Source organism: Arvicanthis niloticus, chromosome 8 (assembly GCF_011762505.2).
Source record: "Arvicanthis niloticus isolate mArvNil1 chromosome 8, mArvNil1.pat.X, whole genome shotgun sequence".
Taxonomy (NCBI): Eukaryota; Metazoa; Chordata; class Mammalia; order Rodentia; family Muridae; genus Arvicanthis; species Arvicanthis niloticus.
The window spans coordinates 29,226,555-29,294,840 of NC_047665.1; the positions used below are offsets into that span (position 1 = coordinate 29,226,555).

Below are 68,286 nucleotides of genomic sequence, written 5' to 3' on the forward strand. Positions count from 1 at the left end.
CTGGCTCTGGGGGTTGTTCTGGGAAACAGGTGTTATAATTAGAATTTATACTACAGACAGATGATTTTGGAGACCAAAATGTTACCTTGCTGGCCACACTTAGTGGTCATCTGAAAAGAATCTCTTGAAGAGCCATTTGGACTCCATGTATAGGGGATAAATTCTATAAAACATATCCCACATAGAGGCATCAGCTTTTTGGAGAGCCCTAGGTCTAGTTGTTCAGAACCTACATGAAGATCAAGCTGAGTATCTACTACATTTTTGTGGGGAGTCCTGGGTATAGCCTTGCATGTACTTTGCTTGGTGGTTCAGACTCTGAAAGCCTCAAGGGTCCAGGTTACTTGACTCATCAGGTCTTCTTGAGGAGTTCCCATCCCCCTTTGGGGCCTGCAATTCTTCCTCTATTCTTTCATAAGATTCCACAAACTTCTTCCATTGTTTGTCTGTAGATGTCTGTATCTGCATGAGTGAGCTGCTGAGTGAAGCCTCTCAGAGGACATGCTCCTGTCTGGAAGCATAACAAAGTATCATTAATATTGTCAGGGATTGATGTTTGTCCATGGAATGGGTGTCATGTTGGGCAAGTTATTGATTGGCCATTCCTGCAGTCTCTGTTTCATCCCCCATGTTTGCATTTCTTGTAGACAGAATCAATTTTGGGTTGAAAGTTTTGTGTTTAGGTTTGTGTCTCTACTACACTACCAGGGTTCCTGCCTGACTACAGGAGGTGGCCTCTTCAGATACAGAGCTAAATAGAGAATTCTCAACAGAGGAATCTCAAATGGTTAAGAAGTAGTTAGAAATGTTCAAAGTCCTTAGTTATCAGGGAAATGCAAATCAAAACAGCTCTGAAGTTCCATCTTATATCCATCAGAATGGCTCAGATAAAAACTCAAGAGATAGCACATTCGGGTGAGGATGTGCAGCAAGCAGGACATTTATTTATTGCTGATGGGTGTGCAAACTTGTACAATCACTTTGGGAATCAATTTGGCAGTTTCTCAGAAAAACTGGATTAGTTCTACCTCAAGACCCAGCTATGCCACTCCAGGACATATATGCAAAGATGCTCCAACATCTCACAAAGATACTTGCTCAACTATGATCATAGCAGCTATATTTGTAATGGCCACAAACTCAAACAACCTAGATGTCCCTCAACAGAAGAATAAATAAAAAAAGGTGTGGTACATCTACACAATGGAATAATATTCAGCTATTAAAAACAATGACACAATGAATTTTATAGGCAAATGAATAGAACTAGAAAATATCCAAAGTAAGGTAACCCAGTCCCAAAAGAACATGCATGGAATGTCCTAACTCATATGTGGATGTTATCCATAAAAGACAGGTATCATGATACACTCCACAGACCCAAAGAAGCTAGTCAAGTATATATTTTAAGTATATTGTACCTGTTTGGAGGTTTGAATCCTGTATTTTGTGCTAGGCTTAGATGCCATCAGCTCTCCCATGGTAGCCCCATGTTATAAGGAGACTGGCTCCTCATAGCAGTGTGACACACTACTTTATTTTGCTCTCATGAGGTCTTTGTTGCAGGAAGGATGCTGCTTTCATGTTCACTTCTAGTTTTTCATGTGTAGTTCTGCTCCTAGTTAGTGGTAAACCCTCAGCTCTGGTAGGCATGCTGCCTGTTACCTTAGTGGAGACCTCCAAGACCTCAACAGCCCCCACTCATCTTGTATTTTCTTGGATTAGGGGCTGTGTGTTCCAGTTCTGGGAGGAGATGCAGCAAAGCCTGATGTGTGGTCAGTTCGGGAACCACACTTGTACTTTAGGTCATACTCTGACCCTATTAGAACAACATGTGCCAAACATGTGCCTTCGGACTCTGTCTAGAAATGCACATGGCTTGAGGAAAAACATTTGTAAGAACCATCCACTCACCTCTCCTAGCACCATTATAGCGTCTATCTTAAACAGACAGCTTGCCTTTTACCTGGGATATGTGAAATTTCAACTTGGGTGATAAGTATGCTCTTGCCTCACATTGATTTTTCAATTTTTTGTGGTTATTATTATTCCCAGGTTGCTATACTTTTTGTTGCCTTTAAATATCTATTTAGGGTTTTTACCCCATTTCAGACCATATTGTTTTAAAATAAAAGACACAAAACCCTTCAGATTTATAATAAGTGAAAATGTACTAGAGACGAAGAGATATCAGGCTTCTATGCTTTTTTGTCTACTTTTTATTGGATATTTTATTTACATTTCAGATGTGATTCCCTTTCCACATTTACCCCACCAGAACCTCCTATCCCATTCTGTCAGAAGCCAGGACTCTCACCCCTTACCCTCACCCCCTACCTCTCCCCACCTGCACAGTGTCCCCTGTAGCTTCTTCCTGCCTGGCAACCACAAGGTCCTGTTTGGCAGCTGCAGATAGACTGTTCTCAGTCAGTGTACCATGTCTTTTGAGAAAAGCAGGTAGACCATAAAATGTTTCAGGGCACAGGCCAAGAAGATTCTGTACTTTTCCACCACCTGGCCCCTCTTAACCCCTCCCCTTGTAAAATGTATTATAAAAAAGTGCTTTGCGCTCAAATACACGGCTCTTGACAAGCAATTGCTTCCTTGAGTCCTTTCCCTCTCTCGCCCATTCTTTTTCCAGGTTGTGGTCCTCCTCGCCCCCATGAATTACTAGGACCCACGGGTCGGGTCACCATTCCCCCCTTTTCTGCTTCTCTGAGGAGGTGCCCCCACCCACCCACCCACTTCCACCTCCCCACCCAGGAATTCCCCCACACTGGAGCATCCAGCCTTCACTGGACCAAGGATCTCCTCTTCCATCTATGCCTGACAATGCCATCCTCCCCTACATATACAGCTGGAACCATTGGTCCCTCCCTATGTGCTCCTAGGCTGGTGGTTTAGACCCTGGGAGCTCTAGTTGGTTGGTATTGTTGCTTTCTTCATAAGGCCACAAAACCTTTCAGCTCCTTCCGTCTTCTCTCTCACTCCTCCATTGGGAACCCTATAATCAGTTCAATGGTTAGCTGTGAGCATCCTCCTCTGTATATTTCAGGCTCTGCAGACCTCTAAGGAGACAGCTATATCAGGCTCCTGACAGCATGCACTTCCTGACATCCACATTAGCGTCTACTTTTGGTGACTGCACATGGAATGGATACCTAGGTGGAACAGTCTCCAGACAACCCCTCCTTCAGATTCTGTCTCATGCTTTGTCTCCATATTTGCTCAAATATTTGAGTATTTTGTTACTTCTTCTAGGAAGGACCAAAGCACCCACACTTTCATCTTCCTTGTTCATGAGCTTCATGTGGTCTGTGAGGTGTATCTTGGATATTGCGAGCTTTTGGGCTAATATCCAATTTTCAGTGAGTGCATACCATGTGTGTTCCTTTGTGATTGGGTTACCTCACTCAGGATGATATTTTTCAGTTCTATCCATTTGCCTAAGAATTTCATGAACTCATTGTTTTTAATACTTCATTGTGTAAATGTACCATATTTTCTGTATCCATTCCTCTGTTGAAGGACATCTGGGTTCTTTCCAGCTTCTGGTTATTATAAATGAGGCTGCTATGAACACAGTGGAGCTTATGTTCTTGTTATATGTTGGAGCATCTTTTGGGTATATGCCCAGGAGTGGTATAGCTGGGTCCTCAGGTAATGCTATGTCTAATTTTCTGAGGAACCACCAGACTGATTGACAAATGGGACCTCATAAAATTTCAAAGTTTCTGTAAGGCAAAGGACACTGCCAATAGAACAAAACAGCAACCAACAGATTGGGAAAAGATCTTTACAAATTCTACATCTGATAGAGGGCTAATATCCAATATATACAAAGAACTCAAAAAATTAGATTCTCTATTACAAATAATCCTATTACAAATGGGGTACAGAGCTAAACAAAGAATTCACAACTGAGGAAACTTGAATGGCTGAGAAGCACCTACTAAGGATAACTAATCCTTAGTCATCAGAGAAATGCAAATCAAAACAATACTGAGATTGCACCTCACACCAGTCAGAATGGTTAAGATAAAAAACTCAAGTGATAGCAGACACTGTCGAGGATGTGAAGAAAGAGGAACATTCCTCCATTGTTGGTGGGATTTTGTCTACTTTTTTGTGGTGATTCTTGAGATAGTATTTGCCATGTTCTGCCTCTGCCACTCTTACCCCATCAGGCCATTTCTCTTGACTATGCACTCATGATCCATGCTACTCTATGGCAACATCCTTCTTCTTCCTATTCCTCTCTCCTTATGATCCCTGACTTAGACAACAAGCCCAGGAACCTTGGCTTCAGGCCCCTTTCTTTCTCCCAATACAGGCTGTAGGCATTTTTATTAACCATTTATGGATAACTTGGGGAACAAGATTTATATAGATAGCATCATTCAATGCACATGAGGATGTCCTCTTTGAGGACAAGATCTTGGAGGCTAGTATGCATTTGAATACATAGTGGCATCAGACCAAACTGCTACAAGTTTGCCTTTGTCAATATGGACCAAAAAGGGCATCTGAATCCTTAACACTAGAACTGAGAACTGAAGACTGAGGAGGGATGAGCTCAGTAAATGGTACACAGGAGAGAATATTCTGGTTGACTGGGAAACAAGAAAGTGTGTATACCCCAGGAAACCTGTAGCTCATTAGTGTATTATTAAATACAAGGAAATTTATCTTAGATACCAAGCTATTATATATTCATGATGTCATGCCAGTCGGTTTACAGACTTCTGAGCATGTAGTAATATCCTCAGATTTAAGATAGCAAAGCTTGCTTCACAGCAGTGTGCAAGAGTGGCAGGAGTGGGAACCAGGCAGGGGAACCAATGCTGCCAAGTTTTCAGATACAAAGCACTAACAGGGACCAGGGAGGCGCTTATAGAAGAGGACAGGCAGTACCAGGTGCACTCCCTTAATCCCAGCACTAGGAAAGAGGCAGGAAGATCTCAGCAAGTTCCAGGCAAAGGTACAGAGTGAGACCCTGTATCTAAGTAAATAAACACAGTGAATAAAAAACCTTGAGGCAATCAGATAAGTTGGGTAAGAAGGGAAGAAGCAGACACTGTGCAGGTGGATGACTGGGCCCAGCAGGCTAGAGGCTGTGACAACAAGCAAAATGGGAAAACAGAAGTCAGAGGAATTTAAGAAAAGCATGATTTGTTCATTTACTTTATTATTATGAGTGTGTGTGTGTGCATGCACATGCAAGTGTTCATGTGCATGTGTGTGATGTGTATATGTGAGTGTGTATGGCAGCCTACAAGTGGAGATACAAAACTAACTTTCTGGAAGTTAATTTAGTTCCACCTTTAAATGGGTTTTAAAGAACAAACATAGATCAGTAGCTTGACTGACAAGCATTTACCCACTTTGCCCTAACACCAGCCCCTATATACTTTTTTCCCTTTGTGGTGCTAGGGATTGAGCCAGGGTCTTCTGAATGCTAGACAAGTATTCTACCACTTAACTACATGCCCAGCCCTCTTTTTACTTTATAATTTGAGACAGTGTCTCAATAAGTACCTGAGTTGGCCTTAAATTCTATTTGTAGCCCAGGATAGACTCCAACTCCTTTAGGGTCCCACATATCTGGGATAATAAGCCTGTGACACTAGGTGCAGAATCAATTTTGATATGGAAAGGTTTTAGTTCCGTGGGAAGTGCAGAAAAGGTTTAGGAACCAAGTGTCAATGTGATGTCAAATATATCTTGAAGACATAAGCCTCGGTGAGGTGATTTTTTTCCCAGGAGGAGAAGAATTTGCAGGAATGCCAGTACACAAAGGTGAATACTGAGAAAAGAGCCAGCAGCTGACTAAGAGAGGACAGAGGGGCCTGAAAAGACTGAGGAATGAGTTCTTAAGGATGAAGAAAAGGGGCTCGTTCTAAGTAAGGACCTGAGTGGTTTGGAGCCATGAAGATTCTCTGTTGAACAAAAGTGGGTGGCCAGAGTTGAGTATAGTGGATTTCAAAAGGACAAGGATTGGGGCAGAGGGCAGAGGGCAGAGGGCAGAGGGCAGAGGGCAGAGGGCAGAGGGCAGAGGGCAGAGGATAGTTTGATTTATTTGGAGGACTGTCAGGAGGCAGAGGTATGAGTGGATTTTACTGGAGTGATGAATGGCAGGGATGTAGTATCAGATGAAGGGTCTCTATGAATAGCCCTGAAGCACTAGAGTTAGGAACAGGGTGAGGCTGGGGTGGTCTTGCTTACAGGTCCATGAGCTGAAGAATTAAGGCTGGGCATTCCCAGGAGGTCCTGGAGGGATCATCAGGGCATTTGAAGATAATTAAGGTGGTGTCAAAAAAGATAGGAACTGTCCCTGACACACCTAGAGGATCACTGGTAAGGACAGAGTGAATTAAGATACCAAGATGACCTCAAGAGTAGACTGGGAAGGGCCAAATCAGATAGATAGCATGGTGGGACCATTGGAGGCAAAGCACACTTGACCATAGTCTACTGCCATGGAAACTTAGTTACCCCTAGCTTCAGTAACATCTGCCCTGAGGTGGAGCACTTTGGGAAGTGTTCAGGCCCTCAGCTACTGCCCACTCCCAGAAAGTCAGTTTCTTGCAAGGAACAAGAACAGAGTCCAGGAGGCAGGGAGAGCCTCAGCTGGATTGGAATTCACAACCTAGGTGTCCTGGTCACCAGACCCCATAACTAAGCCTCAGGCAGAAACTCTCACATACCAGTTGTCTAAGACCAGGAAGCCTGGGACTCAGGATTTCTGGCTCGCCAACATCATTAAGTGTGAAGCAATGTGACTGTGGTTACTCAAGACTGGGCTTAAGCCTGGGGCACTACAGGGCTGGGACCAGCTGATGAGGTTGGAGGTCAGAGGCTCAGGAAAGCTGAGACTAAATAGGACAAACCTATAAAGATGGAGCAGGGACTGGGAAGCAGGCAAAGGGAATCTATCTGTGAGAGAAGAGGATCCTCAGTTAAACTATTCAGCACTGTACAATTTGAGAAGGATGGGTTTTGAAAAAATTCAAGAGACACCTGTTATAAATGGAAGTAGCAAATCTAAGACATCTTATTCCAACAACTTCTTTATTTCTGCCCCATTCCTAGAGGGATGTAGCATTATCCATTGGTTCTGTTTCCATGAGAAAGTAACTAAGAGCACACAAAGCCAAGGCTCCTACCATCAGTCACCCAGCACTAGAGCAGTACCTAATCTGAAGCAGGTGATAGGAAGGTCAGGCCCAAGAGGGTCAAAAACCAAGGAACCACGACGTGTGTTTAGGAAGAAGGGACTTGCTGTCCAAACATCAGAGTATTTGGGTACTGTTATTGACTGAGTCTATGGCCCAGAAGGCTAGGAATCTAATTCTATCACATCTTATCTGCTGGTGTTTCTGATGACACTCAGATCATTTCTCAGAGCCTGTGGGTTTTGCCAAGGAGGGTATCATTAGCAGGCATAAGACATAGTAAATGGGTTTTGTTTATTCTGAACTGGCATAGCCCTGCAGGCTAGTCCTTAGCTGACTCTTCACTAGACCTTAGGACATTTTATAAACGTTTATAAAGAAGACTAGTTGGGGAATGATTCTCAATCAGAAGAGTATATGTTTCCATACAGTAGGCCCCATATTTGATTCCCCAGCCATTTGTAAAACCTGATGGGATTGTTAGTGTTAATTTCTAAGTATATAAAATCAAGAATTAGCTATAGAGACATTCAATGAGAGATTGACTATATTAGGTTGACTTGTGGATATGACCTGTTAGGAGACGTCTTAATTAATGTGGATATACACAGCCCACTGAGAGCAGCACCATTCTCTAGGCAAGGGTTCTTGAACTACGTAGGAATGAAGAAATTGCATGAGAACAAGCAATATGGTGGCACAAGTATAAATAATTTACTAGATTAGAACTGATTAAAGGTTTAATAAAGAATGTGTATTGCAGGAGAAACAGAAACAGAAAATTCTCAGTGAATCTCCAACCTGAAGTGGAAGGGGGATCTTTTTATATCAAAGAAGTTGCCCAGTTTTAGCTCAGAAGACATTTATGTGATGCCAAATCTGCATAGACAGAGAATGCCCATTTCATTATCCTGACAAGTAATACATTTGTAGTGGTCATTATGCCATCCCATAAACCACCATGAATTACAGAGTCAGACTTACTGCAAATGAAGTTCTGCTGTTGAAGGAGGTGGGGGTGGGGCAGGAGGATAGTTTCCTTTTGGGCCTTTTTGTCTTTACAGTTCCCTACACACAGACCAGTAAGGTCAAGTCACTGAAACCAGATCAAGGTCTTCTTTCTACTGAGACTGCTTTAGAGCTGACAATGGATACTGGGGGCCTGACTGGGAATGCTGGTCTGTTATACTGGTTTAGGACCTTAAGGCATGAAAGCTTTGAGTTGCATCTTAGAGCAGAGAAGGGATAGTTATCAGAGACAGCACTGTGGCATGGTGTCAGAGGTGTGAGGCAGGTACTAAAGCTGGTGGTAACAGATGGTAAACCTAACACCATGTCATGTGGAGTTTAATGGCTTGTCATCTAGACGATAGCAACCAAAGTAAAAGATTAAGGAAGCAAAGAAGACTTATGAAATCAAGTAGATCCAGGTTAGACAGTGACTAGGAGAGCCAGCTCCTTGAGCCTTCCCAGGGATGCTAGGTCTGTGTTCTCTCATAGGTATGTGTTTTCTGAGAAATTACATTTGAAGCTTGGCTTTACAAATCAAAGTTTCATCCAACCTGTAACCAGGTGAATAATGAGCTATGCAATCATTAATAACTATGTACTTATTCTGCTTACACACTGCATATTCAACCTATTCAGAATTAATGACCTCTAAGATAAGCTTTGGAATCAATCTTATTATAGTTTGAATTTCCAAAGTAAGTAACTAACTCGTACAATCTCAGATGAAGGCACAGCCTCAATCTCACCATGTTCTTCATGTTTCCTTTGTGATTCTTTTTTTTTCCAACTCAGAACAATGTTTGTGTTGTATGATGTTGTGGCAAGATCTAAGTCATTTACTGCTGGAAGCATCTAGGTATTGAAAACAGCTTCTCCAAAAAATATTCTAACACAACCTATAAGTAGAGACCAATTGATAAGAACAGATTACAGTTTTTTTGTACTTTTCTGAGTCACAGGGCTAAAATAAATCCACTTGTAAGGCTCCTGTGAAAGATCAATTAAGACAAAATTTCCCCAATATTTTTTTGTTCTATATTTGCTGTGTCGTCCATAAATAGAGGATAGCTTTTGTTCTAGATTACTAGATTAGAACAGGGAAGGCCATAATTCTTCTGAGTGAGTCAGGCCTATTTTTTTTTTTTTTTTTGTATCTAGCATCAGTGCATCCTCTTAAGAATGTTAAGGTTTACCTGAATGTTGAACTGTTATTCATTGAGTGACGTGAACAAAGTATGCTACTCCAGGTGCCAGGGTTGCTGTAAGTACATCAAGGGCACTGTAGTTTTGAAGTTCTATGGGACAAAGCAATCAATGTGGTCCTGAAAAGCCTCAAGAAGAACTGAGATGTGGTCTATGAAAGAACCACAATACATAGGAATAAGACCCACAAGCCAGAGTCACAGTCTCTTCTTTTTAAATTTAATTTTATGTGTATGTGTTTGGATGTTTTGCCTGTTTGTCTGCCTTGCAACACATGTATATATTCCTGAGCACCATATGTACGTATTCCTGTGCACTGCATGTACATATGCCTGTGTGCCACATGCTGCCTGATGCCTACAGAGATCAAAGGAGGCATTGGATTCCCTGGGTCTCCAAAAGAGCTACCAACTTAACAACTTAACCTGTCAGCAGACCCAGGCTCTCTTGCAACTGTCTATGAGGAAAGGGATCAGATCAGAGGAAAACAGGAGCCTGAAAAATCTGAAGCTACAGGAAGTGGTTAAGCAAAGAAGATAGAGGGTAAATAGAAGCAATGATGATGGAAGAGGCATCAATAAAGGAAATGCTGATGAGATTTGAAGTTTTGCTTTTAGAGGACATTGTCAGGACAGCAGAACAAAGATGAGATTTCATTGGGTTGCCACAGATTTCATTGAAGATTATCTAATAGTTTCATTTTAGATCACAAGAAAGTTATATACAGAGGAATGTATTAAATAGATGGGCTATTAAAATGGACCAAGACGACAAATATAACTTAGTATTGGACCATCATATTTTGACTCTCCACATGTAGAGAACATCACTGAAGTTCTAACACTGATATAGTTTGATGTGCCATCTTTTCATTTGTAATACTTGTCACTTAATAGAAAGTCATCTGGTGTTTATTCATGCAGCCATGGTCAACTATATTCCAGTGAATGACCTCGTGTTTCCAATCCCTCAGAGAAAGTTGTCAGTGAATATCTAAAGAGGCTTTAGTGTCATACTTATTACAGGGGTAACAGATCAGAGGAAAAGGAGCTTTCCAAACTGGGCTGAGTCCCTGCTCACCTCAGTTGTACAGAGGGTATATGATGCATGTCCCTGGTGCCCATGCCTCAGTGTTTCAACTCCCTGGATGTTTTCATTTAAAGTGAGATGACGTCCAGAAGCTACCATGGAAAGAGACAGAAGCACATATGGTTGCCTGTGTTGCCAGCCACAGGGTCTCATAGCAGGAAAGAACTCTGTACTCAGCAACACCACAAACCTACAAATATGCAAACCCAGATCATACAAAAAGTCTCCCTTGAGACAGGCAAACACTCAGTTCTGTAGGTCAGAGGCTATAAAGCCATTTATTTCATAACTGTCATTACACTTATTGCTAACATCACTTGTGTTACAGGAAAACCATGAAGTATAGGTAAAAGAATGACAGAAATACCCTTTCCACAAGGAGAGAAGAACCTTCCAAGGAACAGAATCCCACTGGTTTTAATATGCTGAATGAAGAAGACGAAGGAAGGGGTGATTGGTACAGAAAACATACTGATCTCATTATGACTTTGTAATGGCAGCTGCAGCCTATGTACCTTCCTCATTGATCTTCAAAAGGAATTACATATGACCTTAGACAGAAATAAGCCTTCCTTGGAAGACTTCCAGAAATACTGCTCTGTCCTCCTCAAAGGCATCAGTCATGTCCAACCTACACAGGACATTGCTCATGTCACAGTCTTCCAGTTTAAAACATGGGAGGAAAACCTCCATCTTTATCCATTTATCTTGTCCATCTTTGCTCATTCTATACATTTCTCCTAAGTTATTTGATTTTCTGCCAAAAAAGAGAGATGAAGACTTCAGGACAGTGCTGTCACATAGGGCTCCTGAGAAAATGGGAGGGCTCTATCATATTATGGTAGCCGAAAGGAGCTAGGGAGAAGCTAAGTGGCCAGTGTTTATCAAGGATGCTCTAAGTCCTCAGTTTCACCCCAACCTCACAAGTGAATAGGAAATAAAAACATGATCAGGGAAGCCTAGGAGAGCTGCACCAACAGGAATCCATATGCTAATCTTCCTCTTGTAGCCCTAGCAAGGACCCTTGCCTTTCTCAGTTCAATGTGTTCATCTGGAAGCATGATGATCAATTCCAGCTCATTGTCAACATAGGGAAGCAACAGAATCTTGGTGGGTATGTCTTCTACATGAGTCATCTTAAAGGCAGACTTCTTTAATATCATTTGTACTGGTTTCTTCAAATTCTTTAAATCATGGATAAATACTAATTTGAATCAAAATATATTAGGCAAATTCAAAAGTACAAGATAGTCACTCTCTCTGGGAGAACTTTTTAGATTAGATATTTAGAAGATTCTATCAGCACTAAAGCTATAAAATAGTTTAGACTTCTCTCTAAACTCTGAAATAATGTATTTTATACTCTATTTGACTGCTGCACTTTGATATTCCTTTGTATAGCTGCTTTACCTACAAGTTTTAACTTCTCCCCATTGACAGGAATATCCTCCTTCCAGTTACCAAAATTCTTTCTTTTTTTAAAAGAGAAGATGTCAGGGGCAGCCCCACTTATACACTGAAGGTCTAAAATCAGTCATAAGCCTAAAATCAGCAATAGGCCTGAGATACCTGCCTGCTAACACAAAGTCTTGGGTCTCTATGAAAAAACACTGAAACAGATGGCTATAAGCTAGTGTAAACAGGCAGCTTTTGTGGAACTCTACCATCCTGAGTAGTCATAGACCTTGTAAATAGGCAGCCTTGGTGGATAGTACTAACTTAGATAAGGACAAGTGAATCACAGGCAGAGTCATAGTGACCTGACCCCTGAACCTTCACCCAGCTGATACCCTGTTCTGAAAGATATCTGTATTCCCCCTGAACACCTGTGTTCCTGTGTTATTCCCTTCCCCACATCCTGCATTTTTGTGTTTATAATCCCTGTGTTAAAAAGTAAAAATTATGACTTGATAATAAAATAAAGATAGAAAAAAAAGAAACTTAAAAAAAAATCTTGCTTTCATTGTCTATGGTGATTGAGAGTTTTAGTGAGTATAGTAGTCTAGGTTGGCACCTGTGGTTTTCCAGAGACCTGACCAGGCCCTTCCAGCTTTTACTTGTAATTCTGATAGTTCTGCCTTTGTGCATTATCTTGCCTTTTCTGCTTGCTACTTTTAATATTTTTCTTTATTCTGTAAATTCTATTTTTGACTATTATGTGACAAGAGGATTTTCTTTTCTTGTCAAGTCTAATTGGTGTCCTATAAGCTTCTTTTATGTTTATATATATGCCTGTCTTTATGTTGGGAAAGTTTTCTTCTGTGGTCTTGTTTAAAATATTTTCTGGGCATTGTAGCTGGGACTTTTCACCTTCTTCTATTCCCATTGTTCAAAATTAGGTGTTTGTATGGTGTCTCAGAAGTTCTTTCAGGTATTTTTTTATCATCAACATTTTCTTTGACAGATTTATCAATTTTTACTATTGGAGATTCTATGCCTGAGATTCTGTCTTCCATCTTTTGTATGATGTTGCTGATGCTTGCATCCGTTGTTCCTGTTTTTGTCTTTAAATTTTCCATCTTCAGGATTTTCTCAGTTTGTGTTTTCTTTATTGATTCCATTTCCAATTTCAAGTCTTGAACATTTTTATTTATTTTCTTCACCTGTTGAATGGTATTACCCTTGTATTTTTAAAGAGATTTAATCATTTCATCTTTAAAGGTCTCTATCATCTTTATAAGATTGTATTTAAGGTAATTTTCTTGTGCTTTGGCTGTATTAGGATATCCAGGGCTTCCTTCAGTTGGATATTTGTGCCCTAAATGTGTCATATTGCTCTGAATTGTGTTGATTATGTACTTTCCAGGGCTAAGGGCCTTTAGCTATCTGGATGGCTTTAGTCCTTGGATGTTTCTGCTGAAGTAGGTTTTAGGAGGGGGCCTAACCTTTTGATGGTTATCCTTGCATTGTATGTTTTGAGATCAATAGGTCTGATGGAGTTGGACTGAGGAGTGGTGAGATAATGGGATCCAGTGTGGACATCAGACTGCTCAGGGCAGCTGTGGGTGTCCTAGAGGACTCAGAAGGCAGGAAAGATGTGTGCTGGAAGGAAGTTTAATCTATATGCTCTTGGATTTACAGCAAAATTCTTTATATTTTCTCTTGCACTATATTTAGAAGTTCCTGACATTGATGCAATTTAATGAACTTTGTATTTGTGTATTTTCTGAGTCCACAAATCCTAAAACTGTTTCCCTTATTTTTTCAGCTCTATTTTATTATTACAGACAGAAAATATCTCTAGTTATAAAACAGAAAATGTATTCCAGAAAGACATATAATGAAAAGAAATGTTTGAGAAATTACAAAATTAGATTTTCATGAAATATCATGATGATAAGCATAACTTGGCATTGATGGAAATTATGCTTCTATGAAGCTTACTCATGGCATTTTTTTATGAAAAAGGATCAATGATGTCTACTTTCTCAAAACAGAGCACACTGTGTCTAACTTAGAGTTTCATAGATAAAAGACTGTTTAGAAAAATATTCACATAAGTTAAGAAGACATGGCTATAGTTACAGTGATGTGAGAAAAGTTTACAAAGTAACACACAATGGGATACATTTAATCCTTTGCAATATTTTTTTGATAAAACGGGATAAATTGGTAGTTGAACAATCTCTAAAGAAAGAAGAGCTATAAATTCAGGAGAATATTCCACAGGCCACAATTGGAGCTTTGATCAAAATTTAGTATACCTTTCTCATCAATTAATCCCACTCTGGGATAGATTCTGCACTTTAGATTAATGTGTGGAATTCATTAATCAAGTGAGGCTTGAAATATATCATGAAGTAAGCAATTATGAAAAGTCTCAAAAATTTAATGACCTTCATATATCATTTTCTATTAATTATGTCCTAAACTCTTATCAAAATTATAAACATGGAGTAAAGTATAGAAGTCAATACTCATGGAATTAATCTAAACATGGTATATTTCTACTAATTCTCAGATAAGTAGCTTCTACCCAGATTACAAAACATATAAATATAAGATAGACTGGCCAATGCTTACACTCTTCTTCATATCCTTTTGACCATAACCAGATTTTTTTTTACATTATTGATTAATATGGTGTATTTGTTCTTTGGATAATTTATGGTTTTTTTCTCATACTTTTCTCCACTTTTCTTCCACCCTTTCAAGCCCCTTACACTACAGAGGAAAGAAATAAAGATAGAAAAGAAAGGGCTTGACATTATCATTCTGGCTAATTCTGGGTGATTCGGGATGTTGAGTTCCATGGGTCAAGTTTTATCTTCACCTCAGGATAATAATAATTTCTTCTTCTTCTTCTTCTTCTTCTTCTTCTTCTTCTTCTTCTTCTTCTTCTTCTTCTTCTTCTTCTTTCTTCTTTCTTCTTTCTTCTTTCTTCTTTCTTCTTTCTTCTTTCTTCTTTCTTCTTTCTTCTTTCTTCTTTCTTCTTTCTTCTTTCTTCTTTCTTCTTTCTTCTTTCTTCCTTCTTCCTTCTTCCTTCTTCCTTCTTCCTTCTTCTTTCTCCTCCTCCTCCTAGTCCTCCTCCTCCTCCTCTTCTTCTTTCTCCTTCTCCTTCCTTCTCCTTCTCCTTCTCCTTCTCCTTCTCCTTCTCCTTCTCCTTCTCCTTCTCCTTCTCCTTCTCCTTCTCCTTCTCCTTCTCCTTCTCCTTCTTCTCCTCCTCCTTCTTCATTTTCTTTGTCTTTATCTTTGTCTTCTTCTCCACTTTTTGTCCATGCATGCCCTTCTCCTCCTTCTCTTCTTTCTTTTTACTTCTACTTTCTTCCAATTCATGTTTTTTAATCAGTTTTATTTATTTATTTATTTATTTATTTATTTTTGAGAAAATATCAACTATATATATTATATGTATTTACACATATATGATTAGGAATTGTGTATTTTCTTTTTTATTAGTAACTTTTCAAAAATGTTAATCAAATACTTTATAAGTTTGGTAATACTCATACATTCAGAAGTGTAACCCAATACCCAACCTCGATATACCAACTATCTTTGACTGGTGGAGTCTCGAACATCCACCTCTATGTTCCCCTCTCCCTCTCTCTCGTCTCCTAGTGGCTGTCTCACCACAACTGGAGTAACTCCAAAAATGCTCAATTTCTTCTTAGAATCCAAGACAGGAAGCTGTCAGGAGCAGACAGGTCTCTAATCAAAATGAACATTAATACAGAAATGTTTGTAATGTCAATTCTGTGGCCTTCTGATGTTTTGAAAACCAAATATCCATGTAAGGCAATCTGGACTGTTGTCTGTTAACTCCTCTTAGCTATTTCTAAATAAAATATAGAAAATACCCTAACAATAAACTCAGAGCCATGAATTTGCTATAGGCCCTTAACTCACAGGCTAACCATCTCAAATCAGTTAGAAAAGTTAAAGAAGGACTGGGTCTAAGCCTTGTATTCCTAAATGTGTTGTATAGGCACAATACGTATGAGAATAACAATATTAATCTCACTTTTATATTAATAAGAAGCTCATACCAATGAAAACCTTAAATTTAAAACCAAAGTAAATTTTGTACCATTTAAGAAATTATAACTTCATCTTAATAACAAATATACTAATTTCTACCAATAGGTTATGGCTATGCAATAAATCCTAGCTAATCCTCCCTGTTCCAGCAAAACCACTACTTTTCCCTAGAAAGACAGCCCAATATTAACCACCTCAGTCCCCAAGCCCAGGGAAGAGGAGGTAACAGACAACAGTCCATATTGCCTTACATGGATATTTGGTTTTCAAAACATCAGAAGTCCACAGAATTGACATTACAAACATTTCTGTATTAATGTTCATTTTGATTAGAGACCTGTCTGATCTTGACACCTTCCTGTCTTGGATTCTAAGAAGAAATTGAGCATCATTGGAGTTACTCCAGTTGTGGTGAGACAGCCACTAGGCAATAATCACCTCTTTTCATCTACAGACAAATCACTGTCCAGAAAGACACACTTGTGGAATAGTCGACTGATGATATCTGCCAAGACAGAGTAATCAGCCCTTAATAATTCTGCATCGCTAGGAGTGTCAGATGATCCTGGGCCAGAAGGCTGAAGATTGGATGCTCCAACATTTTGCAGTATAGAGACTGTCCTGATGTTCAGTGGTCTCTATAAATTGGATAAGTTTTAGAAGCTATGCTTTGTGTTTCCCACAATTTCAGTTAACTTAGACATTCTGGATTTCTGACAGGGTTAAAGACTTATAGTCTCATAGCCAATCCTGGCTATTTACTCTGAGAGAACAGATTTGAGAGTATGGTTTTCAGCTGACATTCATTCTAAAGCTAAGAATAAAAGCCAGGTTCAGAACTAAGTCTTTTAGTTTGGAGGGATGACAGAGGGTCTGTTTAGTCAAAAAAATGATGGATTGGGTATTGGGTCTATCTTGTACCTTACTGACACAAATTGGTATAGTTATGTTCTAATTGTATTTTAAGAGGAAAGTTTTGTTTTAACAGGAAAGGTGATATGTAGGTGGAGCTAAGGTGGGAGGAGTAAGGAGAGGAAGAACGTGAGTAAGGAGAGGAGGAGGAGATGGAGAGGAGGAGCTAGGTGATGAGAGAGAGAGAGAGAGAGAGAGAGAGAGAGAGAGAGAGAGAGAGAGAGAGAGAGAGAAACATGGAGGCAGGTGTTCACATGTCTCTGCCTGTCAAAGATAGTTGATATATCTAGGTTGGGTATTGTGTTACACTTCTGACTGTATGGACACGAAACAACAAAAATGATAGTCTTAGAATATTACTTTGTCTTTTTATAAAACAAATTTCCCACTATATTATGAACATATATATTTGATGACATCTCAATGTGCATCTAGTAAAATGAAAACTAGAATGTGGAGTGGGTGGCTGAAAAAAGAGCAGATGGAGTGTACATCACAGGCTCCTTGAGCCTATTCATAAGGTCGTTTGCAGGAGTTTCATAGAAACCCCAGCTCATTTCTCTTGGAAAGAAAGTTATTACTGATCCGCCCTGTCACAGAGCACCCAGCCAAGTGAATTCCTCAGCCCAGAGGTGTTCCAGCATATCTGGGATTTTCTGGAACAGCTTATATGCTCAGTACAGCCCATCGACTTGAACTTTGTGGATGAACCATCAGAAAATGGTGCAACAAACAAGATCGAGATTAGCATGGACTGTATCCGCATGCAAGACTCAGACCTCAGTGACCCCATGTGGCCACAGTACATGAACCTGGGGCTCCTGAACAGCATGGACCAGCAGATTCAGAATGGCTCCTCATCCACCAGTCCCTACAACACAGACCATGCACAGAACAGCGTGAAGGCGCCCTCGCCCTATGCCCAGCCCAGCTCCACCTTTCATGCCCTCTCTCCATCCCCTGCCATTCCCTCCAACACAGATTACCCAGGCCCACACAGCTTCCAGCAGTCAAGCACCGCCAAGTTGGCCACCTGGACGTATTCCACGGAACTGAAGAAGCTGTACTGTCAGATGGCGAAGACGTGCCCCATCCAGATCAAGGTGATGACCCCACCCCCACAGGGTGCCATTATCCGCGCCATGCCTGTCTACAAGAAAGCCGAGCAAGTCACCGAGGTTGTGAAAAAAGTTTGCTCAATTTAAAGTAGAAATATCTACTTCTATCCCACATCAATGAGACCAGAAGACACATTTTTTCCACATCATTTTTAACCTTTTAAAATATTTTTAGTTATTTAATTTTTTTTACATTTCAAATGTTATTTCCCTTCCCAGTTTCCCCTCTGCAAATATGCTATCCCATCTTTTACAACCCATTCACTCCTGCTTCACCACCCTAGCATTACCTTAGGCTGGGGAATCAAGCCTTCAGAGGACTAAGGATCTCCCCTCCCATTGATGCCAGATGAGATAATCCTCTGCTACATATAAAGCTGGAGCCATGGGTGCCTCCATGTGTACTCTTTGGTTGGTGGTTTAGTCCTTAGGAGCACTAGGGGAAGTTTGGTTGGTTGATACTGTTGTTCTTTTTTGGGGTTGCACACCTCTTCAGTCATTCCCCTAATTCCTCCATTGGGGACTCCATGGTCAGTCCAATGTTTGGCCTCAAGCATCCACATCTGTATTGGTCAGGCTCTGGCAGAGCCTCTCAGGAGACAACTATATCAGGCTCCTGTAAGCAGCAAGAACTTCTTCGCATTCTTAATAGTGTTTGTGTTTGGTGTTTGTATATGGGATGAATCTGCATGTTGGGCAGTCTCTGGATGGCCTTTCTTTCAGTCTCTGCTCCACCCTTTGCCTCTGTGCATTTCCTTTAGACAGGAGTAATTCTGGGTTAATATTTTTGAGATGGGTGGGGGGCCCCTTCCCTCTGCCCTGGGATGTGCTTAACCTCTGGATATGGTCTGTACAGGTTCTCTCTTACCCCTTTTGGATATTTCAGCTAATGTCATTCTCATTGGGTCCTGTGAGCCTCTTGATTTCTTGGCATCTGGGGCTTTCTGGTGGCTACCCTCACTGCTACAAAACACGGTGCAATTTACTGAAACCCTGTATATTTCCTGTTCTAGTCTTCTACCACACCTCATCCTGGCCCTCTTTTCCCATTCTACTCCTCCTATCTCCTTCCCACATCAATCCCTACCTCTACCTCTCATGATTATTTTGTTCCCCCTTCTAAGTAGGACTGAAGCTTCATATAGACTATGAGTTGTATCATGGGTATTTTAAGCTTTTTAGCTAATATCTACTTACCAGTGAATACATATTATATGTGTTCTTCTGTTACTAGGTTAACTCACTCAGGATGATATTTTCTAGTTCCATCCATTTGCCTGCAAATTTCAGGAAGTCATTGTTTTTAAAGCTGAGTAGTACTCCATTGTATAAATGTACCACATTTTCTGTATCCATTTTTCTGCTGAGTGACATCTGGGTTGTTTCTAGCTTCTGACTATTACAATTAAAGCTGCTATAAACATACTGGAACATGTTTCCTTGTTATATGTTGGAGGATCTTTAAGGTATATGCCCAGGAGTAATATAGCTGTGTCCTCAGGTAGTACAATGTCAATTTTCTTAGGAATCTCCAGACTGATTTCCAGAGTGGTTATACCAGCTTGCAATCCAACCAGCAATAGAGAATTGTTCCTCTTTCTCCACATCCTTTCACGTACCTGCTGTCATATGAGTTTTTGAACTTAGCTTTTCTGGCTGGTGTGAGGTGGAATCTCAGTGTCATATTGATTTGCATTTCCCTGATAACTAAGAATGTTGAACATTTCTTTAGAAGCTTTTTGGACATTTGAGATTCTTCAGTTGAAAATCCTTTGTTTTTCTCTGCCCCCAGATCCCAGGGCAGTGAACTAGGTTCCAGGGGACCTGGAAGAGAAAACTGGAGAACAGGGGAATACAAAGGATGATGGCTTGTCGATAGTCTGATCAAACCATAATTTTTATTTTTTCACACACGGGTTATATACACATAAAGGCAGGATGTGGGGAAGGGGATGATGCAGGAGTATAGGTGTTCTCAGGGGGAGTACAGACATCTTCCAGAACAGGGTATCAGCCAGGTTAAGATGCAGGGAACAGGTCACTATGACTCTGTCTATGATTCATTTGTCCTTATCTAAGCTGGTAGTATCCACCAAGGCTACCTATCCACATGGTCTATAACTTATCCAGGCTGTTAAATTTCTACCAAGGCTGCCTGTTTACAAGATCTTATACCTATCTGTTCTAGGGTCAGTTTTTTTTTTCCCACAGAGAGGAAGGCTTTGTGTTAGCAGGCATGTATGTCTGACTCAGGCCTTCAGTGTATAAGCAAGGCTGTGCCTAACAATTCTCTGTACCACAATTTTAATAGGGCTATTTGGTTCTCTAGAGTCTAAATTCTAGAGTTATTTGTGTATATTAGATATTAGCCCTCTATCAGATCAAGGATTGTCAAAGATCTTTTCTCAATCTGTAGGTTGCTGTTTTACACTGATGACACTGTCTTTTGCCTTACAAAAGCTTTTCTATTTTATGAAATACCATTGTCTATAGTTGATTTTAGAGCCTGGGCCATTTGTGTTCATTTGAGGAAACTTTCCCCTGGGCAGATGTTGGTTCTTTACCACTTTCTCTTCTATTGAGTTCAATGTATTTGGTTTTATATGGAGGTTCTTGATCCACTTGGGCTTGGGCTTTGTACAAGGAGATAAGAATGCATCAATTTTCTTTCTTCTACATGCTGACTACCAGTTGAACCAGCACCATTTGTTGACAAATGCTGTCTTTTTCCCACTAGATGGTTTTAGTTTCTTTGTTAAAAATAAATTGACCTTAGGTATATGGGTTTATGTATGAGTCTTCAATTCTTTACATTGATATACCTGACTGTCTCTATAAAAATACCATGTGGTATTTATCATTATTGCTTTGTAGTATAGCTTGAGGTTAGGGATGGTGATTCCCCCAGAAATTCTATATTGTTGAGTATCGTTTTTGCCAGCTTAGGTTTTTTGGTTATTCAAATGAATTTGAGAATTGTGCTTTCTGTCTCTGTGTAGAATTGAGTTGAAAATTTGATAGTGATTGCCATGAACCTGTAGATTGCTTTCAGTAAGATGGTCATTTTTACTATGTTATTCCTGCTGAACCATGATCATGAAAGTTCTTTCTAACTTCAGAGGTCTTCAATTTCTTTCTTCAAAGATTTGAAGTTTTTGTCCTACAGAACTTTCATTTGGTTGGTAAGAGTCACATCAAGGTATTTTATATATTATGTGACTATTGTGACGGTTGTCATTTCCCTCATTTCTTATCAGCCCCTTTATCCTTTATGAGTAGAGAAAGGCTACTGATTTGACTGCATTAATGTTTTTCCAGCTACATGGCTGAAGTTGTTTATTAGCTGTAGGAGTTCTCTGGTGGAATTTTTTGGGTCATTTAAGTATGGTATCATATCATTTGCAAATAGTAATATTTTGACTTCTTTCTTTCCAAATTCTATTCCTTTGATCTCCTTTGTTGTATAATTCCTGTAGCTAGTACTTCATGTACTATATTGAACAGATAGGGAGAGAGTGTACAGCCTTGTTTAGTCCCTGATTTTAGTGGTATTGCTTCATGTTCCTGTTCATTTAGTTTGATGTTGGCTACTGGTTCCTGTATAATGCTTTTATTATGTTTAGGTATGTTAGGGTGTTTTCTATGTTTTATTTAGAAATAGCTGAGTGGAGTTAACAGACAACACTCCAGATTTCCTTACATAAATAGTTTGTTTTCAAAACGTCAGAAGTCCACAGAATTGACGTTACAAACATTTTTGTATTAATGTTCATTTTGATTAGAGAACTGTCTGCTCCTGACAGCTTCCTTTACTGAATTCTAAGAAGAAACTGAGCATCTTTGGAGTTACTCCAGTTGTGGTGAGACAGCCACTAGGCAAGAATTGCCTTTCTATCTACAGACAAATTACTGTCCAGAAAAGGACACACTTGCAGAATAGTCGACTGATTATATCTGCCTAGACAGAGTAATCAGCCCTTAATAATTCTGCAGCACTAAGGTCTGTCAGATGATCCTGGGCCAGAAGGCAGAAGAACAGATGCTCCAACGTTTTGTAGTAGAGGGAGTGTCCAGGTGTTCAGAGGTCTCTATAAATTGGCTAAGTTTTAGAAGCTATGCTTTGTGCTTCCACAATTATAGTTAACCCTGTCATTCTGGATTTCTGACAGGGTTGAAAACTTATAGCCTCATAGCCAATCCTGGCTATTTACCTTGAGAGGAAAGATTTGAGTGGATGGTTTTCAGCTGACATTCATCCTAAAGCCAAGGAAAAAGCAAGGTTCAGAACTAAGTGTTTTAGTTAGGATAGATGACAGAGGTTCTGGTTAGTCAACAAAATGATGGACTGGGTATTAGGACTATCTTGTACCTCACTGGTACAAATTGGCATAATTATGCTCTAATTGTATTTTGAGAGAAAAGTTTTATTTTAACATGAATGGTGATACATAGGAGGAGCTAAGGTGGGAGGAGTACTGAGAGGAAAAGAAGGAGTAAGGAGAGGAGGAGAAGTAGGAGAGGAGAAGCTAGGTGATGAAAGAGAGAAAGAGGGGGGAGACAGGGAGGCAGATGTTCACGTATCTCCACCAGCCAAAGATAGTTGATAATCTAAGTTGGGTAGTGGGTTACATCCCTGATTGAGCATTACCAAACTTATAAAGTCTTTGATTAACATTTAAAAAAATGTATAAGTGCAAAAAGGAAAAGGGAGCATGGGATAGGGGCTTTTTAAGGGGGGGTGGGGAAAGGGAATGGCATCTGAAGTGTAAATAAAATATCCAATAAAAATGAAAAAAAAAAAGAAAATTGAATCCCTGGACTTTCCAAGACTTTTAACATGAAGGTGTGTTTAATTGTGTCCAATTCTTTCTCAGCATCTAATGCGATGATAATGTGGTTTTTTCTTTGAAATTTTTTATATAGTGGATTACGTTGATGGATTTTCATGTTGATCCATCCATGCATCCCAAGGATGAAGCCTACTTGATCATGGTGCATTGTTGTTATGATGTATTCTTGGATTTCATTTGTGAGCAGTTTATTGAGTATTTTTGTAGTAATATTCATAAGGGAAATTGGTCTTACTTTCTATTTTTTTGTTGTGTCTATGTGTGGTTTGGGTATCAGTGGAATTGTGATTTCAGAAAACAAATTAGCTAGTATTCTTTTTGTTTTTATTTTGTTGAATAGATTGAAGATTATTGGTATTAGGTTTTATTTGAAGGCCTGATAGAATTCTGCACCAAAACCTTCTGGTCCTAGGATTAGTTTTGGTTGGGAGACTTATAATGCCTGCTTGTATTTCTTTAGGGGTTAGGGGACTGTTCAGGTGATTTCTGATCCTGATTTAACTTTGTTACATGGCATCTGTCTAGAAAATTATCCGTTTTATCCTGATTTTTCAGTTTTGTTGAGTATAGGCTTTTACAGGAGGATCTGATGATTTTTTGAATTTCTTTTATTTCTCTTGTTATGTCTTTCTTTTCATTTCAGATTTTGTTAATTTGTATTCTGTCTCTGTGCCCATTGGTTAGTTTGGCTAAGGGTTTGTCTATGCTGTTGATTTTCTCAAAGAATCAGTTCCTGGTTTTGTTGATACTTTGTATAGTTCTATTTGTTTCTATTTGGTTGATTTCAGTCCTGAGTTTGACTATTTTTTATCATCCATTCCTCTTGGGTTTATTTGATTCTTTTGTTCTAAAGCTTTCAGATGTTCTGTTAAGCTACTAGTGTATGATTTCTCTAATTTTTTTAATGGAAGGACTCAGAGCTATGAGTTTTCCTCTTTCATTGCTTTCATTGTATCACATAAGTTTGAGGCATATTGTATCTTCATTTTCATTAAATGCTAAAAAGTTTTTATTTCTTTCTTTTTTTCTTCCCTGAACAAATTATCATTGGATGAAAAGTTGTTCCAAGAAAAAGAAAAGAAAAGAAAAGAAAAGAAAAGAAAAGAAAAGAAAAGAAAAGAAAAGAAAAGAAAAGAGAAGAAAAGTTGTTCCCTGTATCTGTGGGCTTTCTTTTGTTTTTGTTTTTATTAAAGACCAATCTTAATCTATGGTGATCTGATAGGTTGCATGGGATTATTTCAATCGTCTTTTGTCAGTAGAGACTTGTTTTTTGACCAATTATATAGCCAGTTTTGGAGACAGTACTAAGAGGTGCTTAGAAGAAGGAATATTCTTTTGTTTTAGTGTGAAGTATTCTATAGATACCTGTTAAATACGTTTGTTTCATAACTTCTTTTAGTTTAACTGTGTCTCTGTTTAGTTTCTGTTTCCATAATCTGTCCAATGGTGAGAGAGGGGTGTTGAAGTCTCCCACTATTATAGTGTGAGGGTCAAAGTGATGTTCAGATTCAAAGATGTTCAGAATTGGAAGCTCATCTTGGTAGAGTTTTTCTTTGATGAGTATGAAATGTCCCTCCTCATCCTTTTTGATAACTTTTAGTTTGAAAGTCTATTTTATTGGATATTAAAAGGCCTATTCCAGCTTATATCTTGGCAACTTTTGATTAGAAAGTTTTCTTTCCAGCCTTTTACTCAGAAGTAGTGTCTGTCTTTGTTACTGAAGTGCATTTCCTCCTGTATGCAGCAAAATGCTGGGTCCTGTTTAGGTATCCATTCTTCTACTCTATGTCATTTTATTGGGGAATTGAGCCTATTGATGTTAAGAGATATTAAGGACCAGTATTTGTTGTTTCCTGTTATTTTTGTTATTAGAGATGGAATTATATTTGTGTGGCTATTTTCTTTTGGGTCTGTTGTAAGATTATTTTCTTGCTTTTTCTAGGTTGTAGTTTCCATCCTTGTGTTGGAGTTTTCCATTTATTATCATTTGCAAGGCTGGATTTGTAAAAAGATATTGTGTAAGTTAGATTTTGTCATGGAATATCTTGGTTTCTCCATCTATGGTAATTAAGGGTTTTGATGGGTATAGTAGTCCAGGCTTGCTTTTGTGTTCTCTTAGGGACTACATGACATCTGCCCAAGATCTTTTGGCTTTTGGAGACTCTGTTGAGAAGTCTGGTGTAATTTTGATGTATCTACCTTCATATGTTACTTGACATTTTTCCCTTACTACTTTTAATATTCTTTGTTTTATGCATTTGATGGTTTGATTATTATGTGATGGAAGGAATTTCTTTTCTTGTCTAATCTATTTGGGGTTCTTTAGATCCTTGTATGTTTATGGGCATCTCTTTCTTTAGGTTAGGGAAGTATTCTTCTATAATTTTGTTGAAAATGTTTACTGATCCTTTGAGTTGGGAAACTTTGCTCTCTTCTATACCTATTATTCTTAGATTTTGGCCTTTTTCATTGTGTCCTGGATTCTTTGGGTTAAGAGTTTTGCATTTTGCATATTCTTCAACTGTTATGTCAATGTCTTTTATTGTATCTTCTACACCTGAGATAATCTCTTCTATCTCTTCTATTCTGTTGGTGAATCTATGATTCATGATCTCTTTCCTAGGTTTACTATCTCTAGTGTTGTCTTTATGATTTCTTTATTGTTTCTCTTTCCAATTTTGGATCCTCGATGGATTTGTCCAATTCCTTTACCTGTTTGATTGTATTTTTCTGTATTTCTTTAAGAGATTTATGTGGTTCCTCTTTAAGAGATTCTACTTGTTTATCTGTGTTCTCCTAAATTTATTTAAGGGAGTTATTTATGTCTTTCTTAAAGTCCTCTATCATCATCATGAGCTGTGATTTTAAATCAGAATCTTGCTTTTTAGGTATTTGTGGTATCTGGGGCTTGCTGTCATGGGAGAACTGGGTTATGATGATGCCATGTAGCTTTGGTTTCTGTTGCTTTTTTAAATGCTTGCCTCTCATCCTCTGTTTCTCTCTGATGTTCGGTGGTCTTGCTGTCTCTGACTGGAGCTTGTCCCTACTGTGAGCCTGTGAGCTTAGTTGCCTCAGCATTCCTGAGGGACAAACTATCTGGGAAGAATTGGGTTGAGGAGAGCTGTGGCACAAGGTCCGTTCAGCTGTGGAGATGGACACTGAAAACTGTATCTTTGAGTTGAGAATTCCCACCTCTAATTAGATACATACCTTCTGTTTGAGGCAAATGGAATAAAGAAGCTTTTTGCCACTTGCTGGCTGTTCTCATTTTGCTATAAAATTAACCCTTTATTAGTCTCATTGAGTATTCTAATATATACTGAAGACCAGCTGAGACATCCAGATTCGTGAACTAAGCAACCAGTGTTTGTTTCAATTGTGTGTTTATAGAAAGTCATATTAGATTAGCTGTTTAACTGCCCACAGGATTTATAAAATCATATCTATGTCTGTCTATGTATATAGGTATGTATGTATGTTTGTATGTATGTATGTATGTGTCTGTCTATGTATCTATTCATCTATGTGTATATATATGTATATGTATATATATACATATATATGTGTGTATATATATGTATATATATGTGTGTATATATATACACACACACATAGATGGATAGATACATACAGATAGACAAAGTTCTGTGGAATATATATATATATATATGTATATATATATATATCTTTATTAAAATCATTTTCCCCAGAAGTCATCTAGAGAATCTCAATATAAGGATGCACTTTTTAATGATCTAAAATAGACTCTCCAATCTTCCAGCTACTATAGTTAATAAAGATGACCCATTTACTAAAGCCTTTCCTGGGGACTCAGAGAGCACTAAAAGCTCATATGTGTAAGGTATTTTACAAACAGAAAGAGAAAAATAATTTTAGAATCCTAATTCATTAATTGTTAAGAACAACATATTTGTTGACTCTGAATATAAAACTTTTGACATTTTGTAGGAAAATTATGCTGGTAGGTTCCTATTTGTCTTACTGGATGAACCAACAAAGCTTAGGAATGACCTCTATGATAAAATAAGACAAATCCTGCTGTGTAAGAATAAGGTATGGGACAAAAATGAACTTAGTGATAAATTTTACTGGCTAGAGATACACATAAACAATATAAAAATTTCTAAGTATGGTCTGAATGATAAACCACTCTTCTACAGCCACTAAGCTCAAGTTAGGGAAATTCAAACTGAAGCCCTCACTATAAGTTTGGCTGAATTACTATAAATATTCAAGACTCAGCAACAAGTAGTGCTGGCATTTAAAGTAAAGGAAGTGATTAGTAAAGAATGGGGTCCTATAACCTGGGAGGTGTTTGTGAGAAATGACCTTATTTAAGCTGAAAACTTTGTATGTCTTATAATCTCATAGGTTTGTTCTCACTTTTGGAAGTAGCTTCTTTACCATCAGCCCCACCTCTTTAAGTGTAACCTTTTCTACCTTTGACTGAGAAAATTAATAATTCACTCTATCCTAAACTGCCAGAACATTGTCTGAAGGAAATGCCAGACAAGATAATACTGATGTCCCCAAGGGACCACCCACAGTTGCCTCTAGTCTATAAATGGACTCATGGCAAATCAGGCTCCTATATGGGAAGTTTAATCCATGACATAATGTATTACACTACTAAAAAGATTAACTTAATGATTTTGCTAATTCTTTTAAACAGAAATCCAAGAAATGGATTTTAACTGCATGTGATAATGGTGGAAGGAACATGACACTGGCTCAGAGTTCATTAATATGGACCTTTTGTGTGGAGTTTTGAGACTTAATGTGGAAGATTGAACAGTTGACAAAAGTGTGTCTATGGCTACCTGTGGTGCAGCATGTTTTCATCAGCCAAAATGTGGTCATATGAAAAATTTTCTTGCTTCAAACTTGTTGAAAAGATCCCAGTCATAAAATTGATCCCTAAGCTCTTGTTGTCTACCGTGTTGCCTGAAACCATGGTGCCTGTGGCTAGAGAAGATACAAAACATATTTTTCAACTTGTTTTTAAGCAGAAGTCAGGGACTCAGGTGTAGCGCCAAAGGGAAGAAAGAATTTCATACTTCTTAATGATGGTACAGAAAGTGTCAGTAAGTACTTGAGGTAAATAGTGTGACAACTGCACTCATTAATAAAGTTAGAACTATACATATTCACAAATATATATCTGATGGACATCATTAGATTTGTATATACCAGTTTTATGACTGGGCAGGTATGTTTGTTAATAGGATATTCTGGATTCTTATCTTTGGGCTACTTTATTTTCCCAATTTTGTGTGTTCCTTTACTGACAATGAATGTTATGTTACAATCATGGAAGACTTTTATCATAAAGGAGATGTGACTATTGGTACATTTTTTCCTCTTCATATTTTCTACACAGGCAAAAATGTTCCTCATACATATGTGCCAAATGCTTTCCAGGACACTCACATACAGTAAGTACAATTATTCATTCTTAACTCAGAATTTTGGGGATTTAAAAGCTGTCTTAACTAAAACTTCCTTTTATTTTCCACAATCCATCTTTTCCTTTCTCAAGTTTCTTCAAGTATATTTTCACGTGTATTTATTTTTTCTTTCAAAGAAAAGGTGATACTTTTGATGTTATTCCTTTGCCTTTCCTCATATGCTACTGAAACATGATCTTCCTCTGTCCTACTTGTCACGGAGGATCATCTGATAATTGTCAATATTGTGATTTCACAGGATAAATAATTTAGTCTAAATATCACCTGATAGTTCTCAGCTTTCTTCAAGGTCAGTGTACTCCTTTGAGAAAAGATGATATCAGTGAATGCAGATTCTCAAATGTCTGGAATGTTTCTAAAGTGGTAAGTTTTGACTATGTTATATGCAGGTGATTTCAGAACAGGACTCTCAGCATTAAATTTTGGGAGCACTTTTCTGCTCTACACTTTGTCTGTCTCATTTTGTATTATGTGCTTTTCAGTGGTTCTTTGCTATTTTATATTCTCAGATACAGATATTAAATGTTTACCTCTTTGACATATATGCTTCCACTGCTTTTCCTCTTTTATATGGGTATGCTCACCAAGATACACTTTTTGTGAAGGTGGCCATTTAAGAGTGCTTTATAGCCTTTTTGAGATATGCAAGATTAAGGAATAGTGCTAGAAAGTCTGATTTCTTTAAAGAAATTAATAATAAATTATTTTGAGGCTTTTGGAGGTCTCCTTTGGTGATTAACAACAATGCCATGGAGATATCTCCATCATTTAATGCTGTTAGCCTGTTTACTAGAGCAATTCCTCACCTAGCCTACCAGACTCAACCTGACTACTCAGCTACTATGTCTCTGTATGACTGCCATCTCTGTTCCTTTCTACCCTGCTTCTGTCTTTCATGTGTTTCCAGAAAGCCAATCCTTCTGCTCCATTGTTCTGCCCTGGACTGCACCATCAACTTTTTATTCTGCCAAAACCCACTCCCTACTCACCCAATCTAAACCAAAACCCACTCCCTACTCACCCAATCTAAACCAATCAGCAACAGGACAATGGCTGGCCCACTCCTCTCTGTTGCCTTTTAGCCTTGAGGGCTATGGGATCTTCCCCATGGCAGCTTGCTTTTAAAAATGATTATCATAATCTGAGAGAATTATGTCTGGTGAAGGTGAGGAATGCCAAGCATTTACTTATACAAAGTAGGTAATGGGTCACAGAAATGAAAAAGCCAAATGTCTTGACAGGACTTACCTCTGATAGCACATAGGTGAACAACTGAAAATAAAGAGGCATGCCCACATAGCCATTTGTTAAAGTACTTGTATTATAGTTCATCTCAACAACATATAGTCAAGTGGCTCTGTTTATAGAGGAAATCAGGTATGTTTATTCCACACAGATACTTCAAATCCTATGGAACAACGTAAAAAGAATCTGAAACAGAGCAATAGCAATTATAAATATATATAAATATAAAATATATTCCTACCAATACAAATTGGTAGGAAGACAGCAGGTAGAGATTTACAGAAGAAAATATGGATATGAATGTGAATTGTGCTCAGAGTGACATTAGTGTGTATTTGTTAAAAACATGGTAGGATGTTAGGTAAAAAATCAAGGAAACAGTGGAGGAGAAAATATCTTGTAAAAATCATGATATTTGGGGGTACCTTGACACATTTAGTTTCAAATTAAAATATCAAAGATGGCCACAGATCCAAACTTTATGTCTCAATGCAATTATTTACATACTGATATAACAAATCAAGGTATATCTAATTTCTTAAGGATTTTATTTTATGTTAGATAAACATCACTAATTTGTCACATGCCTAGCAGACTGTGGATGCTGGGTGGAGCCACTTCTATTTTATCTTAAATAATGGCCCTTGTTACTCTCCTTTTCCTCTTCTCTGTACTTTCAGCAGCTTGAGCACTAATGCACATCTGGATTTGTTTTTCTTTATGGTATTCAACAAGTCTATATATGAAGAGTTATAGGAGCCTTGAGAGTATGGCTTGTCCATGATAAATGAAATGCTGTATTAGTAAAAACAGGAAAACAGTATTTTTACTAAAAAAAAAGATTAACAATTTTGTCTTATACAATGCAGTTTGCAAACACATTTCTGTATACCTTTAAACCATTTGTATGTTTTTTTCCACAATAAAAATAAATAAAATTAAGCAAATTCAAGTTTTCTAGGGCAGTGTTATGGTGTCTAAAAATTATCCTAGATTTCTTTCTTCATTCTTATACATCTGTGCCTTGGCAGTGAAAATGGATGCACCCCTAAATGTATCTTGATCCTGAGCACACTCTTCTACTTTGGCTTGGGGAGTTATTATTGATTTCTCAATTTTCATAAATTGGTCTTTTCTTTGTTCACAATCAGAATGGCCCTTGAGTGTCTCCTAAGTCCTGTTATGTAAGTCAGTTATATATCTGACCCACATTCCTTTACTTGCAGAGTACAAATTTATTGTTTTTTTTTTAATGTATCTATTGATCTTTCTTGGTCTCCAAATATTTCTTTTGTGGCTCTCTGGTTGTGTTTGCTAGCTCCTCTTTTCTCAATATAATTAACAAAGACAATGTAATATATAGAGGTATTTCCAGCACAGCCAGAAAACCAAAAGCCCATCAAGAGTACAGCAACCTCTCTGATGTAAAGAATTTTCTAAGAGTCTGACTGTGGTGAGTGCTGAAGTCAGTCATTGTCAGCTCTGTAGAGATTATTCTACCATTTATTCCAAAGTCCCACTTACAGAAATAGATGGAAATTCAGACCCTTGTAAATTAATTTTCTATTAAATTAATGGATTAAGAGATTATTTTATTGTATAATGTTTAACATTATTAACTTCTCTAATTGAATGAGTAAATAATTTATGAAGTATACTCTGATTTTCAACCTAAATTATCCAATGCAGTAGGCATTTAGAAATAATACAAGAAATTTCTCAGATTTCTGACCTTTCTGACTGGTTGGTCTGAATGTTCTGTTACTATTATTAACCTAATAAAAATATTGTAAATAACAACTTAAGATTATTTTTCAGCATTTAATATCTTATACTTTTCTTTAATTATTATTAATAATTTCTAAATATTTTCTTATCATCTAATATATGTGAAGAGTTTTTGTCTCATATTTCTTTATGTGTTGCCTGTTCATGTTTAATATTGATTTGACACTAGAGTCACCTAAGATGAGGATGACTCAATTCAGTAAATAAGATCAGGCTTAAGGCAAGCCTGTATGATATTTTCTTAGTAGGGTAGAGCCCATCCCATTGTGAGTAGTGTCACCCTTGGCCAAGTGGTACTGATTTCCACAAGAAATCAGGCTGAGCAAGTGGCAGTGAGCAATACAATCAACAGTGTTCCTACATGTTCTCTGGATCACAGATCCATGGCCTCTAGTTCATGCTCTATTTGAGTTCCTGTCCTGACTTTTTCTAATAATGAACAGTGATGAAGAAATGTAAACCAAGTGTGCTGGATAGATTTATATCAACTTGAAATATGTTAAAGTCATCTGAGAGGAGAAAATAGCAGTTGAGAAAATGCCTGCATAATAATGGGCCTGTAGGACATTTTTCAGTTAGTGATTGGTGAATGCTGGCTCATCTTATTGTGGGTCTAGCCATTCATGAACTAGTATTACTGAATTCTGTAAATAAGCAGGGTGAGACAGCTATTATCAGTAAGCAAGTAAATAGAAGCCTTCTGTGTCCTCTGTACTACCTCCTGCCTCCATGTTTGAGTTCTGTTTGAGTTCCTGTTTTAAATTCTTTCAATGATGGTTTACCATGTGAAGCATAAGGCTAATAAAAATGTTTCTTTCTTGCCTTTTGTCATGGTGTTTCATCAAAGCATTAGTAAATTTAATAATGACACCAGATTAAACCCTATCCTCCAGTTTGCTTTTGGTCATTGTGTTTCATCCAACAAATAACAACCCTAATTAAAACACTTTGGTGTTTGTGTGTGTGTGTGTGTGTATGTGTGTGTTTGGCAGGGTTAGAGTGTACATGTGAATTTCACTGTTTTAATTTTTCATTAATTCATATATTTATTCAGTTTACATTCAGATTGCAACCCTCCTCTCCTCCCACACCCCTCTCACACAGACCTAGGTGATCCCACCTCCACTTCTCTGAGAAGGAAGAGGCACCCCCACCCTCAGTATCAACTCACCATAGCATATTAAGTCTCTGCAGGACTAGGCACATCCTTTTTCACTGAGGCCAGACTAGGTATCCTATTTAGAGGAATTATATCCACAGACAGGCAATAGATTTAGGGACAGCCCCTGCTCTAGTTGTTGGGGAACCCATACTTTTTTGAGACAGGTTCTCTCTAGCTGTACATAACCGTGGCAGTCCTGAAATTAACTATGTAGACCAGACTGACCTAGAACTCACAGAGGTCACTATCCTCTGCCTCCTTGAGTGTGGGTATTAAAGTAAAGCACTACCATACCTAGTTAAATGATTTATTGTCTGTATTTGTCTTTTTCTTTCATTCTCTCTTTCTTTGTCTTTCCTTCTTTCTTTCTTTCCTTGATACAGTATCTCCTTCTGTATACAGACTGTCCCCAAATTTTCTATGTTTATCAAGCTGGTTTTGAACACAGCAATCCATCTGCCTTTGTGTACTGATTGATGAGAGTAATGTTTATTGTCCAACTTGGCCTCACTATTTATTTTTAAAATCATGGTTTGTTTGTTTGTTTTCAATTTGCCTGTTTGGTTTTTAAAGAGGGAAAACATGAAGAGGGGAATGAATTTGAATAGACAAGGAGATGGGGAGGGGAAAAAAAAGAAAAAAATTCCACTCATTATAAATAAAAAGAGAAACAATATACATGCTCAAAAACATAGAACTACTTTAAATATAATAATCAAAATGAATGTTTAGCCAATCAATGTGATACAGATTTCAAACCTACTTTATGAAAATAATGAGAAACATTCAAATAAAATTATGTTTAATTTTAAAGAAACTAATTATTATAGATGAATTGTATGTTTATGACATAGTATGTGTTGTCAAAATATGAATCAAAAAGTGATAAAATCTAGGAAATAAAGTTTTCATATCCTTAAAATTGGTTTGTGCTTGGAGGCTTGGAGCCATTATGCTACTTTATCATGAAATATGTAGTAGTGATTAACCTATAAAATGTGTTTGAAGGTCTGTGCTTACATACATAAAATCATCAAAATTATATATATATATATATATATATATATATATATATATATATATATGTCTGATGTCTAGTAGCAAAAGCTGTATTTGTTTTTCTTGTATTTCACAATTTTGACAAATATCATCCATTAGATATAATATTTATTTTTGCATTTAAAAGTATTTATAACTTCTTTAATGATGTCATACAAAATATTTCGATAATATTTACCCACACAACACCGTGCCATATTCACTTTCACCACCCTTACCCCTCTATGCAACTTAGTGTATCTTTACTTTCTGAATCAAATACAGTTTGTGTTATATAAGACTATTGTAAGTGGAGCCTTCTTTTTAGTGTGGATAACCTCCTAGGGGTCCTAACAGTGAAGAAACTGATTCTCCCAGTAACTGTAAAATCTCAGTAATGCCTCAGTTAGGGTTTAGATTTTGTCTGTCTCCTTTCTCATGCTGCTATTTTTGTCTTGTTTGTTCACACATGGTCTTTTACATGCTGTATTAACCATTGTGAGTTCAAACATGCAGCTAGTCTGTTTGTATAGAAAACATTGTTTTATTGAGGTTATTCACATCCACTGCTTCTTAAAATCTTCCTGCTTCTATTTAGTCATGAAGCCTCAATCTTTGGGTAGTGGTGTGATATGTAAGCTTCAGTTATGCCTGAGCACTTCATAATCTATTATTATTTGTATCAGGATCAGTCGATGGTTTCTGTATTATTTGCCACCTACTGCAGAAAGAAGCGTCTCTGATGAGGGCTGATGAATGTACTAATCCACTAATACAGCAATCAGTCATTAGGAGTTGATGTCACACTGTGTCAATTTAGTAGAATAACAGTATAAGTTCTCCAACTGGGTCTATGACCTACATAATCTCATACTGGCTGTTTTAATAGTGCCAAGCACCCATTTTGGGGACCTCATATCAAATCAAACAAAGAGGTGTTTGACAATAACATGCATGTCCATTATTGCACCAGAGGGTATATCATATATGACAGGTCTTTACTGTTTTCCTCATGGTTTGCAGATGAGTGAGAGTGAATATTACTTCATTTTCTGTGGTAGCAGGCAAAGCACCTTCCAGAACTGTAAAATATAGCCATGACAAAAAAGCAACCAGGGGAGGACAAGCTGGATTTCTCCATGTTTCTTAATATAAATATGTAGTGGCCTTAGTAATGGAGTCTTTCCATCAAGTTCTGTAGGATCCAACCTTATAACTTACTGATATATATTTCAGATAATAAATATGGAAGATGTATGATGTTTGACTTTCTGAATGTGACTCAGAATATTTATTCTAATTTTAAAGATGGTCACTGAGATATGATCTGGTTAATTTGGGTATTTAGTGTTTATGATATGAGAGATATTTATAACAGATATTTAATTAAATACTTAAACCATAGGCACTGCATTCCTATATAATTCTGTCACACAGAGTCTACGTTTTGTGGTTTGCATGATTTTAGCCTGGTAAATACACTTATATCCTTACTTACTTGTTTTATATTGTGGTATATACAAAATATTTTATTTTCTTTCATGTTGTGCAACCTTTCTAGACAACTCCATATTCTTTAAAAGAAACACACCTCAAGTTATTAAATCTCAGCAGATTGCCAGATAAGGAATATAAGGAAGGGAATACAAAATACAGTGTTTTTTGACCCATCATGCATGTCAGATATGTGGTAGAACATCATTCACTCTAAAGGAGAAAAGTTTTGGAAAAATAATTCAAAGAACAAAGAGTCAGAGATGCAAACATGTGATGAAGCAAAATGCAAATAAACAAAATATCCCTAAAACAACTTGACTAAAAGACTAGAATTCTGTAGAGAAAACCTGCATATAAAGATGACCTGTTTCTTTGCTTTTCAAGTATAGTTAATGTAAAATAAATATCTTCCCTGATAGATCTCTTGAAAATATAAACAAAATATTGATTTTTTAGGAAACTCTGAAATATATCTTAATATGAAGTATTTTTATATCCGATGAAGAAAAATGTAATAAATATGACCTTAAGGAACTTTTTTTTTTTTTTTTGTGAAACAGACACTAAGACTGGTTTTATGAACAGACACTAAAATGGAATGTTATTTCTTTGTGTGTGTGTGTGTTGGGGAGGGTTGGCATCATTAAGTGTGTTAGATTTTTTTCTTCACTATTGTTGCTTACTAGGGTAAAATTATCTAGATGCAAGTGTGGGGACCTGAGTTCAGGTCTTCCAAACAAAATGAATGAACTCCTGTAATCCACTGATAGTATGAAACAGGAAATAAAGACTCCTTACAAGTTTTCTGTCCCAGTACCAGCTTATGTGCTGAAAATAACTAAGAAGTGGACTCAGTTAGTATGGTGCTTTGTCTTCCTCATAGTATTGGAGAAGGATAAAAAGAAAGAAACTTAGTGATTTCAAGGCCTGGTTGCCTTACAGAATATATTACATTCCAGCCAGGGTTGCATGGTTAGACTCTTTCTCAGTCAATAAAATACGGTAGACAGACAGGCAATAATTACACAAATGATTAAAAGATACTGTGTGAAATAATGTGGAAAGTTTGGATTGACAATGAAACTTCTCATCAGACTTGCATTTATAGTTACTGACTCTCTTGAGCACAGAGACACATATCCACATAAATGAAACACACAGTTCAAAAAACACATGTCAGAAAAATAAATGTGGGTATAGTTTCACATGAATTAATAACAGAAATTGAGAGACAGAGGCAGGAAGATCCTCATGAGTTCAAAGATAGTCTGGTCAACATTGTTTGTAAAAGGCCACCATATTCTTAAAAATCATAGAAACGACAAATGTGGCAGTATATTCTTTGACCTAACTTTGTGCTATTCCTTAAATAATATACTGTCCCGGAAAACTGGGTGGTTTGATCAAGATACACTGACCTTTTAAAGGTATAGAGATTGACAGAAGACCCAAACAGCAAAATTATGATATTTGATATTTGAGTATGGAATTCCATATTCATTGACTTTTAAAATCTTTTCCACATATAAAAAATCAGTAAATCAGTGTAATAATAAATTATAGTCCCCGAGACTAAAATTAATGCATGTTGGTATTGTAGAAACTTACTTAATTTTATCTAAGTAAAATGTCAATTCTAATTTCAGCCATTTATGAAAAGATATTAAAATAAGGATTTATAGAAACATTAGCATTTGAATTATAAAAATTATTGCACTAAATATAAAGGTCATATAGTTTATGCATTCCTCCTTTGTAAATCCCTGCAGGTATAAGTTTAAGAACTATCAGTTTGTTTTGGCTGTGCTATTTGCCATTGAGGAGATCAACAGAAACCCTCATCTTCTACCCAACACAACTCTGGGATTTGATCTCTATAATGTTGCATTTACTGAAAAAAGTATTCTTCTTGGTGTATTGGTTTGGCTAACAAGGATGAAAGTACCCCTACCTAACTATTACTGTGGTCAGAAGAGAAAGTCACCTGCTGCACTTACAGGGACATCATGGGCAACATCTGCTCACATTGCGACCTTGCTACAACTCTACAAAATACCTCAGGTGATGGCTAGGTGTGAGAAGTAGAAGTCTAGTATACCTTGTTGCCATGATAGGTATCTGAAAAAGTAAAACAGAATCATTCAGATTAATCAGCTATCAAAGAATGTATGAAGGTTCTTGATGATAGCTCCACATTACCATTACATGAAATAGAAAGAAAAGAGGGGAGGATGAGACCAACTAGGTTATTTAAAATGAACAACTGCTAGTAATATTTCTGGAAAACTCTATAATGTTTGTCATATGAAATATGAGGAACTCATCTTCATCCTAATTGTTTACATATATTAATTCAGGACTGAGACTGTGTTTAATGCCTGTGTTCTTTCTCTGGTTTCCAATTTTTTTTTTCTACAGCTCACTTTTGGACCTTTTGATTCTACCTTGAATGATCCAGTACAGTATAATTCTCTCTATCAGATGGCCCCCAAGGACACATCTCTCTCATTTGCCATAGTTTCTTTGATGCTTCATTTCAGCTGGTCCTGGGTTGGTCTGATCCTCCCAAATGACCACAGAGGGACTCAGATATTGTCAGAATTCAGAGAAGATATGGAGAGTAATAGCATTTGCATAGCCTTTTTGAAGTTGATCCCTGGAACCATGAATTCATTTTCCAACAAATTATGGCAAAATATGGAGGAGATTTGGGAATCAACAGCAAATGTGATAATTATTTATGGGGATATTGGTTATTTACAGGGTCTAATGCAACACATTGGGCAACAGATAGTGACATGGAAAGTCTGGATCTTGAATTGTCATTGGGATGTTGTCAGCCATGCTGATTATTTCATGGTAGAGTCATTTCATGGGAGTTTCATCTTTTCACACCACCATGAAGAGATGATGGAATTTACAAATTTTATTCAAACAGTCAATCCCTATAAATACCCAGAAGACAATTATCTCCCTAAGTTTTGGTTTTTATTCTTCAAGTGCTCATTTTCTGAGTTTGATTGTCATCTTTTGGAGAATTGCCAAGCCAATGCTTCTTTGGTGTTACTGCCTAGACACATTTTTGACCCATCCATGAGTGAAGAAGGACACAATATATACAATGCTGTGTATGCTGTGGCCTACAGTCTCCATGAGTTATTTCTTGAGCAAATACAGACACAAGTATATGCCAGTGAAAAGGAAGCTGTATTCTTCCCTTGGCAGGTAATACTTTCTTTGGGTTGTAATATCAGCAATATAACATTTTTATTATACTCTAAGGCACTCAATTTGGATTCATAGATTCTAAAACATGTTGTCAATATGCAAGTGAAAGGATCCTTTTTTCCCTCTCCGAAAGTCCATGCAAAATACAGCATAAGTGATTTTTATAAATGCATGTCAGGAACAAGGAAGAAAACATTTAAAGCCAATATTAAATTAATATAACAAGGTACCTTACAGTTTTCTTCATAATCTGTTCACTGTGAAAAGTCGCAATTTCCCATATGTATTCTTCAGAGCAGAGGTAAGCACAGTAGACACTTAAGGGTTAAAATGCATCTGAGCACTACCACATGGTTCAAAGTTCAGGATCACTTTAAAGTGCACTTTAAACTTCGGTGGCCTCACTTTTAAGTATGGAAGCTCTTAAATAAATGCTAAACTTTAATAGGTGTCATGAGCTTTTCAAAGAAATTTGAGCCATCTGAATCCACATAACTTGTTCCCTTAGCTATGTTTAATTTAATGATTTCATTTGACAAAAATGAGATTTTTGAAACTTAATGCATTTCCAATCATGTCTTTCATTTAGTCAGCCTTTGATGTCTCATTTAAAGACTATTTTTTTAAATGATAGGTTAAAAACTTTGAGATCATTTGTATGATTTTTTAAAAAATGTTATAGTATCTGAGATGTATTTCATCATATGTTTCTGCATCTCTTTTAGATCTTCCCTTTTGTATGATTTTTAAACATGTTATAGTATCTGAGATGTATTTCATCATATGTTTCTGCATCTCTTTTAGATCTTCCCTTTCTTAAAGAACACTGTACAGAAAAATCATATGAAAGGCCACACAGTAATGGATAAGGAAAGAAACTTAGATTCAAAGTACGATATTCTCAATTTTTGGAATTTTCCAAAGGGTCTTGGACTAAAGGTGAAAGTAGGAAGCTTTTTTCTGCATGCCTCCCAGGGCCAACAGTTCTCTTTGTCTGAGCAGATGATTCAGTGGCCTCCAAGGTTTACAAAGGTGAGTTGTGACTTAGCTCACTTCTTTGACCTTTCATAAAACAATAGTAATTTTCAGGATGTAGTGAACCTTTGACACTCACTCAGTACTAATCAGTATTCAACTACCACTAAGGAAGGAACCCCACACAAATACAGCCAAAGTAGACTATTTTCTCATTCTGTGACTCTAATCGGTGGAAAAAGTTTATTTTTAAATTCTATTAAAGAACACACATTTACTAGAAATAGAATATCTATTAGGGTTTTTCACTACCTCTAAACACTAACAGAAAGTTTATTTTCTACCTAGCCCAAGAAATTTCAGTGAGAGATAAGGTGGCATTTTTGATTAATCAGCCATTGTGAGGGTAGACAAGCTTGACAGGTGTGTGTGTGTGTGTGTGTGTGTGTGTGTGTGTGTGTGTGTGTGTGTGTTATATTTGCTTTGCTACTTTGAGTAAATAGTTACAAAACACAAGTGAAAAGGGGAAAAGTTTCTTTTGGCTGACACTGTAATTCTGTAGACCCTCATGGTGGGAAAACAATGTTTTAGAATAGAAAGGAGGTGATAACAACACACTTGCAAAACAGAATCAGAGATTAAAGAATGTAGTTACTCACCTTCTATTCATTTTGTCTGTGACAATAGCCAATTTAATATTACCCCCTACCCCCATTTTATAGTGGTTCTTTCAACCTCAGGTAAATGTCTGTATAAAACTTCTCATAGAAATGCACATAGATTTTTTTTTTCCTGCTGTATCCAAGTCTAGGAAGGTTTTCATTCAACATTTACAACCACTTTGGATATAAAAGTTCCCCTGGTAGCCAGTAAGTATTTAAAAACTTTGAATCTGAAGTGATCCATGATTTTTTAGAAAACTATTTTATTGATCTACTTAACAACAGCTTCATCATATTGGACCAAGATTTAATTAAACACATGGTCTGTGTAGCCAAAGAGCAGTGAAAATTAGCAATACTAAAATGCACTATCTTCTATTATATGTGTAAGCATTTGCAAATTAACTGTACAATGATATTCAGAATAACTCAGCATTTCACAAAACTTTGAGCATGTCTTGCTCTTGTTTCTTATTTCTCTCAGATTCCGCAGTCTGTGTGCAGTGAGAGCTGTAGGCCTGGATTCAGGAAAGCTGCCCAGGAAGGCAAGGCTGTTTGCTGCTTTGATTGCACTCCTTGTGCAGACAATGAGATTTCAAATGAGACAGGTAAATAAATACAGGCATACAAAGTACTTTGCTATGTACACCTAAGCATGCACAATCCTAAACAAATAGAAAAGGACTGAAGAAAAGTAAGAGACAAACTTTTGTTCCTTGATTAGAAATGTAAACACTGCAGTCACTTTTATTTTCTTTTGAAATGACACACACTAGACATTGAGATTATCCTTGATTTACAGTGTTGGCCTACTGCAAGCATTGTTCATGGAAGAAACCCATTTTGTCCAAAAAATAAGCAATCTGTTTCATTTCACCATGAACACAGTATTTTGAGCACCATTTCTTTATGTTTTCAAACCCTTCTCAGTCACGTGGAATTCTCCCATCTGCTTTATGATTATTCCTAGTACAAATCTTTTTTCTTTCTTTCTTTCTTTCTTTCTTTCTTTCTTTCTTTCTTTCTTTCTTTCTTTCTTTTTTTTTTTTAACAAAGTAGGCAACTGAATATTTGAGTTTGATTTCCCCAGTGGATTTATTTTAACTTTATCTTAACTAAGTTTCATTTGTTTTTCTGAAAATAGATTATTTCATAAAACATGTCCTTTTAAAATCACTGTCTCCCTTTTATTAAACATAGATTCTTTGTGTATTCAATATAATCTGAATGCAGTTCCCCTTCCTTTGCTTCTCCCAGCTACTCCCTCTGTCATCCAGAACTATTCATTATCTGTCTCTTATTAGAAAAGAATAGGCTTCTATGACATATAGGCAAAACATAACAAAATAAAATATAATAAAATAAAATAAAACCCATTTTATCAAAGTTGGAGAAAATAAGACAACAGAAAAGTAAAATTCCCAAAAACATAAAAGTAAAATTCCCCAAAGATTATGAGAGAATCAGAAACTCACTTGTTTGCAAATTTAGGAATCCCATCAAAGTACTAAACTGAAACCTATAGTATATATGCAGAAGATATAGTGCAGACCTGTTTAAGATAAATCTTGCTTTTGTGTTTGTGTGTTGATATAAGCATTGTTTAATTGTTATAGAAAGCCTTGTTCTTCTGGTATACCTTTCCCCCACTTCTTTCTCTCTGCATAGTGGCTGAATGTGGGTCTCTAAATTTGTTCCCATCTACTGTAGTACGAAATGAGGAATTCCCTGTGATAATGGCTGAATAAGGAATGAATTTATGATCATGGCAGAATATAATTAGGAGTCAGTGTTAATTGTAAATTCCTTGGTCATCATACAAAGACTGGTTCAAAATTACAGATTATAGACCATAAGAAAGTTGACTCATTATAGCAAAATTTCTCTTATGATTGAGTAATTAACAGAATTAGTAACAGTACAAGATGGGCGCTTTATAATGAAAATAGAATTAGGTCTAGAAATGGAGTATTTTTTTTCTTTTCACTCAATATAACAAAAGCAACAGAAACATAAGCTGGTATTTCTTTTATTCCAGAGCCTTTAATCTTAAGTGTTTTTATCTTTACAAAATCTGAAATAGCCAATAAATGAAAAAGTTCTTTCTGTGGTGATGGTTTTTCATTTATATAAGGGCTCAGAAATATGGGTGATGGCCATCCAGAATGCTATCTATCTATCCATCCATTCATCCATCCATCCATCCATCCATCCATCCATCCATCCATCCATCCATCTATCTATCTATCTATCTGTCTATCTATCTATCTATCTATCTATCTATTTCCCTTTTCCTTTTGGTTGGATATTTTCTTTATTTACATTTCAAATGGTATCCCTTTTCCCAGTTTCTCCCAGAAACCCCCTATCCTACCCCCTTTCCCCCTGCTTCTATGAAGATATTCCCCTACTCACCCACCCACTTTCCACTCCCTGTCATCAAATTCCCTTACACAAGGGCACTGAGTCTTTGCAGAACCAAGGGCCTCTCCTCCCATTCTTGCTCGTCAAGGTCATCCTCTGCTACACATGCAGCTGGAGCTATGGGTCCCTCCATGTGTACTCCTTGGATGGTAGTATAGTCCCTGGGAGCACTGGGGGGGGGTCTGGTTGGCTAATATTGTTGTTCTTCTTATGGGGTTGCAACTCCCTTCAGCTCCTTCAGTCCTTTCTCTAACTCTTCCATTGGAGATCCCATGCTCAGTCCAATGGTTGGCTGGAAGTATCTGCCTCTGTATTTTTCAGGCTTTGGAGGAGCATCTCAGAAGACAGCTATATCAGGCTCCTGTAGGCATGTACTTCTTAAAATCCAAAATAGTGTCTGGGTTTGGTGTCTGTATATGGGATGGATCCCTAGGTGGGGCAGTCTCTGCATGACCTTACCTTCAGTCTCTGTTCCACATTTTCTCCCTTGAGTATTTTGCTACCCTTTCTAAGAAGGAACAAAGCATCCACACTTTAGTTTTCCATCTTCTTGAGGTTCCTGTCTGAAAATAGTATTTTGTGTATTCTGAGCATTTGGTCTAATATTCACTTATTAGTGAATACAAACTATGTATGTTCTTTTGTGATTGGGTTACCTCACTCAGGATGATATTTTCTAGTTATATCCATTTGTCAAAGAATTTCATGAAGTCATTGTTTTTAAAAGCTGAGTAATACTCCATTGTGTAAATATACCACATTTTCTGTGTCCATTCCTCTGATGAAGGACATCTTGGTTTTTTTCCAGCTTCTTGCTATTAAATAAGGCTGCTGTGAATATTGTGGAGCATTTGTCCTTGTAATATGTACGAGCAACTTTTGGGTATATTCCCAGGAGTGGTATAGTTGGGTCCTCAGGTAATGCTATGTCCAATTTTCTGAGGAACTGCCAGACTGATTTCCAGAGTGGTTCTACCAGCTTGCAATCCCACCAACAATGGAGGAGTGTTCCTCTTTCTCCACATCCTCGCCAGCATCTGCTATCATCTGAGTTTTTGACGTCAGCCATTCTGACTGGTGTGAGATGAAATATCAGGATTGTTTAGATTTGCATTTCCCTTATGACTAAGGATGTTAAACTTTTTTTTAGGTGCTTCTCAGATATCCAGTATTCCTCAGTTGAAAATTCTTTGTTTGGCTCTGTACCCCATTTTTAATAGGGTTATTTGATTCTCTGGGGTCTAACTTCTTTAGTTCTTTGTATATATTAGATATTAGTCCTATATTAGATGTAGGATTGGTAAAGATCTTTTCCCAGTCTATTGGTTGCCATTTTGTCCTATTGACAGTGTCCTTTGCCTCATAGAAGCTTTGCAATTTGATGAGGTCCCATTTGTTGATACTTGATCTTAGAGCATAAGCCATTGGTTTTCTGTTCAGGAAATTTTCCTTTGTGCCCATATGTTCAAGACTCTTTCCCTTTCCACCTTCTCCTCTATTAGTTTCAGTTTATGCAGAGGTTTTGATCCACTTGGACTTGAGGTTTGTTCAAGGAGATAAGAATGGATTGATTTTCATTCTTTTACATGTTGACCTCCAGTTGAACCAGCACTATTTGTTGAATATGCTGTCTTTTCCCACTGGATGGCTTTAGCGCCACAGGTGTGTGGGTTCATTTCTGGGTCTTCGATTCTATTCCATTGATATTCATGCCTGTTTCTGTACCAATACCATACTTTTTTTTTTTTTTATCACTATTCCTCTTTAATACAGTTTGAAGTCAGGAATGATGTTTCCCCCAAAATTTCTTTTATTGTTGAGAATAATTTTTGCTATCCTGGGTTTTATTTTTATTTCAAGCAAATTTGCAAATTCCTCTTTCTAACTTAATGAAGAATTGAGTTGGAATTTTGTGGGGATTGCATTGAATATGTAGATTGCTTTCAGAAAGATGGACATTTTTACTATATTAATCCTGCCAATCCATGAGCATGGGAGATTTTTCCATCTTCTGAGATCTTCTTCATTTTTTTTCTTCAGAGACTTGAAGTTCTTGTTATACAGATCTTTCTCTTTCTTGGTCAGGGTCACATCAGAATATTTTCTATTATTTGAATAGTTTGGAGAGCATTGGTATTAGGTTTTCTTTGAAGGTCTGATAGAATTCTGCACTAAACCTATCTGGTCCTGGGCTTTTTTTGGTTGGGAGACTTTTAATGACTGTTTCTATTTCTTTAGGGGTTAGGAGACTGTTTAGATGGTTTATCTTATGCTGATTTAACTTTAGCACCTTGTATCTGTCTAGAAAATTGTCCATTTTGTTCAGATTTTCCAGTTTTGTTGAGTATAGGCTTTTGTAGTAGCATATATATTTTCTTGCTTTCCATTGCTATGTTTCTCTTTTTATTTCTAATTTTATTAATTTGAATAGTGGCTCTGTGCCCTCTGGTTAGACTGGCTAAGGGTTTATCTATCTTGTTGATTTTCTCAAAGATCTAGCTCCTCGGTTGGTAGATTCTTTGTATAGTTCTGTTTGTTTCTATTTGTTTGATTTCAGCCCTGAGTTTGATTATTTCCTCCTGTCATCTATAGTGCTACCTGCCCCTATGTTCCTGACTGGATCCTGTCACTCCCATTATCCTGGTTGTGACAGAATGCCTCAGAGGCCAGCTCTCTCTGTGATCTTGTGATTCTGTAATACTGTGATCCTGAGATCCTGGGTGTGTCAGAGATCCTGGCAGTCAAGATGCCTCTGGGATCCTGAAATCCTGGTGTGACTAAGGCCCTGAGATCCTGTCATTCCTGGGAATGTTAGAGCACCTGTGATCCTGGGCCTGTTAGAGCACCTGAGTACTGAGCTTCTTCTGCGTGTTGTGGGACCAAGTGTGGAGTTAGTGCCGAAGGCCTGCTCAGGGCAACTGCTCAGACCAGAAGAACAAGAATATCATTTATTAATAAGAATTAATTTGGGATAAAAGAAGCATCCAGTGTAAAAGTAATATAGGATCTACAGAAAATTCTAAAATTATTTTCAGGAAAGGGTGCACAAGATCTGTGACTGTAATTCTTGGGCTGGAATTCAAAGGGTAAATATCCATAGATGAATCATACAGTTAACAGTACATCAGGGCCTTTCCATTGGCCTTTAAAAACGTTCTTTCAGAGTCTTTTTCTACTGCGTTTCCTAAACCCTAAAAAAAAATTTATACAGACACCCAACTTAGAACAGAGAGTTTCTTTCTTTCTTTCTTTCTTTCTTTCTTTCTTTCTTTCTTTCTTTCTTTTTTTCTTTCTTTCTTTCTTTCTTTCTTTTTTTTTTTTTTCGAGACAGGGTTTCTCTGTGTGAACAGAGAGTTTCAAGGTCTGTCCTTCTCCTCACATTGTTCAGTTGGGTGTGTATTTGTATTTATTCTCATTTACTGTAGGAGGAAGCTTCTCTAATGAAAGTTGAAAAAAACGTAGTGTTCTATGTATACAGAAAAAGGTCATTAGGAATAGATTATATTGCTATGTTTCTTTTGTAGAACCAATATTATTTGGTTGATTCCTAAGTTTCTTGCCTACCTAATTTCAGTTTTTGACTGCTCTGGCAGTGTCAGGCATGGGTTACATGTCATGGAGTGTGTGATAATTGAAATGAGATAGTGGGTTGTTATTTTTACAAAGTTTTGCCAATATTGTAACAGTACATCTTGCAGTCAGCTCAAAGTCATATGTTGCAGTGTTTGTAGCTGTGATGGCATCTTATTTTCTGTTCCATAGTATGCAGAGTAACTCTCTGTAATATGAAAACTGCTCAGTAGTAACAAAGGCTCTAGGTAGGTGACAGTTTATTGTCTCTCTCCAATGAGTTATGAAATGTTGCCTTCAGGAAGACAGCCTATAATCAGTTTGTAGGGAGCAACCAATAGCACTGGCAATAGCCTGGTGCTGTGGACTCTGTGGGGCCCTTTAGCCAAGAATTATATATTCCCTCAGACTCTCTGGGATTTATATGTGTGTAATTTTTGCTGTTTGCAGGGTTGTTTGATAATGGTGCTCTTATTTCTTAGATAGAGTTGTCTATTTGGACTTTTCCATTCCCGTTATTTTGTGATATCAATTTAACTTTCTTTCATATATGTATTTGTTTTAAGTAATGACTATTGTACTTTTTTAAAAATAAAATCCTCAAATAGCCCTTAGTTTTACCAGTCCACTCCCCTATTTGCTTCTTATTGAACTTTTCTCTGGTTTCCTAATTTGATCACATCGTGCCAATCTCCCCTCCCAATCATTCATAACTACAAATTCTATTTCTCTTTCATAGGGTAATCCTTCTCTCTCTCTCGATTCCTTACTTCATACTTACCCTTATTGGCTACATGGATTGAAACCTGCTTATTAGTACTTAACAGATAAAATACTCATAAAATTAATATATATAGCATATTTGTCATTCTGGGTTTGGTTATGTCACTCAGGATGATTTTTTTCTAGCTCCATTAACTTTCCTTCAGAAGTACACAGCATGTTTAAGTTAATATTCCCTTAATATGATAGATTTATTTCTGATTGTCTTGCTTCACTTGACTCTAACCAGTAAACTCAAGATCATGAGATCAGTCTCCAATACAAAGATGTTCAGAAAGCTGTCACACAATGCACATAATTTCTACTTTGGAAGCATATGAAATACATATTCATGAAATCTTTCATTATAAATAAAAACATTTTTGTCAATATTTTTATATCTATTATGCTAAATCTATAGTTGTGTCACTTCAGAAATTTCTATTATGAACCTCAGCTATAATGAATATTTTAAACCATTATTAATGTGACAATCCTTGTTAATTTAATAGTGTTAAAGTGCCTATGACATACAAATGGTATTTATAGACCATTTTCCATATGTTACATATGAACATAGATTGTGTTAAGGTCTTCTACTTCTACTTCAGCTATGTTATAATTTTAAGAATATTAAGGACCTGCTGTGGTAGAGTGAGTACCTGAATCCTAGTGGAGACAAATTTCTTTGATTTTTATATATTGGATTGTTTGGCCATCATTTAGGTATGTGGGTTTGGGCTGATTATATATCTAGAAGTTGATTTGTCTTTCTTCTTTGGTGTTTTGCTGCTTTGTTTCTGTTTTCTCGCCAGATATTTGGAGAGTGTGATAGATATGTGTTACCTATTTTACTTTTCAGATTAGTGGTATATTCACTGCCAATGCTTGCTGGTATTGGAGGCTAGCATACTTGAATGAGTTGTGGGGCAATAAAAGAATTAGAGGAGAGGGTCCTTATGATCTGTTGGGGGGTGGGGTAGGAGAGGAAAGAGAAACAGAAAATATTCTGCAATAGAACTGGAAATGAGACTGTGTGAATTGGAATTCAGGAGCCATAAGAGTGCTCAAGGCCTGTCTTAGCCTGCCAGTTGCCCTAGAAAGTACAGCTTTTGAGTTAACAGGGGTTGCCTCCTGGAATTTGAAGCTGGAATACAGTGAGGATTGTGGGAGTTAAAATAGGAGGTGATGATCTCTGGGCTCCACAGAAGATGTGGGAAAGGATGAAGAGAGGCTGCCGCTGGTATTCTATTGCAGCACTAAGGATGATATTGAGGGATACAGTCTGGTAACAGAGAAAAGAGAAGGTCTGGGGTCAGTATACCTAGATTTCTGGCAGGATTGGCCTCCATTTGGTTTACTTTTTGTTAAATTCACTCTTTTACAATTTCCCACATGTATTCAATAAATCTCAGGAATGCTTCCCCTGTCAACAATTGTTAACCCATCTCATCTTTAATTGTCCCCTTACCAGTTTTATATTTTCATTTTTTTGGCATGAACTTTTTTATTTAATCCTGCATTCAGACTGTATATTTGTGCCTAGTGTAGTCACCAGTTGGTACTCAAGTAAAATACATATCTTTTCTTTGAATATTTTTTAGACGATAGCTTAGCAGAAAAAAGAAAAGTATTTCCCCCACTCTTTAGCCCATGCCTATGGATAACAAAGCAGGGAAGTTATTTTTAATATTTAAGAATATTTTAAGATAATGCATATGTTGTCTGGAAGCAGGAAAATTTTAGTCCTCATCTTGTAATCATTTTGCTTCCATTTCCATTATATCCCATGAACATTAGAGGAGATGGTTTAAAAGCACTTGTTCATGGATGAGGATTAAAGCATAACTTTTTCTCAGTATCTGCTATGGTCATATAACTTTTTTCTTACTACAGATCAATGTGAATAAATGCTTCCTTGACTAAGGATGTTTTACTTGTCTATGTGCATAAACAGAAACATCAAGAAGGATGTTTGACAATAAATAGATTAGGTTAAGTGGCAGCAACAAGTTCCTTTTTACGTGTTATGTTTACCCCCTATCATGAATTTTCATGTGGGTTCACATGATCAGGTATGAACTACTATTTTGATAAATATTCTTCCTCTTTACTTTAGCTTTATAGTAGGTCCATAAATATATTCAGTATGTACAGTGTAGGGGCAATTCACTGGTGAATATAAAATTCTATGAAGATTTCTGTTAGTAACTGTATTTTGAAACAATATGTAATTCAAAGTAGGGCAACACACATGATTAAAAATATTAATATCATCACTGATTCAATATTTTCCAATTTCTTAATTTATTCTACTTCTTGATAGCAACATGCCCTCTTCTCACAGTTCCCCACAATATAGACTCTCCTTCAATCCCCACTCCTCTTCTCTACTGGAGATCTCCCAGATACCAACCCTTTCTGCCAACTTAACTCACTACAGCCCTAGGCACATCTCCTACTCAGGCCAGACAAGGCAAACCAGTTTGTGGAATAAAATCCAAAGCCAGCCACAGAGTTTGTGTAACCCCCCTACTCCAGTTGTTGAAGGCCCCATATGATGACCAAGCTGCATATCTGCTACATATATACAGTGGGCCTAGGTCCTGTACATGTATGCTCTTTGTGGGAGGTTTAATCTTGGTAAGTCCCCAAAGGTCCAGGCTAGTTGACTCTGTTGGTCTTTTTATGAAGTTCCTATCCCCTCTGGTTCCTTCAATTCTTGCCCCAACTCCCCCAGAAGACTTCCCAAACTCTGTCTAAATTTTGGCTGTGGGTCTCTTCTGTTTTGGTTAGCTGTTCTTGGAGCCTCTCAGATGACAATTATTCTAGGCTTCTATTTACAAGCATAGTTGAGTATCATTAATAGTGTCAGGGCTTGGTTTTTGCCCATCAGTAGGTCTCATGTTGGGGCAGTCATTGGTTGCTGACTTTTCTGATTTATCGTTGTCCATGCAGGTCTTATAGCCAGAGCAAATTTTGGGTTGAAGGTTTTCTGAGTGGTTGGTGTTGGTATCCCCTCACTGAGAGTACTGCCTGGTTATTGCATATGAGCACTTCAGGCTCCATATTCCCCATTGCTAGGAGTCTTATGTAGAGTTGCTCTCATAGACTCTATGAAGCTTCTATCCTCCCAGATTTCTGAAACATCCTGGAGATGCTTCACTTGTCAACTTGCTGACAATTTCCATTCACTCTCCTAGCCCTTGTTCTCTGGCTTTCCCTTTACCCAATTCTCACCCACTACCCTCACTATCCATCTTTCACACAGTTCCCTTCCTGTATCCACCTCTGATGTCTATTTTATTTACTTTATGGCTACTATCCACTTACAAGTGAGTGTATACCATGTACGCCATTTTGTGTCTGGGTTACCTCACTCAAGATGATATTTTCTAGTTCTATCCATTTGACTGCAAATTTTATAATGTCTATGTTTTAATATGTAAATGCTATTACTTTGTGTATGTGAGCCATATTTTCTTTATTCATTCTTCACTTGAGGGACATCTGGTCTGTATCCAGTTTCTGACTGTTATGAATAAAGCTGTCATGAGCATAGTTGAACAAATGTCCTTGGGAGATGGTAGAGCATCTTTTGCCAAGGAATGGTAATTTAATACTATAGAATTAATAAAAACTACTTTTAAAAGAGAAGTGATATCCTTCTATAAATTTGTTAATAGAGTGTATATCTAGCACCTTAATTAAATCAGAAATCAAATTCTATATTTGAAGCAAACATTGTACAATAGAAAACCAATGACAAAACAACATAAAAGAAGCAAGGAAAACAGTGTGACTGCTGATGGATAAGTTGATAAATGATCGTGAGAAAAATTTGATTAATGTGCCATGATGACTAAACACAGACACACACACACACACACACACACACACACACACACACACCACATATACACACACATACACACACAGAACAATATATCAAAAGAGTGATTCAATTCTCCTGTAAATAAACTTGAAAAATGTTTAGCTCAAAACAGAAGAATCCATTGATGAGGTGACTATTTTCTGAACAATACATGAAGGTTTAATATGGTAGAAATATGGGTATATAAACTAAAGTGTATATATATTTTTCAAGATAAAAACCACAAATGTTTAAAACCATAGTATTCAAAACTTTGTTTTTGAATACATAGTAATATTTCAATAATTTGTTTCATATATGTTAAAAATCACACTATAGCTATTGTAACAACATAGTAGTACTGAAGCATTTGAGCTTCAAGAATTTGACAGCTTTTATTATTTCTAAACCATTCAGAATGTGAAACTAATTGGAGTATTCAAGGGATTTTATGAAAATAAGTAAATAATGGTCTCACATCTGAGACCATAATATAAAAAGTGAATTTCAAAGAACATTGTCCATATTGTAAAAAATATGTCCAGAATTAGGACTTCCTGAAAGGCAATATCAGAATCAAATTAAGGTCATACAATATTACTCTGTAATCTTATTAACTATAAAATAGATACCATAGAGTCACCAGTTCAGAGGAGGCATAGAAATAAAAAGAAAAATCTTTGGGTATCTTTGATTTTTGTCAGCACAGACAGACAGTGCTAGAAAGATTTGAAATTATTCACAGAATACAGAAATATTTGTTTCTGAAATAAAAGAAGGTGATTCTATAAGCATTTCAATGAGCTGGGCTGAGTTCCACATTAGGGGGAAAGGGAACACCTGGGAATTGTTTCAGAGTCACTTTCATTCCTGAACAGATATGGATCAGTGTGTGAAGTGTCCAGAAAGTCATTATGCAAACTCAGAGAAGAACCACTGCCTCTCGAAGTCTCTGAGCTTTTTGGCCTATGAAAGCCCTCTGGGGATGGCACTCACCATCACAGCACTGTGCTTCTCTGTACTCACAGTTGTTGTTCTTGTAGTCTTTGTGAAGCACAGAGACACACCTATTGTCAAGGCCAATAATCGGATTCTCAGCTATGTCCTGCTATTGACTCTCATCATCTGTTTTCTCAGTTCCTTGCTCTTCATCGGTCAGCCCAACACAGCCACCTGCATCTTGCAGCAGATAGCATTTGGAATTTTGTTCACTGTGGCTCTCTCTACCGTGTTGGCCAAAGCTATTACAGTGGTTATTGCATTCAAGGCTACTGTTCCAGCTAGAATGGTGAGGTGGTTAATGGTATCAAGGGCCCCTAATTTCATCATTCCCATCTGCACACTGATCCAACTTGTTTTCTGTGGAATCTGGCTGATTACTTCTCCACCCTTCATTGACCAAGATGCTCATGCTGAACATGGTCATATCATCATTGTTTGTAAAAAGGGTTCAACAGTTGCCTTTTACTGTGTCCTGGGCTACCTCTGCTCTTTGGCACTTGGGAGCTACACAATGGCCTTCTTGTCCAAGAATCTGCCTGACACATTCAATGAGGCCAAGTTCCTGTCATTCAGCATGCAGGTATTCTTCTGTGTCTGGATTACCTTCCTTCCTGTCTACCATAGCACAAAGGGGAAGGTCATGGTGGCTATGGAAGTCCTCTCAATCTTGGCTTCCAGTTCAGCACTCCTTGGCTTGATCTTTGCTCCCAAATGCTACATCATTTTGTTAAGACCAGATAAGAACTCTTGTCTTGACATCAAGCACAAAAAACATTCTAGAGGGAATAGTCGTTTAAACTCTATTTAGAAAGTAGAATTAATTTATGCTAGTAAATTAAACAATGACTGGTACCAGTGCCACTGCATTATAATTTTCTTATTCGGGAATAATATGATGTGATTCTGTGGGTTTATAATTCTTGATTTAATTATATTAAAGACTCTCATACTGGACCTGTAATTTAATTTCATATTTGAGATTCATGTTATACATTTTGATGTAAGAGAATCTAATATGTATCCTTTGTTGTCCTGGAGCCCAATAAGTAGTCCAGTATGGTATAAACATGTGGATATCTATCTTACTCTGCTTACAAATGCTGGTTTTGGAGGTGTGACACAGTGTCTACCATGTCATATTTATTTTATTCTTCTTAAACAAAAAACAAAAAAAAAAATTTTGTGTGATTGATTTCCTTTGTTTTTGTACTCCTAAAGATTCTCTTATATTCTTTTGTGTAAATTGAACAGTATGAGAGAATATTGTCTTTCAAGCACCAATGTAACAGGTTCCTGTTTTCAGTGATTTCCAAGAAGAAATTTCATGTTTTATAATGACAGTAAAGACTCCTAGTTTTGTTTCTAATTATTTTGTTACATGAGGAAAAATGAAGCCTCTATGTAGGCAACTGCAAAAGGCACCTGATTGGTAACTAGTAGTTGTTTACATCTTTTTCTGAGAGAAGTGGGAGACATGAATAACAGACAATGGAATTGAAATATTATTTTTGATGACTTCAGGGAAAGACTTTGAATGTAATCATAGACTCAATGTTTGAGTATTCAGTATCCCTGAGGAAACTAATGGCTCCATGAAAGGAGGATGTGTTAATGCCTCTTATTCTAGTAACAATCTAAAGACCATCAATATCAGTCAGTTTTTGCTAATGTAGTTTGGACATCTGCAGTCCCTATTATGTTTCCTGTTTAAAATTTTTTATATTTGTGTTATGAGTGAATAGGTAGACTTTCAGAGGTGGGGAGTAGGGTTTTAATTACATGGATATTTTATTCTGAGGCAAATTAGAAAGAGAATGTAGAAAGGGAGCAGAAATAATTTTTTGCACGCAATTGAGTGCTTACAGCCATATGAAAAACAGACTATAATGGCCATTTACAGGGAGAATACAATTGTAGTTGTTGGGATATAATAACACATGCAAGCTATACAGGTTACATAAGTTAACATCTAGGACTACTTGTTCTGCAAAATTTTTATATGCTCTCCTGATGTCTAAATAATTCAGAGATACACAGGTGGCCTTAATGTTCCACTGTCTGAGGTAGTACTTCATGTCTCAGAAGCTGAAAGCACTACAGTGCCATGAGTGCTATGGACTCTAAATTGAAAATAGAAATTAAGACACAGAAATAAACCCATACACCTATGGACACTTAATGTTTGACAAAGAAACCAAAACCATACAGTGGGGAAAAAAAGCATCTTCAACAAATGGTGCTGGTCAAACTGTGAGTCTGCAGAGAGAAGAATGCAAATTGATCCACATTTATCACCTAGCAAAAAGCCACAAGTCCAAGTAGATCAAGGACCTCTACATAAAATTAGATATACTAAATCTAATGGAAGAGAAAGTGTGAGATACCCTGTGCATTGGCACAGGAGAAAATTTCCTGAACAGATCATCAATGGCCCAGGGTCTAAGATCAACAACTGACAAATGAGACTTCATTAAACTGAAAACCCTCTGTGAGGCAAAGAGCACTGTCAATAAGACAAAATGGCAACCTACAGATTGGGAAAAGATCTTACTAACTCTACATCTGAAAGAGGAATAATATTCAAAATATGCAAAGAACTCAAGAAGTTAGACTCCAGAAAACCAAATAATCCAATTTAAAATGGACAATGGATCTAAACAGAGAATTCTCAACTAAGGAATCTCAAATGGCCAAGAAGCACTTAAAGAAGTCTTCAACAAATGGAGAGACACTTGAAGCAATCCCACTAAGATCAGGGACTAGACAAGGCTGCCCACTGTCACACTACCTATTCAATATAGTACTGGAAGTCCAAGCTAGAGCGATTAGACAACAAAAGGAAGTCAAAGGGATACAAATAGGAAAGGAAGAAGTCAAAATTTCACTATTTGCAGATGATATGATAGTATATTTAAGTGACCCTAAAATTTCCACCAGAGAACTCCTAAACCTGATAAACAACATCAGTAAAGTGGCTGGATATAAAATTGACTCAAATCAGTAGCCTTCCTCTACTCAGAGGATAATCAGGCTGAGAAAGAAATTAGGGAAATGACACCTTTCACAATAGTTACAAAAATATAAAATATCTTGGAGTGAATCTAATCAATCAAGTGAAAGATCTGTATGACAAGAACAAGTCTCTGAAGGAAGAAATAGAAGATCTCAGAAGATGGAAAGATCTCCCATGCTCCTGGATTGGCAGGATTAATTTAGTAAAAATGACCATCTTGCCAAAAGCAATCTATAGATTCAATGCAATCCTCCATCAAAATTCCAAATCAATTCTTCATAGAGATTGAAAGAGCAATTTGCAAATTTATTTGGAACAACAAAAAACCCAGGATAGCGAGAACTATTCTCAACAATAAAAGAATTTCTGGGGGATTCACTGTCCCTGACCTCAAACTATACTACAGGGAAATAATAATAAAAACTGCATGGTATTGGTACAGAGACAGGCAATAAGATCAATGGAATAGAATTGAAGATCCAGAAATGAACCCACACACCTATGATCATTTGATCTTTGACAAAGGTGCTAAAACCATCCAGTGGAAAAAGGACAGCATTTTCAGCAAATGGTGCTGGTTCAACTGGAGGTCAACATGTAGAAGGATGCAAATCAATCCATTCTTATCTCTTTGTACAAAGCTCAATCCAAGTGGATAAAAGACCTTCACTTAAAACCAGATACACTGAAACTAAAAGAAGAGAAGGTGGGGAAGACCCTCGTGTACCTAGGCACAGGGGAAAAATTTCTGAACAGAACACCAATGGCTTATGCTCTAAGATCAAGAATTGACAAATGGGACTTCATAAAATTGCAAAGCTTCTGTAAGGCAAAGGACACTGTCAATAAGACAAAACAGCAACCAACAGATTGGGAAAAGATCTTTACCAATCCTACATCTGATAGAGGGCTAATATCCAAGATATACAAAGAACTCAAGAAATTAGACTCCAGACAACCAAATAACCCTATTAAAATGGGGTACAGAGCTAAACGAAGAATTCTCAACTGAGGAAACACGAATGGCTGAGAAGCACCTTAAGAAATGCTCAACCTCCTTAGTCATCAGGGAAATGCAAATGAAAACAACCCTGATATACCACCTCACACCAGTCAGAATGGCTAAGATCAAAAACTCAGGTGATAGTAGATGCTGGTGAGGATGCAGAGAAAAAGAAATACTCCTCCACTGTTGGTGGGATTGCAAGCTGGTACAACCACTCTGGAAATCAGTCTGGCGGTTCCTCAGAAAACTAGACATAGCATTAGCTGAGGATCCAGCTATACCACTCCTGGGCATATACCCTGAAGATGCTCCAACATATAATAAGGACATATGCTCCACTATGTTCATAGCACCCTTATTTATAATAGCCAGAAGCTGGAAAGAACCAAGATGTCCCTCAACAGAGGAATGGATACAAAAAATGTGGTACATCTACACAATGGAGTATTACTCAGCTATTAAAAATAATGAATTTGAGAAATTTATAGGCAAATGGATGGATCTAGAAATTATCATCCTGAGTGAGTTAACCCAATCCCAAAAGAACACACATGGTATTTATGGATGTTAGCCCAAAAGCTTTAAATAGTGGAGACTCAACTCGCAGACCACATGAAGCACATGAAGAAAGAAGACCAAGAGGGGATGCCTCAGTTCTACTTAGGACAAGTAACAAAAATACTCAAGGGAGCAAATATGGAAACAAAACATGGGACAGAAACTGAAGGAGGAGCCATCAGGAAACCATTCCACCTGGGTATCCATCCCATGTACAGTCACCTAAGCTAGACACTGATGTGGATGGCTGGAAGTGCATGCTGTCAAGAACATGATATAGCTGTCTCCTTAGAGGTCTGCCAGAGACTGACACATTCATAGGACAATGCTCACAGCTAACCACTGATATGATCAAGGGTTTCCCAATGGAGAACTTAGAGAGAAGACTGAAGGAGCAGAAAGGGTTTGTGACCCCAGGAGGAAAGCAACAATATCAAACAACCAGAGCTCACCAGGGTCTAAACCACCAGCCTGGGAGCACATAGGGATGGACCCAGGACTCCAGCGGTATATGAAATGGAGGATGGCCTTGTCGGGCATAGGTGGGAGAGGAATTTCTTGGTCCCATAAAAAATGAACACAGAATGGGGAGGGGGAAGTCAGGGTTGGGAGGGGGTAGTGGGGGGTAGGTACAGGCGCTGTCTCATAGAAGCATGAGGGGGAATGGGATAGGAGGTTTCTGGGTGGTGGGAGGAAGTGGGGTAAGGGGATAAAATCTGAAAGGTAAATATAATACCCAATTTTTAAAAAAGAGATGAAAAAAGGAGAAAAATGAGAAAAAAGATAAAAAAAAGAAAAAAAGAAAAATAGGAGATTTAATAACACAAATGGAAGGATTTAGAAATTTAGGAGGCAGTTTATGTTAATGGAAACAACATCATAGAAACTGGAAAATCACACCCTCATAGAAACAAAAGGAGGGGGGATGGGATAAGGGGCTCCTGGGTGGTGGTGGGAATGGGATAATGGGATAGAATTTGAAACACAAATATTATAACCAATCAAAAAAAGAAAAAAAAGTTGTTAGAACCAACATCTTTAAAAAAATGTCAGCCCTCTAGGAAAAAAATTTTTTTTTCTTGATACTAAAACTTGTTCTGAGAATTGTATATTGCAGAATACACAGCCTCGGTGTATCTACTCATCAAGCAAACTGAGCAGACCCTCTCAAACCTCTGATGTCCTGGAATTTCAACTGGATGCAGTGAAGACACAGCATCAGAGGCTTATCAATTTACTCTCCCCCCACCCGTCTTCTAATATCTCAATGCCCGTAATCAGCTTGAAGAAGTCAAAGAAGAGTCAGGCAAGTGGATGGAACTAGAAAATACCCAAAGTAACACACATTGTATGTACTTACTGATAAGTGCATATTAGCCAAAAAATCAGAATAGCTATGATACAACCCATAAAAGAAGTTATAAGAAGTTTAACAAGAAGGAAGGCCAAAGTAAAGATGCATCAATTCCACTTAGAATGGATAACAAAATAATCATGGGAGGCAGCGGGAGGGAGGGACCTGGGTGGCAGAGGGCAGTGTGAGGGGAAAGGGGGGCAGAATGGTGTATGTGGGGGGAAATAGGAGAGATGCCCAGAGGGCTAGAAGAATGAATGGAAATATGCAGCTGCAGGCAATTGGGTGCTGGAATCTCTAGAATGTCCCCAAGATGTGAGAGGCTCCCAGCACTCAATTTGGATGACTTTAGCTGAAATGCCCAACAATGGGAGATGGAACCTAAAGAGAAGACCTTCATTAGGTAGACAGTGTCCTCAAAGGTGTGATGGGTCCATCAATCTACGTTTGAAAATTTTTGACCCAGAATTGTTTCTGTCTAAAGGAAATACAGGAACAAAAGTTGAGTAGAGATAGAAAGAAAGACTGTCCCGTGACTGGCCTTAGGTGGGATCCATCCCATGGATGCAAACCAAACTCTGACACTATTACTGATGTTATGTTGTATTTGCAGACACGAGCCTGCTTGCTGTCTTCTGAGAGGTTCTACCAGACTAGCAGTTGAGATAGATGAAAATACTTAGAGTCAACCTTTGGTCTGAGGATAGGGACCCTTATGGAAAAGGTTGGGGCATGATTGAAGGAGATGAATCTAATGGAAACTCTAGTGGAAGATCAAAATATCAACCAACCTGGACACCTGGAAGTGCCCAGAAACTAATCCACCAACCAGAGGGCATACATGGGCTGGTCCTCGGCCCCTGGCACATAAATAGCAGAGGACTGCCTCATGTGGCCTAAGTGGGAGAGGATGTGCCTAATCATAGAGAAGCTTGATGCCTCAGGGAAGGGGGTTGTGAGGGAGTGAGGGAAGGATGAATGGGTATGGGAGGGGGAAGAGCACCCTCTCTTAGGCAAAGGGAAAAGGAGATAGGGTAAAGGACTCTTGGAGAGGCAGTTGGGAAGGGGGCCATCTTTTGAATGTAAATTCATAAAAAAATTGTTCAAAAGCCCAGAACTTCACACATAAAAGGATGCCTTGATGAAAAACTTAACAGATATAGGAAAACTCACTGTCTACAGGATTACTCATCTAGTTCTCAAATGTCAATGTTGCATTTTTATGAGTCTGATATCTCATTCAATTTCAAATTCTCTGTGATGTGCTCAGTCTGGAAAAACCTTTACACTCCTAGTGTTCTATGGTTAGTTTGTGGATGGCTAGCTTTTCACCAATCTCTTCCTTTAAGAAGCTTTACTGTGATACACTTTGGCTTCTCCAGGGTGCTTGTCTTCTGGTGCTCTGCTCCACATTTCCACAAAATGCTACTCACACCATGTGTCTTCTAACTGCTGACCAAGCCAGGAGTGGCAGCAGCTGCAGTATCTTTAGCCTGTGGCTTTCTTGCTCATCTTGCTTGAGGGAAGGATTGGCTTCCTTATGTGCAGCATCTGCTTCCTCAGTCACCATCTGTTCTCTACCAGCAGAAGGGGAATTCAAACTCCTGTCCCTTTAGGTTTCTCTGTTTCCTCTGCTCTGGTTATTGTCCAATAACCAGTATGATCATCTTCTGTCTTAACTCATTTGTGGGAACACTTTACTTTTAGTCCCATATCCCTGAAACTGTTACCCCATATTTATCTTCCTCGTTGTCTTTGTGTCCTCTGATATAGTCTTCCACTGCTCTGCTTCTCCATCATCTTCACTCTGGCTCCCTCCCAGCCTTTCCTGCCATCTTCTTAATCTGCTAACAAGAAGCCATGCCATTTTCTGTCTCAGTTAGAAGCATTGGCATTTTTGTCCTTTTGTCTTCTCTATGGAGTTTTGTTAGAACAAACCCTGGCTTTTAAAACAGTGGCCCCTCTTAAGAACATAGACCCCTCGGAGTACTATTTACCATCTACTTTACATTTTTCAACTAAGTCATTGTAATCATCCTCATTGTACTTTCTGCTTGATGGTACCAGGTCTTAATCTTTTTCCAACCTAAAGTATATTTTGAATTCAAATGCTTCCATATCGTTGTTGTTTTGGGCTCACAAACTAACTGAGTACAGCAGCTGGCCTCCACCACCAAAGTTCACTTCCTCATTCTTCATACATTAGTGTGAATTTAGTGGTACCTCCAAAGGGACTATGATAAAATTATTGGTTAAGACAAGAGGGTCTGGGATCCTGGAATGGGTTGGCATCACTTCTTTAGCTCTGCCCTCTGTAGCAATCTAAGCTCAAGTTGATCCACTCTACTGACACTGCTGTTCTTGGTGAACATCCCATTGTCCTGGCATCTCCAATACACTGGGCTCTTCTCCTGCAACTAGGTTTTATTAATAGCCACTCATAATCTCTCTTTATGGTGTCAAACCTCAAATCCTTTGCATGACCCTTTCAGTCCTGGGCTGTAAATTGGAACTGATTCTGCACCTTCACCAATGGCTTCCATGGCTTCTCACAGTGCCCAGACTCAACTGCTCTTCATGACCCCCTCATGCCTTCAAAACCAGTACAACCTGGGTGATGCTTACACATTACCAAGCCCAGCTGCTGCATGAGGTACAACCTTAGCGATCTATGGAACACAGATTCTTTGTGCTCTCAGAAAACACTTCCCAGAAGATTTCACCTCAGTGATACTGGACTTTTTTAATCACTTCTAATTTCTTAGTTCCAGCTAACCAGCATCAATTGTCCCAGTAACACACTTTAGTTGTTCTGGTATCTTGTTAATCACAGCTGATTCTTCAGCCCCAGCTAACCAAAACCACTCAATCATTACATCAAAAAAGCAATAACCCTGATAAGACTCTTTAATCTTCCCTTTGAAATTTCACAAGCCAAGCCTCCATTGTTTGCACTGTTCTCCACATTATCTTCCAAGCCCCTACAGAACATCCCACATAGCTCTTAACACCCAATTGCTCTTCTAGCCCAAAGTTCCAAAGTCTTTCCACAGTCTTACCCAAAACATGGTCAGATTGTCACAGAAATACCCCACTATGCTTGTACCAATTTGTCTTAGCCAGGGTTTCTATTCCTGCACAAACATCATGACCAAGAAGCATGTTGGGAGAAAAGTATTTGTTCAGCTTACAGTTTCACATTGCTGTTCATCACCAAAGGAAGTCAGGACTGGAACTCAAGCAGGTTAGGAAGCAGGAGCTGATGGAGGTAATGGAGGGATGTAATGTGCTCGCTTACTTTCCGTGGCTTGCTCAGCTTGCTTTCTTACAGAACCCAAGACTACTAGCCCAGGAATGGCACCACCCACAATCGGCCCTCCCACCCTTGATCACTAGTTGAGAAAATGCCTTACAGCTGGATCTCATGGAGGCATTTCCTCAAGGGAGGCTCCTTTTTCTGTGATAACTCCAGCTTGTTTCAAGTTGACACACACAACCAGCCAGTATATCTTCAAAGGAAAAGACCAAGGTTTTACAACCAAACTATGGACTGTTATTCATTCCTGAAAACAAGATGCCAGACCATACAAAGACATCTAAGAGCCTGATGTGTGTATTCCTGGGTTTAAAAGTTCATCCTGTACAATTCAAGTAATTTGACATTCTAGAAAAAGTGAAACTACACAGTGAAAAGATCAGTCAGTGGTTGAAAGGAGTTGTGAGCCTGGTGAGGGCTATCACAGCAATGCACACAAAGGCTTTAGCATAGTGAATCTTGTTCTGTATGGTGGCACCATGTTGTACACACATCTTACAGGTTTTCAAACCTATAGACAATTAATAATATCAATGATTATTGAGTCAAAATAACTTAGGAAAGCAACTTAAGGAAAGAAAGATTCATTTTGGCTCATCATTCAAGGTTACAGAGCATTATAGTGGCAAGAGCTTGAGGATAGCTACATTGCATTCATATTTGGGAAGCAGAAGGCAAAGTATTCTCAGCTCAAATTCTTCCTCTTACTCATTTAGAGTCTCAGTCCATGGAATATTGCTTTGTTCTGTAGATGTCTATTGTCATCTCAATTAACTTAATCAGCAGGTGTGCCTGGTCTCCAAGTGATTCTAGAACCCATCAAATTAAAACTATTAATCATCTCACATGTACCACATTGTTGGGTTTGCTCTTAGGTGCTGCATTCTCATTTGTGCTTTGTAGTTGTTTTTTGGGCTAAGAGAATGTGACAAGGAAATTCAAACTTGATGTACACTGAGATTTATAATAATTGTGTGGGCCTAAATGTGCAAAATATATCACCATGGTCATGTGAAAGGGAGAAATGCAAACCTTCTTTGAGCAATACAAGTAAGATGAAGACACACAGGATAATGAGATGATACAAATTTGGATGATGACTTAGTTTCAAACCTAGAGAAGGGGCCCATACCAGCTAAATGATTGAAAATGCAGGATGAGTTGGAGATTTAATCATCAGCAAAATTAGGGGCTGAGCCTATGAATATGGTTGAGTTCGTTAAAGAAGAACACAGTACAGCATCCAATGGAGTGCTCTAGGAGCTCAGAGAAGGATAAAAAATAACGAGTGTGGAGGTAAAAAAAAAGACAGTAGTGGAAACATCACTTGAAAACATAGTAAAGGCCACACTGAAGGACTAAATGTTACCACTGGAGAAAATAGAATGAACCCAGTGTGTATGTTCAGCTATGGAGAGATTATAAAAAATGACTCATTGGGGACAGTTTAGTCATATAGTTCAAAATATCTTAGTCAGAGAATGAGCCTGCTGGTAATGGGTGAGACTTCCTGTCTGTAATAAAAACAGATATGTCTAGAGTTCTATCTTCCAGATGATTCTCTAATCTCTCAAACTGATAACTAACACTAACACATTAAACAGTACTGTTGTTGCTTGAATAGAAATGACCTTCATGGGCTCATATGTTTGAATACTTGGTCATTATGGAGTGGTGCTACTTTACAGGCATTAAAAGGTGTGGCCTTTTGGGAGTAGGTGTGACAGTATTGGAGAAAGTCTGACACTGGGAGTGGGGGTGTGCATTTCAAAAGTTTAAGCCAGGCTTTGTCTCTTCATGGTGCCTGCAGTTCTACATGTAGAATTCTTAGCTCACTTCTTCAATACCATGTCTGCCTGCATGACACTATGCTTCCCACCATGATGACAATGGACTAAACTGCTGAAAATGTGCAAATTAAATGTTTTCCTTATAAGAGTTGCTATGAGCAAGCCAGCAGCAGCAGAGTGGCTAAGGTAGCCGCCTGCAGAGGGCGAGCCCATGCCCTCTGCTCTCCCCCCCTCCCCCCTTTTCGAATCCCGCTTTCCCCGTGTGACTCTGCCCAAGTTTCATGGAAAAAAAAAAGAGTTGCTATAGTCATGCTGTCTCTTCACAGCAATAGAAGATTGAGCAAAACAAATACTAGTTTCACTTTGTAATGTAATTGCATGGCCATAATCTTTATCAGTTTTTGTTACCTTCTGTAACTTGTGTCCTTTGAATAGGTATAGAAGAGGTAGGCATGAGAAGAGAGCTACAGCCTAGCTCTGTGCCCTCTGTATTTCCTAAGAGAAGAAGCCTATACTTCAAAGCAAAAGCTGGCTTTCTAGATTTACTCTCCTGCTATTTCTACGAGGACAAACAAGTGATTGTCTCTAGCCTTGTTTTTATGAATGTGTCGTTATCTGTGGTAGAGATTGATCAAGAGACATGCCAAAAATTAGACATAAAAATCAACAGGAAGTAGTCACTCTAGCTGAACCAAAAAGACATTGTTAGTTTCAGGTTCAAAGGAAACTTCATTTCTAAATTCAAAAGGCAAAAGGGAATATTGACTGTCTGTGGTACCTATTAGTATAATAAAATGAATTCTGAGTTCCAGGCTCACTCAGTGACATAGTAAAAGTTACATATTTCCAAGCCCATGCTGGCATCAGTAGAGAGAAGCTTTGTGTACTGTGTGGAAGCATCACCTGTCAATAAAAAGCTGCTGGTCTGTCAGCTGGGGCAGGAATAGATGGTGGGAAATCCTGAAGAGAAATATGGAATTTTGAGGAGCATATATGGGGAGAATCACCCCTAATGCTGAAGGAGACAGTTGCGTGAAACTGAGGAGAGGTAAACAACCACTTGGTGAAACTTAGAATAAATGGGTAATTATGTTATTAGCTAGTCAGATTTCAAGCCAAAGCATTAGGCCCAGACATTTATTCATGAAATATTAAGTCTCAATGTTGTTATTTTGGAGGAAAAAAAAAGAGGGCAGCTGGAAAAGGTCATGGTTACAGACATTCTGGCTGTTCTCAGTTGTTCTCTACTTCTTTCTTATCCTAAACTCCAGATCAGGAGATTCTTTCTCCCCAGCTATATATTCTCTTTAGAATCCCAGTTTTCAAGTATGCTCTCTCTTTAAGTACAGTCTTGGCCTTCTGTTCCGCGCGCCTCCCGTGTCCCCTTTTGCCCGTGGAAGAGAGACACGAGAGGCAGAATTCAGGTGGTTACCACAGCGAGGCTTTAATCTTGTATCAGCAGAAGTGAAGACCGCGGAAGGGGGGAACCTCGGGAATGGCACTGCTATTTATGCCCTAGAGTGGTGTGTGTTCACTTCTGATTGGCTGTTCACTCATCACCCAATATTACGCCTTGGGATTGGCCAGTGACTTTGGCGTGCTTTATTTTTGCCTTTGCACCTGCACAGTTAGTTGTTTACTAGTGGGGAGGACACGATGTCCGCGACATCTTGGAATGGCAGATGTATCACCGCTAACCGCGGCTTTCTACAGTCTTCCTCTTTCTATCTTCCTCCTCCCTCTCTCTGCTCTCCCACATTCTCCCACTATCTCTCTGCTCTGCTCCTGCTTCTTTCATGGCTAGGTCCAGTCTGCTGCCTATGTTTAGTATACTACTTCATTTTTCTCTGGGCTCATCTAGATGGCTCTGATGTTGTTTTTCCATATCTACAAAATTCTCTTCTCCTTAACCATAAAATGGAGCAGTCATGTCCTCAAATCATACAGCAGAGAGTAATGGTGCTCCAGTGGCACAATCAGCTAGGATTGACACTAATACAGTAGAGATTCCATAAAGCAGACTTTTAAGAGTACTTTGTGGTGATAATGCCATCTCTGTCGCAGCTCTATCTATGCCAAAGGCAGCTGCTCACTGTCAGCTTTTAGGATTCTGTTGTAGAACTGCAAATGACCAATGAGGCCTTTAGTCACTGTCTCAAACATGCAGTTACCTTGGATTCCAGAAACAACAGGATGGCAGATGGCTCAACATTTTTACAACCAGGGGGACTAAAGCCATCCAACCAATCTTGAGCTTCAGAAGACAGAGCACTTGATTATCTATGATTGTGAGGCTGCACCTGGACTAAAAACTGTTGCTGCTTGCGTAAAGCAGTGGGGACATTTCCTGAGGCAGCTTTCCAAACAGAATGAAGATAAAGATCAACCGGATGCACCTACATCAGAACTAATAAATTATATAGAGCTTGTGTCTTCTGTCTTAGCTCCTTCCTTTTAAACAGGGCTCTTGTAAGTTCCCCAAAGAGGGTTTGAGGTCACTGATCCTGTTTTCTGTTCTGTGTAACCACATTAAATCATTTATGTTTTCATCATGACTGCTTCCACATTAGTTCACTTATATTATGACTCCTAAACATGAGCTGTTCGTTCTAACACTCCAATAACATGGGTCAACCTCATCTATCAATGTGAGCTGGGACACAAAAATCATAGTGTGTTCGTGTGCATGTGTGTGTGTGTGTGTGCGCGTGCGTGCGCACGCACATGTGTTTATTCAGAGTGGAAATCTAGCCCCAATTTCCTCTAATCATGCTAGTATATGCCCAGATGAGGGACAATTGCAGGAAACTGTCTGTAACAGTTTCTCTAATGGAATCCATGGGGAATAGAATAAAATAAGAGAGAAAAAAGTATCTGAGGAATTTAAAGGATATTATAATCAACAGACTATAGACAATATGATTTTACACACACACACATTCACATACATGTACACATTCACATATAGCACATATATACATATCTGTACAGGTTATCCTTAAACTTAAAATCCTATTGCTTCTCTCTGCTTCCTGTACTGGGATGACAGGTGCACAACAAGGTATTGCTTTGGAGCATATATTTCTTGTTTGGCTTAAATATTTTTTAACAAGTGTGTGTTTGTGTGTGTGTGTGAGAGAGAGAGAGAGAGAGACAGAGAGAGAGAGAGAGAGAGAGAGAGAGAGAGAGAGAGATACAGAGACAGAGAGAGAGAATTTTTTGAAAGACAGAGAATATCATCATAAAAAGTCAGTTTTTAAGACAATGAGTAAGTTTTTTTCCTATTTTCTAATGTGTCTCCAATGGCTATTTTTTCAGGGTTGATATACCTGGGTCATATGGTAGGTAGTCATATTTTTAGTTTTTAAAATACACTTCTGAAGTTATTTCCATAATAGCTGTGGGGTTTGTACTTCCATCTGTAGTGGATGGAGGTTCTTCATTCTTCATAAGTTACTAGCATTTGTTTCTAAATTCCTCATTCTGTATTAACTTTATGTGTACATGAGTTTTCCGAAGAGTACATATTTGCAAGACATCTGTGCTTGAGGAAATGGAGGTAAAAGAGAAAACACTGAATTGCCTAGAACAAGGATACCCAGGACAGAGGTAACTTACAGCAAAAACAAACATTAATTTGGGAGCTTGCTAATAGACTCAGATGATTAATCCATGATCATCAGGCTGAGAAGCATGGTAGCAGGCAAGCTGGTATAGTGCTGGAGAAGTAGCTGAGAGGTCACAGCTGATCTACAAGTAGCAGAGAGGAAGAGGGGGAGTCTGGGCCTAACATGGGTTTTTGAAATCTCAAAGCTCAACACAAGTGATACCTCTCTTACAACAAGGCTATACTTACTTTAACATGCTACACCTTCTAATCCTTTCTTAAGACCTCCACTGACTGGAGACCAAAAAACATATGCAAATATGGGGACCATTCCCATTCAGACCACCCCATATGGAAACATGCCCCAACAGATGCTCATTCTGTCATAAAAATAATGAAAATAAGGTTACATGTAAATTCAAAGCATAAATGAGTCTGGGGTACCATTGCAAGAAGGGAGTCTGAGAAATGTGAGAGATAGAGGAGAGATGAATGTATTAAAACATACTTTGTTTGAAAGCAGCGTAATGTTATCTTATGCATTATACATATACAATGCTGTCTAATACACTGTTAGTTCAAAAAGAAAAATGTCAGAGGCAGGAAAGTCAAATAATAATGTGTTAGAAAGATGTCTGAGAGAGAGTGTACAAGGATACACTGGCTTTGGAAACATGTCAAGGGGTCCTAGGAGTCTTAAACATTGAGTTGGCATGGAGATCAACCATCCCAGTTCACATCTGTATTCAAGAGTACTGAAATATAAATTCCCAACAGTACTTCCTTTCATTATCAATGTTCTTTATTTTGAATGAACAATTTGCCACTCATTGGCTGTTTTGAACAAAGCAGTATGCAGACTCAACACATAGAAATATCTGTGAGCTCATCTTCCTTTTAGATCCAGTTCTTTTTAGAGAAGGGTGTCCTAATAAATGAAAATGGGATGTACTGTTCCCTTACAACTGTTTAGTGTGAAGTATCTTAGAAAAAGAAAGGCAAAAATTTTATATAATCTTAATTCTGTAAGGCTCTCTCTGTGCTTCATACTCTACTGTGACCATTCTTTCCTAAGACTTGGTGATAATTTGAGAACTTCAGCCTATTATGTGGTTTGGAAATATTGCTGAAGTTTTGTCAGTTGTGCTCCCACCATCATGTGTTTATGGTTTAGCAGATTTTAAGAGGTGTTATAATAACAAACCATTATGCTTTCAGTTTTTCAGAATATGTAAGGATGAACACTTTCTAAGACTGGGATAACAAAAAAACAGTAGTTTTTATTCTTTACAAATGTTTAAAGTATTTACAGGTTAAAACTGAAGAATAGAGCCACTGAAAAAGCTCACATATTTGACCTCTGAACATATATAACTTGCTTATAACCACAACCCTTAGGTAGGTAAACAGGAGGACCAAAAAGCTTGAGGCAAGCCTAGGATTCAAGGTTGTGCTCAGACAAACTCTGACCAAAAGTAACTGAAGTCAAGAGGTTATAGACAAATGGATCTGATGCTTGCTGTCTTGTCACTAACTGGATATGTTCAAATCTTGGTCTCCACTTGTATTATTGTTATGACATTTTTTCAGACTATGGTTTGGGTGTTAGAACCAAGTGGAAAACTGTACCTGGACTGTCTGACAAGGAATGAAGATACTCTAAAAAGACTTCAAAGTACAAAGTAGTTTACTTTGGCTAACAACTATTTAAACATTGTTCCCCAGTAACTTTCCATTTACCCAGAAACATGAGTCTGATGAAAGCAAAATTCCAGAGCCTTCCAGAAGAAAACTGTCTCCCAGAAAGAGGTTTTTCAACTTGTCTGACCACATTACAAGACAGAGTGTAGTCAGACTGCAATGGGACATTGATATACAGGACCATACCTTGGCTTTTTAGCTTAATCAACTCAGGTCTTCTACTTTCCATGATCTCATGGCAGGAATCACAGTGAACTAATCAAATTTCTGATGATTATGTCTAATTAAAAGAGCTTAAGTGACAGCTATGAAGGCATGAAAGGAAGTTTTTGTAACAGAGACCACACAGGTTCTAGAAAGAGAAAGACCAGGGCTATGACTATGGC

At 37.9% G+C, this 68,286-nt stretch overlaps 1 protein-coding gene across 1 annotated transcript; it reads left to right on the forward strand.

Moving 5' to 3' along the window:
- The first annotated feature begins 28,071 nt into the window (after positions 1-28,071).
- Positions 28,072-52,363, forward strand: LOC117713763 (vomeronasal type-2 receptor 116-like). Its single transcript, XM_034510221.1, has 6 exons — positions 28,072-28,295; positions 36,828-37,119; positions 37,477-38,283; positions 39,091-39,318; positions 40,408-40,531; positions 51,432-52,363. The coding sequence occupies exons 1-6, from the start codon at positions 28,072-28,074 to the stop codon at positions 52,361-52,363; spliced, it is 2,607 nt and encodes an 868-aa protein (XP_034366112.1).
- Positions 52,364-68,286: the final 15,923 nt, after the last annotated feature.

Coding starts and splice junctions, on each gene's coding strand:
- LOC117713763 (XM_034510221.1), top strand. CDS start 28,072: ATGTTTGTTAATAGGATATTCTGGATTCTTATCTTTGGGCTACTTTAT. Junction 39,319..40,407: donor GGCCTCCAAGGTTTACAAAG/GTGAGTTGTGAC, acceptor TATTTCTCTCAG/ATTCCGCAGTCTGTGTGCAG. Junction 40,532..51,431: donor TGAGATTTCAAATGAGACAG/GTAAATAAATAC, acceptor ATTCCTGAACAG/ATATGGATCAGTGTGTGAAG.